At 33.2% G+C, this 72,089-nt stretch overlaps 5 protein-coding genes across 6 annotated transcripts; 1 reads left to right on the top strand and 4 right to left on the bottom strand.

Annotated features, from left to right (window-relative positions):
* Positions 1 to 10,244: 10,244 nt before the first annotated feature.
* Positions 10,245 to 11,168, bottom strand: LOC127541572 (olfactory receptor 10AG1-like). Its single transcript, XM_051966796.1, has one exon. The coding sequence runs from the start codon at positions 11,166 to 11,168 to the stop codon at positions 10,245 to 10,247; it is 924 nt and encodes a 307-aa protein (XP_051822756.1).
* Positions 11,169 to 22,241: 11,073 nt separating this feature from the next.
* LOC127541876 (olfactory receptor 10AG1-like) lies at positions 22,242 to 23,197 on the bottom strand. The gene is made up of 2 exons (XM_051967180.1): positions 23,076 to 23,197; positions 22,242 to 23,043 (listed from the first exon to the last, which is right to left on the bottom strand). Exons 1-2 carry the CDS (start codon positions 23,195 to 23,197, stop codon positions 22,242 to 22,244), a joined length of 924 nt encoding a protein of 307 aa, XP_051823140.1.
* Positions 23,198 to 32,526: 9,329 nt separating this feature from the next.
* Positions 32,527 to 33,450, bottom strand: LOC127540599 (olfactory receptor 10AG1-like). Its single transcript, XM_051965375.1, has one exon. The coding sequence runs from the start codon at positions 33,448 to 33,450 to the stop codon at positions 32,527 to 32,529; it is 924 nt and encodes a 307-aa protein (XP_051821335.1).
* Positions 33,451 to 46,068: 12,618 nt separating this feature from the next.
* LOC127540554 (olfactory receptor 10AG1-like) lies at positions 46,069 to 51,867 on the top strand. 2 transcript variants are annotated; one of them, XM_051965321.1, is made up of 2 exons: positions 46,069 to 46,095; positions 50,932 to 51,867. In XM_051965321.1, exons 1-2 carry the CDS (start codon positions 46,069 to 46,071, stop codon positions 51,865 to 51,867), a joined length of 963 nt encoding a protein of 320 aa, XP_051821281.1. The 2 variants fall into 2 exon arrangements, with proteins under 2 accessions (XP_051821281.1, XP_051821282.1); XM_051965322.1 differs by lacking the exon at positions 46,069 to 46,095 and having other exon boundaries at positions 50,910 to 51,867.
* A 12,390-nt stretch (positions 51,868 to 64,257) lies between these two features.
* On the bottom strand, positions 64,258 to 65,181 carry LOC127540689 (olfactory receptor 10AG1-like). Its single transcript, XM_051965502.1, has one exon. It carries the CDS (start codon positions 65,179 to 65,181, stop codon positions 64,258 to 64,260), a length of 924 nt encoding a protein of 307 aa, XP_051821462.1.
* Positions 65,182 to 72,089: the final 6,908 nt, after the last annotated feature.

Raw genomic sequence — 72,089 nt, 5'->3', positions numbered from 1 at the left:
CTCAAGCCTCAGCCAATTACAGGCGTGTTGATTTTTCACCCACTAATTTAGAGGCATTGTCAATAATTGGAAAACAGGGCAAAGCCTATCAGACTACCATATGAATAACAGGTAGTCATGGGAGAAGCACACAAGCCCATTGTCCAGTTCTGTCAGTCTCCAGGTGTTGCACATCACCCAGGACAGTCCAATTCAGCTGCTACACTGGTGCTGCATCTGCTGTCTCTGGTATCACAGTCAGGAGGGACATGGTTGCCATTAGCATCTGAAGGGCTGTTGACATCTGGCTGATTTTGCGGGGCATTGTTGTCAGCAATGCATTCATCATCTAGTCCTTCTTGTTTTCCCAGGTCATAGAGGTTTCTTGTTGGGATCCACTCCTCTGCTTCTGGGACAAGAGCATACTTGGGCCCCCAAACCTTGACTCAACCTGGGCCCTTCCAGATGCCATCTAAGCCCTTCCACATCACTGTCGAAAGAGGTTTCTTGTCCTTGTTGGCCATACTGTTAGTTAGCCATGCTCTCTGCGTGTGCCAGAAGTGCATTGCTGAGGTAAGATCCACAGAATATGAAAATTGCAGGCAATTGTATGTACACATTGCTGCATCTAAGTAAGCCTGCTTGAGTCCTGTAAAGAGTTGTGCAAATCCTAACATACCCTTTTCTTGTTTAGACAGGAGCATCTTGAGGGTACAAATAGTCTGTCCAATAATGGCTTGACCAGTAAGTTTATATGGGATGCTGGTGGAATGGGCAATGCCAAATTCAAAGCAAAAGGACCTAAAAGCAGATGTGTAAGCTGGTCCATTACCTCTCTTAAGTGCATGTGGGACGCTACAATGGAAAAATAATGACAGAGATGACTGATCACATGCCTAAATGCTTCTTGAGATTGGACTGAAGCCATGAGGAATTGAGAATGTATATCCATAGTCACATAGATGCTATGCCTCTTAACATAGGTGATGTCCATTTGCCATAAAGCATTAAATCTTAAATCACGAGAGTTTTTCCCTGGAGGGAGCATAGGTGTAATGCCGGAGAAACTGAGGCAGGAGAGAGATTAGAGTTTTAATATTTTATTAATGGGAGAGTAAGATTGACTGGACAGGACTCTCGTCTCAGATTATCCAGTCAGACAGAGATAAGTATACTGGGACCAAGGAATCCATATTGGTCCCAGGGCTGGAGGACCCAAGAATCCAGCGTCCAGCATCCAGCTGCCAGATGCCATTCTCCAGCCATGAATGGAGGAACCCCAACTTCTTAAATACCTTTTTGGAGACAAAGAAGAGAAAGGGAGGGAAAGTTTTTATCAGGGAGGGGAAGCCATAAAACTCTAAAAAATCCAGAGACAAAGAAGTAAAGATATCGTGGGTTATCTTGGAATATTTTAAGGGATATTGTAAATCCGTAAAAGAGTCAGGAGATCTACTCTTTTATCTTGCTAATTCATAACCCTAGAGCGAATAATCCTTAGTTTTACTGGGTCAGAGATAGAACAGTTAAGGAAACTGAGACAGGGAAACTGAGTCAGGACAGTTAAAGAAAACTGTGGCATAACATTCCACACTCTTTCTCCTAAATATTCAAACCTTTGAATCTTAGCACCTTCCTCTAGATACCCAGGAGGTCTTTGACCCACCTTATGTAAAGCAAATGAGCCAAAAATAAAATTAGAAAAATGTAAGGACTCGTATGGCAAGAGCAAGTCTCTCCCTGATAACCCCAGAGTTAACAGCTGTACAAAGGCTCCCTTGTTGCAAGCATGTCAGGTCCTCTATAGTTCTGGAGCACCACTTCAGCCAGAGAATCCAATTTGAGATGGACAGTTAGGTCTGTGGTCATTTGTGCACTTAACTCAGTCTCTGCTTACAAAGCAGCAGGGTCCAAGGCCCATTCAGAGAGGCAGCCCTCTCCATGGGGTAAGGATGAGGCTTGTAGTAGCTCCACCCGTCCCCACCCAGAGAAACAGGGCTGCTATTAGAATACAGATTCCCGAGCAGATTATGCACAGTTAGACCATCAAGGCAGGCAAACTCCAAACTTTTTAGGTGCTTCATGCCAAACTTCAAGGTCCTTTGAAATGCTGAAATACTTAATGAACTGGGGTTACAGGACTGGAAAAACAGATCAGAGAGACTGCCAGTGTCAGGACAGGTGTCTGATTTCTAAAACTTTTCTAAAAAATAATCCCCAAAACTGAGTCTGCCAGGGAAATTTTAACAAAATAAGGGATTCCAAAGCTAAAACATCCAAATTCAATCTGAACTAGTGAGATGGGGGTGGGGCAAAAGTGCTTAAGGCAAAGTGAATAGGAGCTAGGGGTTCCCATTCTTTCAGGTATTTTGAAAAAAAATATACCAGTTTCCCCTATGTTCTATCTCTACCTCCCCCTTTTTTTTCTCACGGAAAGGAATTATCAAATGACCATTCCCCATATAAATTCCAAGAGCAAATCAAAATCCCTATACATAACAGACTAATACAGTAGCATTTCCTTAAAAGCCCTCAAACATAATAATTACACAGTTTTAACAAATCTCATCCCAAATCTTAAAACACACAGTAATAGATGATCCAGGTAAGGTTTAACAGTGAGTCATCAACCATTCCCAAAGTCCCTCATATCAGTCCAAAGTACACTCCATGCAGGGTCCAGTCCATGGTCTCATTTTTAAAACTGCTGCTTCAGGCTATGAAGTGATAGGAGGCTCTCATTCCTTGCAGAGTGGGTGTGTGCCGTAGTGACAATCAAAGCTGATCAAAGCTGATCAAAGCTGATCCAGGTTCCAGAAGCAAGTCAATATCTGTAATTGGACCAAAATCTAGAACAAAAACACAAATCTAACACATAAAGATTAGATCAGTCTCAGATAGACTCAGTTCACCAGACTGTTGCAAAATACGAGGAGGCCAAAATAAATTGGTCTGCAGTTTCCTATGTGACGAGACGAGTTTGCTTTACAGGCCAAGCAAACGGCTGCAGTCTTACAGACCCCTGTTAATTGTCCATTTATCATGTAGAAATCTTAAAGGAACAAAACACAAATATCCAGTAACAGACAGATAACCAGGCGAAATACTTAGTTGCCCAAGCATTTAGGATACAATGATTACATATAGCCAGACTGAAAATAGCAAGGCTTGACATAATTGAATTGCATTAACAGTTCTATTGACCATTGCTCTGATCAGAGAGATCAGTTACAGAAGGAAAAATGCAAGAACATAACTATAACATAACATAAGCAGTTGAGTTTTAACAGCTTATCAATCAATTGTCCCAGTAACTGTCAGAGGGTGGAGCTTTAAAACTCCCAAATAGCATTAACTAATTAATTCTAAGCCCAAAAACTTTTACCTCCAATAACAGATGTGATTCATCAAATTTCTGATAACTCCTAAACAAAGATTTACCCTAACCTTATAGTAATAACAGAAAGAAATTTTGTCTCAATAAGTTCACAACTTAGAACAATTATCATATCTAAGTAGATGTTACATGAGTGAACATTATACATACAAATTATTTTGCTTTTAAAATACCCAATACATAGAAAAATATCCCAAATTGCATATTGTCCATAACAAAAACATTTTCAAAAGGACAAAGAAAAAACTATTATATTCAGAGGCCCTTTAAATAACGTCAGGATGACCCAATACAATCAATTTAAATTTATACAAAACACCCAATTCCACATAAAAGAATTCAAGAAGGTTTTTTTAACATAGCAATTAAACTTTTAGAAATACTCAGACCAAAGTATGGATCACATTTATGACCATATCTCTTAACCAAGAAAACCTTTATGAAGAAACAAATATTCAATCAATTAACCTAAAAGTAAGCATGTCCTTAAAAATCACAGTTTGCTGCACTGGCTGTAATCAGTTAAGGAAAAAAAAAAAAACGGCAGGAACGTACTCAGCGGGATGAGGGGAGGAGAGGATTCCATATGGCCATCTTTCCCCCACTCCTGACCCCCTAGAAAAAACTTCCCTCAGGTTCCCCACTCAATTTCCTACATGGTGATCCTTTTCAAGATTTAGCCCATCAGTTTCCCAAGATCAGGTTTCTTCCCAAATCCACCCATTTCCAACTTTCTCTTTCTCCCTGATTACATACTTGAACAATCTCCTTAAAGAACTTTCCTTCCCAGATGCTCCTTTGGTAAAGTAGCAGAAGGCAGTGGGGGTGGGAGGCTCCCTCCCCCACTTCTTCATCTACTCCCAAAAGTCTTTCACCTTCCTAAAACCATGCAAACCTCTAATTTCCCCTACAAATCAGTCCTTCCTAAATCACCTGCATTCCTCTTTCCTTTTTCCTTCAAAAACCTGTAAGATTCACACTATAGTGAATAACCCAAACCTCCACAAAACCCATACATGTCCAGCAGGGCTGGTTTTAAAGTATAACTTATGTTAACAAATAACTCAATATATTTCAGAAGGTAACAAACTGAATCAAACTAATACAGTTGTTTTTAAAAGTTTTTCTTCTACCACATTTCTTCTAACAGCTATTAGCATCTTATCTCCAGAGCTTTTTATTGCCCAGGCCAGGCTAAGCTTGAATTTTATTGCTCTTTACTCCAGTAAGCTTTGTTTCAAGGGGAAAAAAAAAACCTTTTCTGTCCGTTTAAAATAGCTAAATTCCATGTACTTACAAAATTAGTACAACAGGTTAAAAGTTTTAAAATCACAAGCAAATTTTCAAACAACCAATTTCCAAATTTCTTAATCATTGTTCTTAAAACTTAACAAAGCTTTTAAATCAGCAAAAACAGACTAGGGGCTTTTTCCAGGATTCCCCACCCTCAGAGAGAAGTTTTGTTTCCCTTTTTCCCTTCCAGAATCCAAAGGGGCTTCTGTGAACTTCCAAGCCCATTTAGTGCTTTTCTCTGCCTTCACAGAGAATGCCTAGATATTCTATTCAAACTTCTTTCCTTTAAATGTTAGCATACTGCTGTATATTAACTTTCCAAACTTTCAAATCCCTTTCAATCGATTTTTTTCTTTTCCTTTTTTTTTCTTCCTTTCTCTCCCTTTTCTCCCTTTTTCTCACAGGATGCTGCAGTCAGCCAGAGACAGAGAGAGAGAAAGATTTTTCAAACTTCTTGATATTTTCTAAGCCTGCAACACAAGAGGTTTGTATCTCTTACAAGCTTCCTAAATTTTAACACGGACACACAGAGACACACGTGGAGCTCCAATTTACTAAGCACAGCTGCAACGTTGTTCTTAAAAAAAATTTTCCAACCAACAACATAACAGACAAACAAACCACACAGAACATAGAACATATATCACACAGACTACACAGTTACAACATTAAACAAACATATAACACATACCCAGAGGATATTTTCCAGCGTCCCAGAAAATACCTGTCTCAGAATTTTTAAACCCCTCGGTATTTATTCTGAGACCACAGGTTGCTAGCAACAGAACAGACCAGAACCAGAACCAGAACCAGATGGTACCCCAAAAGGTACCCAGACAGACTTACTCTTCTGAATGCTGAATTAAATGCCGAATTGATTTCATTGTCCACTGTAGGCCCGACTGAGGCTGAAGAACCGCTTTTCCCAAGGAACAGACCCAGGTCCTGAGCCCAGGCCTAGGTGGAGACAGAAAGGTCTCTAATCTCTAATTCAGTTCTCAGTTTCTATTATCTCGGTGGGACCTCCAAATTGTAATGCCAGAGAAACTGAGGTAGGAGAGAGATTAGAGAGTTTTTAATATTTTATTAATGGGAGAGTAAGATTGACTGGACAGGACTCTCGTCTCAGATTATCCAGTCAGACAGAGATAAGTATACTGGGACCAAGGAATCCATATTGGTCCCAGGGCTGGAGGACCCAAAGAATCCAGCGTCCAGCATCCAGCTGCCAGATGCCATTCTCCAGCCATGAATGGAGGAACCCCAACTTCTTAAATACTTTTTTGGAGACAAAGAAGAGAAAGGGAGGGAAAGTTTTTATCAGGGAGGGGAAGCCATAAAACTCTAAAATATCCAGAGACAAAGAAGTAAAGATATCGTAGGTTATCTTGGAATATTTTAAGGGATATTGTAAATCCGTAAAAGAGTCAGGAGATCTACTCTTTTATCTTGCTAATTCATAACCCTAGAGCGAATAATCCTTAGTTTTACTGGGTCAGAGATAGAACAGTTAAGGAAACTGAGACAGGGAAACTGAGTCAAGACAGTTAAAGAAAACTGTGGCATAACAAGCCCAGTACAAACACTGCTGGATCAAAGGGTATGCACAGTTTGATAACTTTTTGAGCATAGTTCCAAAGTGCTCTCTAGAATGGTTGGATGTGTTCACATTTCCACCAACAATGTATCAGTGTCCCAGTTTTCCCACATCCCCTCCAAAATTCACCATTATCTTTTCCTGTCATCTTAGCCAATCTGGGAGGTGTGTAGCAGTATCTCAGAGTTGTCTTAATTTGCATTCCTCTAATCAATAGATTTGGAAGACCTTTTCATATGACTTTCTTCATCTGAAAATTGTCTGTTCATATCCTTTTTCTGAACTTAATCTCTATCTTTGACAGGGGTCATAAAATTCAGACCTGTCAGAGAACTCATGGATTAATGAGAGTTCAAACCATAAATTTATTTCAAGTAAGAGAAGCTCAAGGATTGGCAGCAAAAGAGCTCACACATATCTTTCTTAGATGAAATTAGTTATATCCAGCTGCTTATTTATCTGAAGAATATAATAAAATAATATAAGCATATAAATGGCATCCTTTTATTTCTTTAATGCTTACAAAGATGTTAACAGATGCTATTTTATCCAACCCTCACATCAGAACTCAATGGTTGTACTGCAGGTATTTATATATTACAGATTAGAAGACTGAGATTCAAACAATCTGAGTGATTTGCTCAAAAATTCACAATGATTTTGAGAGTGAGCATTTGAATCCAGTATCTTTTTTACTGCTGGTTCAGTACTTTACTAAGCTATTTGTCACATAAGAATAACAATATATCACAATTATGAAATTACAATATGTCATATTAAAGGTATGCCCTGCAAAAATGATCATATTCCCTACTTAAAATGACCCTTTCATCAGTCACTTTGTCCTTTATAAATAAAATGATTTCTACCTTTATTAGCTCTGTGGGGACATCACCTCTCCCCTGCTACTTATTACATTTTAATGAGATGGAAGGTATTCTGGCTCAAATAAAGTCCAGTAACATGAACACCCCCTAATGAAGGGGTATTACATTTAAAAAAAATCTGGGATTTTGAGTCATGAAGCCATGTTTCATCCTTCCTTCAAAATTTGTAATTTATTTAACTATTGCAAATCCCCATTCATCTCTCAAGCCTGTAAAATGCTATTTTACATTCCTTTTACTCATGCATCTTGTGGGAATTATAATTAGAAATGAGCGAGTTTTTTAGCCACCATAGTTATCATCACAAATGATAATGACTCAATTATTTATTTTATTTAGAAAAGTGAAATACTCCTGATATTTTAACCAAATTTTCTTCTCTATATCAGCTTTGCACCCCAAATCTGAGGATGATATACCAGTTCACTCCTATTGCATTATAGAGCAGAGTAGTGTAATGAATGATGGATTATGGACATGATGACAAGGGTGGTAATCCCAGCTCCCTTTCCCCATCTTTTTGACACTGGTCAATTGTTTCCCTTCTTTTTGCTCCTTGGCTTACCTAAAAATAGCATCTTGTAATATATTATGCCCGTAATCCTTCTCCTTCAAAAAATGACACAGCTATTCACAGTAGTTGGCTAGGCAGACATGATCTAAGAAGTAGAATTAATATACTATGTTTAATAATATATTGATGAAGAACTTATGAAAATTGCCTGTTTTGACCATAGTCCTCTTCTCCATTTGAAAGTTTGCCTCCATGATATCTCACATGCTTCAATACCTGCTATAGTGCTGTTTGCACTCTCTAGCATGTGGACCCAGATACCTAAGCATGTGGCTTAAGATAAAAGTTAATGCACAAACTTATTGATTATGCTGTGGGAGGAAAATAATCACATTTCCATAAAACAAAAAAACAGGGAATTGTTAAGGACCATGACTAGATGAAGGGGCAGGTCAATTCTCCGAGAACCTCATCAGCTATGAATCATTAACTTTAAGGAGTTACAAAGCAGCCTTTACTAATGCAGATATTCCTTGTGGACTGGGAATGAAATAAATTGGATATAGAAGGAAGAGGAAATAGGTCAGACAATGCAACTGCCTCTCAGTGGAGAGATCAGAGAACAGCAACTGTCTTTCAGTCATTTTAGTCATAGCGACTCTTTGAGACTTCATTTGAAATGTTCTTGGAGGAGATATCATAGTCATTTTTTCATTCCCTTTACCAAATGAAGAAACTGAGACAAACAGGGTTCTGGGTCTTGTCTAACTGGGAAGGGTTTGAGGCCAGATTTGAATTCAGAATGATGAGACTACCTGACTCCAGTCTCAATGCTCTAGCCACTGTGAATAAACCAAATGCAATTTACATAGGGCAAAATTAAAAAAAACTTATGGTTGAATTTCAGAAAGCTTTTGTTACTGTTAAGGTACAATATTGTTGAGGTTTTGTTTTATTTTATTTTATTTTAGTTTTGTTTTGTATTGATATTGACATTACATGCAGAATTAGTTTAGGAAATGAGATAGAGAAATATCTGAATTGTTGTCTTTATCAATGACAATAAAGTAATCTCATGACAATAAAAGCAGTTGAAATAACTGACTGCACAAAATGTGCCATAAAAATCAGAATTAGAAAGCTTGAATACAGATAAATTCTGTTAGATCAGTCATTAAAAGTGATGTTCCATTCTGCTTGTCTCTTTTGAAAAAAAAAATCTCTGATTAGTTATTAAATATGCTAAAGAAAGTGAATGGGTAAATTTAGGGATCCAGAATATGATTTAAGTTTTGAATTAAAAAATTGCATGTAGTGACAATGGAGTAGATAGAAAGTACCAATGATAGTTGTCTTCATGAAAGTGAAGGTCTCATGGAAGAGAGGGGTATTAGAAGTATTTGGCTTGAACCTACAGAATAAAATGAATAAGGAAATGTTAGAAGGAAATTTAAGCTTGACATAAGGGAAGAATCTCCTAATTATAAGAACTATCCAAAAGGTTGTACTACCTTATAGATTTAGTAAAATATTTATGAAAAAGTGAACTTTCGTCATTGGAAGAAGAGTTCATTTCTAGTACAAATTGTAACAAATAGCTAATGTTTATTATAAATGTATTATTCTCTGAATTTACATCATAAAGATAAAGAATGCTTATATTCCCAATCATTTATAGTTATACTCATTCTTTTTCCTTCTTAATTATGTGAAATTTTCTTCATTAAACTTATTGTTTTCTGATTATTAGAAACTGTTAAGGGACTGAAAATACACCAGTATTATTTTAGATAATTTTAATGCACATGGAAAGAGAGCATTGTTAAAATGAAGATATAGGGATAGCGAGATGGTACAGTGAATAGAGCACCAGCCTTGAAATCAGGAGGCCCTGAGTTCTTATCTGTTCTCAGACACTTAACACTTTCTAGTTCTGTGACCCTGGGCAAATCACTTAACACCAATTGCCTCAGAAAAATAATAATAATATTAATAAAATATAAAATAAAATAAAATAAAAACAGATCTTTGTATAAATTGAAAAGAGAATAATAAGGCTAAAAATCAAAATGACTAATGGTTCTATATTGAAGGACTATGAAATTGAAAAACAAGCTTTTAGATAGCTCCTTATCTCTCCTTCTGTGTCTGTCTCTATATGTATCTCTGTATCTTTCTCTCTGTTTCTCTGTATTTCTCTCTTTACTCCTATCTTTCTTGAAAGTTCTCTCTCGATCACACACGCAAAAACACTTAAATTGATATATTTAAAGAAAAAAGTCTTTTTTCCCCATGTTAATAGGAAAGTAGTAGAAAGCACAGTAAAATCGCACTCAAAATATCTGTTGATCATTGTTGCTATTTAAGATAAAACAAAGTTTTTCACTTCAGTCACAATTGAACTAAGGAAAACTGAAATTTTGAGTTAGTGTTCTGTATTTTCAAATAGAATCTCTTGACAAATTCATTTTAGTACAATTTCAGTGCAATGGAAAAATAAATTTTCTTTTTATTAGGAAGTATGGCAGAAGAGAATACAATTCCTTTTAGATTTGACTAACTGCTCCATACATGAATTCAATTAGGAAGTAGTTTTCTCAGTGCAGCAATGACATCCTTATTTCTCAGACTGTAGATGATGGGGTTAAACATTGGGGTCACAGTATTGTAGAAAAGACCAAGCATTTTGCTGGATCCTGATGATTGTCTGGATTTTGGCTGCAAATACACAATACTTCCAGACCCATAGAAAAAGCAAACAACCATTAGGTGAGAAGAACAAGTGGAGAAGGCTTTGGATTTCCCTGAGGTGGAGGGCAATTTCATTATTGTAGTAATGATTTTGATATAGGAAGCAAGTATCAAAACAAAGGGAATTGTAACAAAGAGTAGAGCCACAACATGGACAGAGACCTCTATATTATATGTGTTTGTACATGCTAATGGGAATAAAGGTGGGGCATCACAGAAAACATGATTTATTTTGTTAGGGCCACAGAAGTTGATAGAAAAAATCTGGTACGTCTCACCTATCAAGACTGGGACCCCAGTCAGCCAAGAAGCCACAACCAGCTGGACACATACTTTGTGATTCATAATGAGAGTATAATTGAGAGGTTTAGTGATTGCCACATAACGGTCATAAGCCATTACAGTTAGGAGAAGACACTCAGCCACTCCAAAAATATAAAAGAAACCAGTTTGTACAGCACAGGCCAGGAAGGAAATAGTTCTCTTCTGGGTCCAGAGATCTGCCAGCATTCTGGGCAGAGTGACTGATGTGTAACACATTTCCAAAAAGGAAAAGTTCCCTAAGAAAAAATACATAGGGGTATGGAGAGCTGGATCTGTCTTGATTAGAACAATGAGGAGGCCATTTCCTAACTGTATACTTAGGTAGATGACAGAGAATATTCCAAATAGAAAACCTTGAAGATTGGGCAGGTCAGAAAATCCTAGGAGAATGAATTCCTTCACATATGTGAGATTTTCCTCTGGCATTGTGTCTTTCTTCTGCCTGTGAAAACGATGAATTCAAAATAATGCAATCACTTTCCTTCTCTGATCCTCAGTTTCCTTCCTCCAAACAGGAACAATTGGATTTGGGGATCTGCCATTTCTCTCCTAATTTTAATTTTAGGTTTACATCACCAGCTCCAACATCCAATGTTATGTTCCTTCAATTTCTATCTCAATTCTAATATTCTATATAACTGGGAAAAAAAATCCAAATCTACTAAGAATGGATTAAGCCTCTATCCTACATCAAGGACTCTAATCAGTTATATGTCAATCATGCTAAGATAAAATTATCCTTGAAATCATCCATTTAAGAAAGAACAAAATTCTCCAACATATTGAACATTTCTGTTTTGTGATTTGCCTATTTTAAGGTCTATCTTAGTTCTTTACCTTCCATTGTGTAGTCTTCTCTAGTAATCATTAGGCAAAAATTAATTCTACCATTTCTTGAATTACTCTATCATAACATTTATATCAGTTGTTTGTTAATTAACAAATGATTACAACTTAATCTTAATCTATTCTAAGTGTATTCCTTATGGTTGAGAAATGTTTTCAAAAAATGACAGATCTACTTTCTAGGTAATTTTATAATTTTTAAAAATAAGCCCAGCAGACTATTATGAAACAATGTGTTTATTTACCCAGCTTTTTTAGACCAAAGACAACAAGACTATTGCAATAGAGTCTGATGGCCCATCATAGTAATGTCACACCTGCATCCAGAAAACTTCTAGATAGCAGATGATTCCCAATCTTGGACTGTTTAGATGAAAGGATATGTCTCTATGAAACTTGAGTATAATACAATAGGTTTTCCTACTTCACATTAAATTCCTAGCAGAATTGTGCAGGATCTGATCAAGATCAATTAGAGTCAACATAATCTAATTATCAATAATGTCCTTTTGAAATTTTTTTTTAAAAATGATCTTTTTAAAAAGGGGAATTCAGGAGAAGAGAGAGCTTCTGAATTTCCTCAAGATATTTATTAGTGATAACCATTGCTCACTCTTAGTACTAAGTTCTTAGCACCTTAAAGTTAATAAATATTCATTTTGTAATGTTATTGATTTTGAACTGAATGCACATAAGCATTTAATATATGTTTCACTTATGAAATATCAAATGTATTCAAAGAAGAAGGAGTTACATTCTTCATTATTAGTCCACTGAAGTCATGGCTTATCACACTTTGATAAATACAATGGATTTTTTCTTTATTTAATCTTAACACATTTGTTGTGGTTAAAGTTATTTTCACTCATGTTCAATTCTCCTTTTGGACTTTCTTGCAGAGATAGTAGAGTCCTTTGTCTTTTCTTTTTTGCAACTGCATTTACAGATGAGAAACTGAAGCAAAGTGAGTTAAATGATTGCCCATGGTCAATCATGAGGATGGATTTGGACTCTGTAAAGATAAGTCTCATTCCAGGTCCAGTAATTTATACATTATACTAAGTAGCTTCCCCAATTTTCTATTAAGATTAAAAACCCAAATCTCTTTAGACTGACATTTCCTTATACTACAATATTTCAGTAACATCCTTTAGCAAAATGTTTTTAACTTTTAAGTTGTTTGTATTTATTTTGCCTATTGTTTACCTAATTTTGGCTACTTTACTTTGATCAGAATGTACAAGTACTAGTAATAGTTACTAACATTTACGTATTGTGATTTAACACCCATAAAATACTGTATAATCACATAGTTGACTCATTTTACATTCATTATATATATATTAAATTTATTCTTCATCCTTTTAATTTTTTAACAATCCTGTAACAACCTCCCCCCCTTTCTCTCTCTGTCTTTGTAGCTCTTCTCTCTTTTTTTTCTATTTTTTAAATTTTTTTTTCATGAATGAGCTTAATTTTGGTTCAAAATTGTGATTCAAAAAAGGGCTGCTACAAATAGGTTTCAATGTAATATTCTTCTCCTGACAATCTGACTTCCACAACAAATATATCTCAGAGTGAATGAGAGCATTTCAAATGGCATTCCATTTTATATTTGAGTAAAATGAAGCAGAAGCAGGTAGGTGGTACAATAGATAAGAGTTTTGGATCTGAAGTTCTTAAGACTTAAGCTTGAGTTCAAATGGGCCTCAGATACTAAATAGCTAGGTGTCTTTGGGTATGTTACTTAACTTTGTTGTTTACATATGTTATGGTAACAATAGAAACTTTTATAAATAACAGTAATAATTATAGTAGCTTCTTGCTATTTTTCAGGCACTATTCTAAGTGATTTATTGATATCATTCACTTGTACCTCAAAAGAAGTCTGAAATATAGGTGTTATTGTTTTGCCCATTTTCTAGATGATGAAACAGAAGAAAACAGACATTCTCTGATGTACTCAGAATCCCACAAATAGTCTTTTCTGATGTCAAGTTTGAGGTTGGATCTTCCTCAATGTAGACCCAGTGTCATCCATTATGCCACATAACTGCCTCTAAGCATTAGACCTGTCCCAAAGTTAATGGACAAAATGATATCAATGCAGTTTTCATTAATAATATTTACTTGACAGAAAAATGAAAACTAATACAACTCTCTCTTGTGGAATCATACCTAACAAATTAGTTTAATTTAAGAAAAGAACAATTAGGAAAAAAAAACATATTTTGTCAGAGTTGGAGTTTCACCAAGAAGACAATAACAAAGATACCCTTGTGGTAGAGCTGGTGATTGATTTTCAAAATCCACTTGAAATTTCGAAACAAAAGTCTACTAATCTATTCCTTCCCTGTAGATCTGCAGTCTAATTAGTGTGACATATACTGGAAGGGTATCAAAGACAGAAAAAAAGATCCTATATATACCAAATTTTCATAGTACTGTTTTTTGGGGAAAAAAAACAAACTTCAAAACCTAGTATGGAAAATTGATATTCATCAATGAATAATTAAACATTTGTTGATTTGGAATGTTATTTAAAAATAACACTAAAATAAGAGGACAGTATCAGACAAAAGAGAATTGAGAAATCTTTTTAAATGACTGAGAATAAAAGAGAATCAAACTCTGTTTAATCATACTATGAATTGACAACAGTAATAGAAGGCTCAGGTAAGATTAATGACATTAACCAATTTTGATCTTGAAGGACAGATGACAAATCCTGCTTTCCTGTTCTTAGAAATGAGAGTTGGGGGAAATAGAGTTCTGGTATTTTTGATTATTGGTCCTGTATTGTTGTTCCAGTGTTTGCTTTTCTTTAAATTTGTTTTTAATGCTTTGTTAAAAATGAAAGTAAGTGGTTGGGAAATTTGGAGGAAGTGGCTGTGCTTAAAAAATAAATTGTAAAATGATTGAAAATATAAAAGGAGTTATAAATAAATAAATATGAATGTATTTATTATATTATTTTTGTATCTGCTAATGAAAGGTTACCTTCCTTTACCTTGGATGGTAAGTTGGGAGGGGATATTGTATCTAAAGCACTTTCATTTCTTGGACATGCTCTTTCCTTAATCTGTATTCTTAAATGCTATTACAAAATTCAGTCCTGCCAGATAACTCATGGAGCAGTCAGTGTTAAAACCATAAACTTCTTTCAAGTAAGAGAAACTCAAGAACTGGAAGAGAACGAGCCCACACTTACCTTTTTCTGATGAAATTAATTATATCCAGTTGCTTATTTCTCAGAAGAACATAGTAAAATAATATAAGCATATAAATGGAACCCTTTAATTTATTTAATGCTTACAAAGATGCTAACATATGTCATTTTATCTAAACCTCACATCAGAAGGACTATATATTAGGAAACGGAGATTCAAACAATCTGAGTGCCTGGCCTAAAATTCACAGTGGTTTTCAGAATGAGGACTTGAACCCAATGTCTTTATTATTGCTGGTTCAATACTTTAAGAGGCTATTTCTCACACAAGAATTTCAATATCACACAAAATAAAACTACACTTTGCAAAAGTGATCCACTTCTCTACTCAAAATGAGCCTTTCACAAAACGACACTTTGACCTTTATAAATAGAAATGGTTCCTGCCTTTCTTAACCCTATGGGGACACTTCCTCTCCCATGCTACTTATGACATTTTAATGAGGTGGAAGATATACTGGATCAAAGGGAGAATTACATAAAGAAAAATCTACTATTTTCAGCAATGAGGCCATGTTTCATGATTCTTTTAGTACTTCTAATTTACTTAATATTACACAATTTCTATTCATTTTAAACCTGAATTATTCTATCTGTAAAATGCTGTTTTGTATTCCTTGTAGGCATGCATATTGTGAGAATTGTTATTAGAAAGTATTGATTGTTTTAACTTCAGTGATTATTATCATATAAAAAATATTACCCAATTCTTCATTTTATTGACAAAAGTGAAAACACGCCTGATTTTTTAAAATTCTTCTCTATATCATCTTCCTGCAAAATTTATTATTACCTATGTTCACCCCACCATAGGCAATATACTCCAGATCTAGGGATGATATACTAGTTCCTCATGCATACTAGAGATGGCATGGCAGTGTTAATAATGCTCTATTATGAAGCCAAGAACAAGGATGTGAATCCTAGCTCCCCTCATTTTTGCCTTTTTTTTGTTTTGTTTTTGAGTAAGTTTTTTCTCTTCTTTTTTTTTCTTAGTTTGCTTAAAAGTAGGATGTTTTAGTACATTATGTCCCTAGTCCTCCACATCAAATAAAAGCCATGAGAATTCCTAACATTTGGCTAAACAAGCAATCAACAAAAAATTTAGAATATCATTAAGCCTTATGACCTGCCCAACCAATGTCTTTAAATCTTCTGAGTCTTATGATTGCACAGTGGAGGATAGAATAAAATATGATCACATTTTGCCATCTAACTTTCTAATACAGTCTAATGTTTCCTATATCTGTGCATCTATGAAACCTAAATTATGGTTCTGATGTAATAATGTGATTTACCAAATGTTAAAGCCTTTTATGAATATAAATTATCATATGCCTCTATTATCCTCAGCATTATCATTAGAGATGCAAACAACTAAAGAATATGACTTATTTTGACTTAAGAAGGCAGATGTGAGCTCTTTTGCTATCTCAACATCAATTCCTTTGATCTGATTTGTGATCTTCATGACAATTCTGAATTTTATAATCCTACTTGGGAATGGAGATTCAGTAAAAAAGATTTCAAAGAGAATAAGTGATTTCTTTTTATAGAATATTCCTTAGACCCTCTGCCAAACATGGTGTATATGTAAGGGGCGGGGAAGGGGAGGAGGGATCTTTTTATTAGATCTTTTTTTTTTTTTTTTTTTTTTTTTTTTACTATTGCTTGATCTGGTATCAGAATTGCTACCCTGCTACTTTTACAACAACTGATGTATAATAGATTCTGCTCCAGCCTTTTACCCTTACTCTAAATATATCACTCTGTTTTAAATGTTTCTTGTAAATAGCAGATTGTTTAATTTTGGCTTTAAATCCAGTCTGCTATCTGCTTCTGTTTTATGGGAGTTAATCCCATTCACATTCACAGATAAAAAAAACTATATTTCTTGCCATCTTGTTTATCCACAGTTATACTTTTCTCTTTCTTTTCCTCTTTCTCTCCTACCTAGTATTTTATTACTTTCCACCCCCTGCCTCAAACAGTCCTCCCCTTTGGCAGTCCTTTCCCCTTTCTTAAACCTTTTTCTTTCTACTTCTGTTCTCGCTTTATTAGCCTGCTCCCTTTTGTTTTTCCTTACTTTCCTACTTCCCTGTAGGGTGAGAGAAGCTATATTACCCCTTAGAGTCAAATCTGATAAGAGAAGATTCACATAATGCTCATCCCCCTCCCCTCTTTCCCTCAATTATAACAGATCTTTTTTTTTTTTTTTTTTCTTCCTCTTAATGTCTGAATCTGCTCACAGGAGAACTTTAGTGCCAGCCCCTAGGAGGACTTCAGTACCAGCCTGAGGCCTGATCTTGGGTAAGGAGTGATGAGACAGAAGTTAAGCAGGAGTCCCTTTATTAAAAAAAAAAAAATCCTCAGCTTTATATACCCTATGTTTACATAATACATAACTATAGAATACTGCTCAAGTGGGACCACATAAACAATTTGCTATTGTGTGCACATGTTTCCTTGCCATATTAGCATGACTCTGCTTCAAGTACAACACAGGTTGTCACACCCCCTGACTTTTCAGGACAACCAAAATGCCCCTAGTATGCATGGGAAGGCAAACCTCCACAGTCTAATTACTGGACTAAAGGGTCTTACACTTTGCCCAGGGTTCCCACTCTCTGTGGCCCTCCGCATCTTTCTCTTTCTTTTTGTGTTAATTGAAGCAGGTATTCAACAGTGATTAAAACCATTAAAATGATTTTAAGTTTTAATAAGTTTTAACATGGGGGGAATCACATAGGCAAGTAGTAATATAACATGTAATATGGTAAACAAGGTGCTATAAAAGACTTTCATGAGTCCCAGAAGAAAGGTATAGAAAATAACTATTGTCTTGAGTCTCTCATCCACTGAACCTCCTCATGTAGGTAGTGTATATTTGTGGTCACCTGCTATGAGTTATTTATATACATACAACAAGAGGAATTCACAACTACACATACACCTCCTTCAGCAGCCAAGAGACAGTCCAAAGCCCATCTATTACCCATCACTTCATGTGCGAGGGAATTCAATGATTCTTGCAGGGTTTGAAGACCTGTATCCATCTCATTCACAATTACTTTTCTGGTCATGGTAATATGTATAAGTCAGTTGCCATATACATTGGTAACTGCCATGCACTTTTGGTAGTGGGTGTAGTTAGAAAGGGAACCAACCATTGGATCCTCACCTTCGTTTCCAGTGTCTTCTCTTTTTCCATCTCTCTGATGGATAAGGCAGATATGGTGCATGGGCACCCATCAGATTCCTTCATTCCTTCTCCATCTGTAGAGGCACAAACAAATCCTCTGCCTAAGTGATTAGCCTGTTTGGTCCCTTCCATTAATGGCTCTCAGGATCTCTCCACATGACCTGGTGATTATTTAAATGTATTGGAGCTGCTTGCACTGGACGCTGTCCTTCCTGTGGGTTATGAATCTTGTCTGCTGCAGCCAGTGCATTCTCATCTCCAGAATTACCTGTGGCTCCCCCTTTCTTTTGTTTTTGGAAGAGCGTCTTCATGTCTATTCCTCCTCAATACTATTGCTTGTCCCTCAAGTTTGAAGGGTATGCCAGTAGTGGCTGAGATCTGATGCTGTGCACAAAAGTGTGAGAAATGTTTGGAAGAATATGCAGGTCAATTATCTGTTTTTATTGCTTGTAGCACACGCATAATTGCAAATGCTTGTATAAGGAATTCAGTGACCACTCAGGCTGTCTCTTTTGCTGCTGGTATTGCAAAAGTGAATCCTGACAAGATGTCTACTACAACATGGATAAAAGACAGATGTCTTAAAGATTTGTAATGGGTTACAATCATTTGTCAAATTTCATTGGACTTCAAATGAATATGTTAAACATGGTAGAACTATAGGTTAAATCCAACATATGCATACATATTTATGCAATTATTGTGCCACCCAAGAAAGATTAAATCAATTCAGTAAAAAAAGAGAGAGAGAGAGAGAGAGAGAGAGAGAGAGAGAATCAAAATAAAATGCAAGCAAACAACAACAAAAAGAGTGAAAATGCTATGTTGTGATCCACATTTAGTTCCCACAGTCCTCTCTCTGGGTGTAGATGGCTCTCTTCATCACTGAATAAGTGAAACTGATTTGAAGAGATCAGAGGCTCTTAAATCAGCTGAGAGTCCCTTTTTTTCTGATTGTCAAATAACAATTGTATTTAGATATGATTCTTCTTTTTAATATTCATCAAATTGTTTAGGTACATTCTTAAGAGAAGGGAAGAGTCATCATAAGAACACATAGCATACAAGTGATAACAATATAAATATAAAGTTGTCGTTATAAAATGCAAATACTAGATTGAGAAAGACAAAATTCAGAAAAAAATTATTTTTCTAGGGGTCAGTGGAAGTGCACAGTGATTAAATACCTAATCAAGCTAATAATCAAAATAGCCTTTTGTGCCATAGTGAATGGATATGAATTTTTAAAAAAGCTTTAATATTCATTAGCTTAGCAAACAAATTAATATTTCCTTTTCTCTGTCAATATTCCTGTCTCTATGTTTTATGATTTGAACTGATCTTCAAAAAAAAATCTATTCAAGAAATTGTAGACTTAAATCTCAGCATTTTCCTCCCTATACAACTTTGCCTCCTTAAGATTTACTTAGATGATTAGACACTAATCAGTAGGCCATTTTTCTCAGGAGGTACTTCCAGTGACATGAAAAAGACATGCATTATTTCTTTTTTAAAATTAAATATTTTTAAAATTTCAAAACATATCTATGGATAATTTTTCAACATTAATCCTTGCAAAACCGTGTTTTCAATTTTTCCCACCCTTTCCTCACTTCTTCTTCTAGATGGCAAATAATATCATATATGTTAAACATGGTAAAAATATAAGTTAAATACATTATATTTTCTGAATTTGACTTTTTGATTTTTTATGGCCTAATATATTATCAGTTTTTTCTATAGTTTCCATGTATTGCTGAGAAAAAAAAAAAAATATATATATATATATATATATATATGTTCTTCTGTCTCCTTTACATTTTCTTAAATGGTCTATCATCCCTTATTTTTCTAAAATTCTATTTATCTCCTTAACTTCTTTCTCCCTTATTTTGCGGTTCAATTTATCTAATTCTGAGACAGAAAGGTTGACAGCACCCAGTACTATAGTTTTGCTATCTAATTCTTCTTGCAGCTCTCTTAGCTTCTGTATGAGTTTGGATGGTATACAACTTGGTATCTATGTGTTTAGTATTGATATTGCATTATTATCAATGGTACCCATTAGCAAGATATAGTTACCTTCCTTATCTCTTTTTAATTAGATCTATTTTTGCTTTTGTTTGCTCTGAGATCAGAATCACTACCCCCTGCTTTTTTTTTTTTTTTTTTTAACTTCAGCTGAAGCATAGTAGATTCTGCTCCAGACATTTACCTTTACTCTAAATGTATCACTCTCCTTTAAATGTGTTTCTTTAAACAACAAATTGTAGAATTCTGGCTTTTATTCCAGTCTGTTATCCACTTCTATTTTATGCAAGAGTTCAGTCCATTCACATTCACAAATAAAAGTATGAACTCTGTATTTCCTGCTGTCTTGTTTATCCCGAGTTATGCTTTTGCCTTTCCTCCTTTCCTTTCTTCCCAGTATTTGGAACTGAGACCCTTTCCCTCAAACAACCCTCCTCTATTTCAGCCTCTCCCCCTTTATTTTACCTTTCTTCTTTTATTTCTGTTCTCCCTTCTATTAACCTTTCCTATTTCTTTCTCCCTTCCCCTTTTAATTCCCTGTAGGGTGAGAAAAGTTTGTCTGTGAAGTTAAATGTGTCTGATATTCCCTCTTTCAGCCAAATCTGATGAGATTAAAATTCACACAATACTCATTACCCTCCCATCTTTCCCTCAATCATAACAGATCTTTTATGCCTCCTTGTGATGTCCAAATCTGCTCATGGAAGGACTTTGCTACCAGCCCGAGCCCTAATCTTGGATGAGGAGTGATGAGGCAAAAGTCAGGATGATGGCCAAGCAGGAGTCCCTTTATTTAAAAAAAAAATCATCAGCCTTATATACCATATGATCACGTTTGACACTTACCTTACATACTATACTATAGCACACTGCTCATGTGCTAACTGTAGGATACTGTGCATGCTAAATCACATTTGCTATTTTGTTCATAGTTTCCTTGTCATTTTGTATAACTCTGCTTCAAGTACAACACATATTGTCATGCCCTCTGAATTCTCAGGAAGGCCAAGATGCCTCAGAGGGAATGGGAAGCCAAGCCAAACACGGCCAGGAGTTTCTTACTGGACTAAAGGGCCTTATACTTCATCCAGGCTTCCCTCTATCTGTGGTTCTCTACATCTCTCCCTTTCTTTTTGTGTTAATTGAAGAAGGTATATATCAGTGGTTAAATCCATAAAATGGTGGATAACAAGTTTCAGCAAGGAAGAGTCACACAGGCAAGTAGTAATATAATAAGTAATATGAGGAAACAAGATGATATAAAAAACTTCCATGAGCCCCAGAAGGAAGGTATAAAAAATAATTATTGTCTTCTATATCTCCTCCATTGAGTGATGAGGCAGAATTCATGAAGATGGTCAAAAAGGAGTCCATTTATTCAAAAAAAAAAATCCACATATATCCTAATACCCATACATTACTATAGAGTACTGCACATGTGGGACCACAACTAGCTATAGTGTTCAGATGTCTCTTTGCCACTTGGTATCACTCTGTTTTAATTATACAGGCTGTCATACTCTTGACTTCTCAGGAAAGCTGAGATGGGGAACCAAACCAGACTGGTTAGCAGTGTCCCTTACTAGAATAAAGGAGTCTTTTAACTCACTAAGGGTTCCCCACTATCTGTGGTTTTCTACACAGTTTCTCTGTTTTTATTCTATCCCCTTCAATTGTCTCTTTCCCTGCCTATGTGTAGGGATAATATTTCTCTCTATTTCTTTCTATTTCTGTCTCTGTCTGCATCTCTGATCTCTGTTTCTGTCTGTTTTACTCGTCTTCTCTTTGGCTATGTCTCTCTTTCTCTCTTTTCTCCTTGCTGTCTGTCTCTTAAACACATACACAATGAAATTGATATTTTTAAGAAAAAAAGTCTTTTTTTCCCCCATGTTACTAAGGTAGTAGTAGAAAGCATAGTAAAATTGCACTCAAAGTATTTATGGATCATTGTCATTATTTAGTAAACAATAAAGGTTTTAATTTCAGTCACGATTGAACTAAGGAAGATGGAAATTTGGGCTGCTGTTTTCTATTTTCATATAGAATCTCTTGATAGATTCTCATTTTAGTGCAATTCCATTGCATCCCAGTGCAATGGAAAAAATAATCTGAAGTATTTTTTTTTAAAATAGGAAGTACAGTAGATGAGAATACTAATCCTCTTGGATTTGACTAATAGCATACACTAGATTCATTTAGGAAGTAGTTTTCCCAGTGCAGCAATGACATCCTTATTTCTCAGACTGTAGATTAGGGGGTTAAACATTGGGGTGACAATAGTGTAGAAAAGAGCAAGTACTTTGCTAGATGCTGATGATTGACTCGATTTTGGCTGCAAATACACAATACTTCCAGACCCATAGAAAAAGCACACAACCATTAAGTGAGAAGAACAAGTAGAGAAGGCTTTGGATCTCCCTGAGGTGGAGGGCAATTTCATTATTGTAGTTATGATTTTGATATAGGAAGCAAGTATCAAAACAAAGGGAATTGTGACAAAGAGTAGAGCCACAACATGGACAGAAACCTCTATGTTATATGTGTTTGTACATGCTAATGGGAATAAAGGGGGGGCATCACAGAAAACATGATTGATTTTATTAGGACCACAGAAGTTCATGGAAAAAATCTGATATGTCTGACCAATCATAATTGGAACCCCAGTTAGCCAGGAAGCCACAACCAATTGGACACATACTTTGTGATTCATGATGAGAGTATAATAGAGAGGCATAGTGATTGCCACATAACGGTCATAAGCCATCACAGTCAGGAGAAGGCACTCAGCACCTCCACAAATATAAAGAGAAAATGCTTGCACAGCACAGGCCAGGAAGGAAATTGTTCTCTTCTGGGTCCAGAGATCTGCCAACATTCTGGGCAAAGTGACTGATGTGTAACATATTTCCAAAAAGGAAAAGTTCCCTAAGAAAAAATACATAGGGGTATGAAGAGCTTGATCAATCTTGATTACAAAAAGGAGTATACTTTTTGGAGTATACATATAGGAGTATACATAAGTATACCTAACAGTATACTTATGTAGATGACAGAGAATATCCCAAATAGAAATCCTTGGAGATTGGGTAAATTAGAAAATCCCAGGAGAATGAATTCCTTCACATTTGTGAGATTTTTCTTTGGCATTGTGTCTTTCTTCTGCCTGTGAAAATGATGAATTCAAAATGCAGCAATCACTTTTTCCCCCTGGTCCTCAGTTTCCTTCATCCAAACAGGAATAGTTGGATTTGAAGATCTGCCATTTTCCTCCTAGATTTAATTTCATGTTTTCATCACCAGCTCCAACATCCAAAGTTATGTTCTTTCAATTTCTGCCCAAATTCTAACATTCTATATAATTGGGGGAAAAAAAAATCAACTAATAAGGGATTAAGTCCTACACCAGGGACTCTAATCATCTTCTATGACTATGATTGTTAAAAAAAAATGTTCTTAAAACCCTCAATTTAAGTAAGAACAAAATTGTACATCATATTGGACATTACTGTTTTGTGATTTGCCTATTTTAAGATCTTTCTTATTTCCATACCACTCACTGTGTAGTCTTCTCCTGTAATCACTAGGCAAAAAACAATTTTACCCTTGTTTGAATTATTCTCTCATAGCATTTATATCAGATGTTAGTCAATTAACAAATGGTTACTACTTAATCTTAATGAACTATTCAAGTATGTATCTATATTTGTGAAATATTTATAAAAAAAACAGATATACTTTTTTGGATAATTTAGTAATTAAAAAAAAAATAAGTCCAGCAGGCTATTAATGAAAGTATGGTCATTAACCAATCATTCCTAGACTAAAGACAACAACTGGAGATGGCTCCAGTTTAAAAACTCTTGCACTAAAGACTGATTGTACACCATTGCTTATGTCACCCCTTACATAGAAAATTTCTAGACAGCATATGAATCCCAATCTTGAACTATTTAGAGAAAAAGATCTGTGTCTTTCAAATTTGACTATGATACAATAGGTTTCCCTGCTTCACATTACATTCCTTTCAAGGTTGTGTGGGATGTGATCAAGATCTATTAATTTCTATGCAATCTAATTATAAGTGATGTTTTTTTTTAACAAAAAATGATCTTTTTGTTTTATTTTTTAAGATCCAATATATGCAAACATAATTATACAATTATCTTGCTGCATAAGAAAAATCAAATTAAACTGGAAAAAAAAAACTGAGAAAGAAATCAAATTGCAAGCAAACAACAACAGAAAGAGTGAAAATGCTATGTTGTGAAGCACACTCAGTTCCCACAATCCTCTCTCTGGTTGTAAATGGCTCTCTTCATCACAAGAAAAATGATCTTTTTAAAATGATGAATTCAGGAAAAGAGAGAGCTTCTGATTTTTCTCAAGATATTGAGTATTAATAACTATTGCTCACTTTAGTACTTGTTTCTTAGCACCTTAAAGTTAATGACTATTCATTTTGCAGTGCTATTGATTTTGAACTGAATGCACATAATTATTTAATATATATTTCACTTATGAACTATCAAATTTATATATCAGTCCAGTGATTTATTTACTATACCAAATAGTTGCCCCAATTTTGTATGAAGGTTAAAAACCCAAAGCTGTAAAGGGTTAAAACTCTGAATAGGTGCACTGGAATCAGACAACCAAGCACTTAAGGCTAATTACCTATTAAGCAATACTCTATTAGCATATGCTTGGAAAATGACCCTTCTCACTATTCTGTGCTGGCCTGATCTTTTGTTGTATACAGATAATCGTAGGAGGGATAAGAGGGTGGAGTAAGACAAGTCAGAGTCACTTTGGAAGAGGAAGAGGAGAAGGGAGGTTGGTTGATGGAGAGTGTGTGGCAGTTAATCTCCTTTATCTCTCTCCCTAAAGACTAAGGACTTTTCCTTCTCCTGACTCCAGCTAATTCTGAAGCCTCCAGGGAGCTAAACCAGACTTCACACAAAGCTCTTTAGATTCCCATTTCTTTATACTAAAACATTTAAGTAAAATCATTTAGCAAAATGTTTCTAATTTTTTATTTATTTTTTCCATTTTATCAATCATTTTTCTAATTCTAGTTACTTTGGTTTTAATCAGAATGTGCAAGTACAGTAATAGTTACCAAGCATTTACATACTGTGCTTTAATACCCATGAAATAATGTATAATCACATGGTTGACTCATTTTGCCTTCATAATATGCATATTTTAAATTTACTCTATATAATTTCAGTTTTGTAACAATACTTTAACAAATCTCTTTCTATCTGTCTTTCTGTCTGTCGCTCTATCTCTCTCAATTTTTTTTTCCAATGAATGAGTCCAATTTTGGTTCAAGTACTTTGTTTTTCAATAAAGAGTGCTATTTTGAAAATACTCTTCTCTTCCCTATCTGACTTTCACAGTACCTATATCTCAAAGTAAATGAGGGCATTTCAAATGGTGTGCCATTTTATATTTGAGCAAAATGAAGCGGGGACAAGTAGGTGGTACAAGGTATAGAGTTTAGGGCCTGAAATCCTTAAGACATAGTTTTGAGTTCAAATTTGGCCTCAGATACTAAATAGCACTATGTCTTTGGGCATGTCACTTAACTTTGTTGTTTGCATGCGTCATGGTAAAAAGAGAATATTATTAGAAATAGCAGTAATAATTATAACAGGTTCTTGTATTTTAGAGCATCTACTATTTGCCAGGCCCATTGCTAAGTCATTTAATCATATCATTCACTTGTACCTCAAAAGAAGTCTGAAATATAGGTGCTATTGCTTTGCTCATTTTCTAGATGGAGAAATAGAAGGAAACAGACATTCTCTGTTATACTCAGAGTCCCACAGATACTCTTTTTTGAGGACAAATTTGAAGTTGGATCTTTCCAACTACAGGCCCAATATCAACAATTATGCCACCTAATGGCCCCTAGCCATTAGACTTATGCCCTATAGTTAATGGACCAAATAATATCAAAAGTTTTCATAAATATTACTTATCTGACAGAAAAATAAAAATTAATACAATTTTCTTTTTTGACATCATACTTAGTAAAATAGTTTAGTTTTTTTTTTTTTAAAGCAAGCAAAAAACCCCTCAAAATTTGTCAATGTTGGTGGTCTATCAAAAAGGCAATAACAAAGATACTGTTTTTGTAGAGTTGATTTGATAGAGTTAATAGAAATAATTGAGCCAAGATTAAAAAAAAAAACACAAAAACATTTGAAATGATGCAAAAAAGACACTAGCCTATTTTTTTCTCTGTGGATCAGCAGGTTAGTTACTGTAACATACTGGAAGGATATCAGTGGCAACAGAAAGATCCTATAGATACCAAATTTTTATAATACTGTTTGTGGAAATAAAACAAATATTTAAACCTGGAATGGGAAACTGATGAATATCAGTGAATAATTCAACATATATTGATATGTGATTTTAATTAAAGATTATATTAAGAAAAATGACATTATCATAAATAAAAGAGATTTGAGAAGCCTTTGTAATGAACTGAGAAGAAAAGAGAATCAAATTCTATTTAACAATAATGTGAATTGACAAAACAGTAATAGGAAACTCTGGTGAGATTAACAACATGAACACAATTAGATCTTGAAGAACAGATGACAAAGGCTGCTTTCCTGCTTTAAAAATGAGAGTTGGAGGAATATTGTATCATTGCTGCAGTATTGTTGTTCTAGTGTATGGCTTTTTTGAAAATTTTAAAACTCTTTTTTACAAAAAAAAAATCAAGAGGTTGGGGTATTTGGGGAGATAGCTGTGCTTAAAAATAAATTGTCCCTGGAAATATAAAATGGATTATAAATAAACCACATAAATGTATTTATTGGGCTATTTTTGCATCTATTGATGAAGGGTTATGTTCCCATACCTTGGATAGCAAGTTGGGAGATGATATTCTATATAAAGTACTTTTCATTTCTTGGATATCCTGTTTCCTTAATCTCTATCCTTGAGTGGGATCATAAAATTCAGACCTGCCAGATGGATCACTGAGAGTTCAAACCATACATTTCTTTCAAGTAAGAGAAACTCCAGGATTGACAGCAAAAACACTTACCATTCTCAGATGAAATTAATCACATCCAGCTGCTTATTTCTCTGAAGAATACAATAAAATATTATAAGCATATAAGTGGAATCCATTGATTTCTTTAATGCTTATAAAGATGTTAAGAAATGTCTTTTTATTTAACTCTCACTTTAGAACTCAATGACAGGATTTCAGATTAGAAGACTGAAATTCAGACAATCTGAATGACTTGCTTAAAATTCACAATGATTTTCAAAATGAGGATTTGAACCCAGTGTCCTTATGACTGCTGGTTCAATAATTTCCTATGCTATTTCTCACACAAGAATTACAATATCACACAAACTAAAGCCATACCTGCAAAAATAATCAACTCCTCTACTTAAAACGACCCTTTCATAAAAGTCACGTTGACCTTAATAAATAGAAATGGTTCTTGCTTTTCTTAGCTCTATGGGGACACCACCTCTCCCATGCTACTTATCACCTTTTAATGAGATGGAAGATATACTGGCTCAAAGTCCAGTAAATTGAGCACTTCTTAATGAGAGAGAATTGCATCAGAGAAAAATCTGGGTTTTTAAGCCATAAAGCCATATTTCATCATTCCTTCAGTACTTTTAATTTACTTAACTATTACACAATCTCTATTCATCTCTCAAAAGGAATTATTCTTTCTGTAAAGTGGTGTTTTGCCTTGCTTTTAGACGTACATTTTGTGAGAATTGCAATTAGTAAGGATTGAATATTTCAGCCACAGTAACTATTATCCTAAAAAAATCATTACCCAATTCTTCAATCTACTAACAAAAATGAAAGTACCCTTGTCATTTCAAAGCAAATTTCCTTCTCTTTATCATCTTTCTGCAAAATGTAGTATTAGCTATGTTCACCCCACCATAAATAATGCACCCCAGATCTAAGGAAGATATACTAATTCCTCCTGGATACATTGAGATAGCAGAGCAGTGTTAGTAATACTCTATTAAGAAGCAGATAACAAGGGAGTGAATCATAGCAATTCTTATTCTTCCCTTTTTTTTTTTTTTTGTGCTTGAGTAACTTATCTCTCTTTTTTTCCCCCTCAATTTGCTTAAAAGGACAATGTTGTTATACATATAGTCCCTATGAAGCTATATTAAATAAAGACCATGAATATTCATATTAGTTGGATAGGCAAGCAATTAACAACTAATCTCTCTGAAAAAAAAATAGAGTATCAGTGGGTCTTATATATCTTTAAATCATCTAGGTCTTAAGATTGCACAGTGGAGGATGGAATAAAACATACTCATATTTTACAATGTAACTTGCTAATGCAGTCTAATGTTTCCTATACTTTTGCATCACTCTGCTACTGTACTCTTAAGATTTAAGGGCTTTCTATTACATTAGTAGTTGAATTCCTTGTCTTTCTGTCTTTGTTTCTCTCTCTCTCTCTCTCTGACTCTATCTCTGTCTCTCTCTGTTTCTGTATGTCTCTTGTTTATCTCTGCCTCTCTTTGTTTCTGTCTCTATTTCTGTCTTTATCTCTCTGTCTCTCCTTCATTTGTAGTGTGGGTGCTGAAAAAGCTGGGATCAATATTCAGCTTAATGTTTTCCAAATACTAACTTCTAAATCAGTTCTTTTTCCTTCACTTGCTCATTAATATGATCCTTCATTCATTTTCTACTAGAGTGAAACCTGCTGATTCTATGATTAGTTCATTTTGATCTTCTGGTCCTAACCTAGACTTATTTCTGGAATAATGTGATATGTGACTGACTACAGTCTACAAAAGGTCTCCTTTTCCCATATTTCATAAAATAATTTTGAAGTACAATATAAGAAATATATCTTGTAGGTAAAAGCATTTTCAGATTTTTTTTTTCTTTAGGAATAGTGGAAGTCAATAACACTATGAAAAATCTGAGATGAGGGCATCTTAAATAAATGGAGAGTTCCTTTTTTCTGATTGTCAAGTAGCAATTCTATTTGGGAATCATTCTTATTTTACATATTCATTAAGTTGTTTAGGCCTCTGCTTAGGAGAAAAGAAGAGTGATCATAAGAACATGTAGCATAAAAGAAATAACAAAATTAATATGAAATTGTCATTATAAAATGCAAATACTAGATAAAGACAAAATTCATAAAATAATTATTTCGATAAGGAATCAGTGTAAGTGAAGAGTGATTAAAACAAAATAAAATTAAATTAAAATAATTAAGTTAATAATCAAAACAACCTTTTGTGCTATAATGAATGGATATAAATTTTTTTTTAAGTTTTAAACTTCTTTACCTTAGCAAACAAATTAAGCTTTCTTTTTCACTGTCACCATTTCTGTCACCACAGTAGTTTTTTTTTTTTTTTTAAGAAAAAAAAGCTGAATATTGGTAGTATATAAAGGAAAAGAACATGGTCCCTACCTTTTCAGCACTCACACTACAAATGAGGGAGAGACAGAGAGATAAAGACAGAAATAGAGACAGAAACAAAGAGAGGCAGAGAGAAATAGGAGACATACAGAAACAGAGAGAAACAGAGATAGAGTCAGAGAAAGAGAGAGATATTTTGTGATTTGAATTGATCTTCAAATAATTATGTATTCAAGAAATCCCAGACTTAAAGCTCAGGGTTTTTCTCCTATACACCTTTTCCTCATTAAGGTTTATGTAGAGGATTGGTCACTGAACCAGAAGACCATTTTTTTCAGGAGCTAATTCCAGGGATGTTCAAAGAACAAACATCATTTCTTTCTTTTTTTTTTTTTAAGCTTTTTATTTATTTTTAATTTTTAAAGCTTTTTATTTACAAAACATTTGGAGGGATAATTTTTCAAGATTGAGTCTTGCAAAACCTTGTGTTCCAAATTTAGTGTTAGCAGTGATGAGGTAGAGTTGTGAAGCAAAACTAATGAAGATGATCAAGCAGAATTCCATTATTGAAGAAATTCTCAGCCTTATATGCCCTATGCTTACATAATACACTTACATAACTATAGGACACCACACATCTGATAATTATTGGATGTTGAGCAAGGGGGATCATATAAATGACTTGCTATTGTGTTCCTACATTTCCTTGTCATTTAGTGTAACTCTGCTTCAAGTATAATACAGGTTGTCATGCCCCCTGGTTTCTCAGGAAGTTCCTGATGCCCCTAGGGAGGATGGTCAGTTCTTTAAGAAAAATTTTAGAAACCTTTTCTTCAAAATCCATGGCCAGTCATGTAATACCCAAATTATCCCTAGAAGGGACCCGTGTATGAAATTTGCATCTGTGGCCAATAAAATTTGCTACTTTGGGATGGTTTCACAGGATACACTAATTCATCTTGTGAGGTCCTATCTCCCATAATTCTATTGCTCATTTAATGGCCTTTAACAAGATTCTAGCCACAAAAACTCAGTAAAAAATAAGGCTTTAATCTGGTTGTGCTGTTTTTGTTATGGATTTCTAATCATTAGGAGTTAGGATTTCATAAGCCAATTTTTTTAACAATATCCTCACATAAGATGATGCAGGTTCACAGAGATTACAATCCTTTGTCAGATCTTTCATAACTTCCAGATTAAAAGGAGTATGTCTTCTCTTGATTTAACCTTGATGCCTGTTGGGGTCCAGTTCTTTAATCATGCTTCCATTCGCAACTCAAACATATCCCATCCCTCCTCCTTTGCCTGAACCAGTGCCTCCTGTAATCAGGACATAGGAGGAGGACAAGATGGCCTTGCTGGTGATGCTGATGGAGTCACCACTCCTCCCATTCTTTCATCTCCATCCCACATAGGTGGATTTGAGGGAGGAGGATAAAAAAGTAGTGGAGAAGTGGGGATATAACCCAGGGGCAAGGGAGCAGGGGCGGGAATGAAGGAGGGAAGTGAGGGCAGGATGAGAAATGGGAAGTGCCACACCCCTCCAACCTCCCAGGGCCATCTTTGTCTTTGTTCAACCTGCCTTGAGAGTTGTCAGCACCTTCTTTATGCTTATTTTCCTTACCCTCGTTTGTTTGGCACCCTACAGTAAAATCCCTCTTTTTTGGATGCTATGTGAGATCTCTCAAAGACAATTTTATTACAATGAACATAAGAAATGTGTACTTGGGTATTGAGCCAAGACCCATAGTATGGGAATATTAAGTTAGTAGTTCTCCCACTATCTCCCACTTCTCTGGCTCAAATGTTTCCTCCTTTGGGAGCTATGGAGACATGTACTCCACAGTATCTAAGAACTGATAAGATCTGATTCACTAACAAACCTTGCTCTTTTATTAATCTAACCAAGGATTTCTCAAACCTCCCTCCAGGGGGAGGCTCTTTTCTAAGTGCTTGCCCCATTTTGGCTGGAAAACAAAAAGGAATAATTTAGCCCTTGCCCAATGTTCCCACTGGCTGTTCAGAGTTACCCTATTTCCCGATATCTGTGTTTCCTCACCCAAACACCCACTGTTCTGGTCAGCTGAGCTACTGTGTGCTTTGCTCTTGAGTGTCCCACATTGAACAACTGTACAGGTCTGGACCTGCTCATGGGAGGATTTTGGTGCCAGTCTAAGTCCTGATTATGGGTGAGGAGTGATGAGGCAAAACTCATGAGGATGGTCAAGAAAGACACCCTTTATTCAAAAAATCCTTAACCTTGTATACCCTATGCTTACATAATATACTTCTATAATTACAGGATACTGAGCACGAGGGACCACATAAATAATTTTCTATTGTGTGCAGATGTTTCCTTGCCTCTTTAGTATACTTGGCTTTAATTACAACACAGATTGCCAGGCCCCTGACTTTTCAGGAAGGCCAAGATTCCCTTAATGGAAATGAGCAGCCAAACCAGACTGGTCAGCAGGATTCCTTAGTGGACTAAAGGGTCTTATATCTCGCCCAGGGCTCTCCACTATCTGAGGCCCAATACACAGTTTCTCTGTTTTTGTACTCCTTCTTCAACTGATGCTTCCCCTACCTACTTGTATGGATGAATATCTCTCTGTCTCTCTGTCTCTGTCTCTGGTAGTCTGTTTCTTTTTTGTTATCCCTCTCTGTCTCTCTGTCTTTCTCTCTTTCTTCCCTTCTTTTTCTTAAACACACACACACACACACAAATAAATTAATATTTTTAAGAAAAATGTCTCTTCTTTCCTGTTACAGGAAAGAGTAGAAAGCACAATAAAATAGCACTCAGATTATCAGTTGATCATTGTAATTATTTAACATACAATAAAGGATTTAATCTCAGTCAAAATTGAACTAAGGAACATGGAAATTTTGGGCTGGCATTTTCTGTTTTCAAATAGAATTTCTTGACAGTCTTGCATTTTAATGCCATTTTATTTCAATGGAAAACAATAAACGGAACTTTTTTTTTTTTTTTTTTTTTTTTTTAATAAGAGATATGGCAGAAGTGAATACTAATCCATTTAAATATGACTAACTGCTCCATATGTGAATTCACTTAGGAAGTAGTTTTCTCAATGCAGCAATGACATCCTTATTTCTCAGACTGTAAATAAGGGGGTTAAACATTGGGGTCACAGTGGTGTAGAAAAGAGCAAGCATTTTGCTGGATCTTGATGATTGACTGGATTTTGGCTGCAAATACACAATACTTCCAGACCCATAAAAAAAGCACACAACCATTAGGTGAGAAGAACAAGTGGAGAAGGCTTTGGATCTCCCTGAGGTAGAGGGCAATTTCATTATTGTAGTAATGATTTTGATATAGGAAGCAAGTATCAAAACAAAGGGAATTGTAACAAAGAGTAGAGCCACAACATGGACAGAGACTTCTATCTTATATGTGTCTGTACACGCCAATGGGAATAAGGGTGGGGCATCACAGAAAATGTGATTGATTTTATTAGGGCCACAGAAGTTGAGAGAGAATATCCGGTATGTCTGAGCAATCAGGACTGGGACCCCAGTCAGCCAGGAAGTCACAACCAGTTGGACACATACTTTGTGATTCATAATGAGAGTATAATAGAGAGGCTTAGTGATTGCCACATACCGGTCATAAGCCATCACAGTCAGGAGAAAGCACTCTGCCACTCCAAAAATATAAAGGAAACAAGTTTGTACAGCACAGGCCAGTAATGAAATAGTTCTCTTCTGGGTCCAGAGATCTGCCAACATTCTGGGCATAGTGACTGATGTGTAACAGATTTCCAGAAAGGAAAAGTTCCCCAGGAAAAAATACATTGGGGTATGGAGAGCTGGATCAGTCTTGGTTATAACAATGAGGAGGCCATTTCCTATCAGTATACTTATGTAGATGACAAAAAATATCCCAAATAGAAACCCTTGGAGATTGGGAAGGTCAGAAAATCCCAGAAGAATGAATTCCTTCACGTATGTGAGATTTTCCTCTGCCATTGTAGCTTTCTTCTGCCTGTGGAAATGATGAATTCAAAATGAAGCAATCACTTTCCTTCTCTGGTCCTCAGTTTCCCTCCTTCAAATAGAAAGAATTGGATTTGAAGATCTGCCATTTCCCTCTTAGATTTCATTTCAGGTTTTCATCATCAGCTCCAACATCCAATATTTCATTTTCTGTCTCAGTTCTAATATTCTATATAATTAGGTAAAGATAAACAAAAAACAAATCAACTAATAAGGGATTAACTCTGTATTCTAAATCAAGGATTCTAATCAAGGTCTAAGACCATCATTCTAAGATAAAATTATCCTTAAAATCCTCAGTTTAAGTTAAGAACAAAATTCTATATCATATTGAATATTTCTGTTTTGTAAATTTGTCTATTTTAAGGTCTATTTTATTTATTTATCTCTCATTGTGTAATTTCTTTTGTAATCACTAAGCAGAAATCAATCCTACCCTTTGTGAGACACACACACACATATATACACATATATATATATATACATATATGTGTGTGTGTGTGTATGTATATACATAAATGACAGACATGCTTTCTGGGTAATTTAATCACTTTAAAAAATAAGCACAGCATGCTATTCATGAAAGGATGGTTATTTACCCATCTTTCTTAAGACAAAGACAAAAATGGCGATGGACTCCAGTTTAAAGATTAATGCAATAGAGACTGATTGCACACCCTGCTAAGGTCACTCCCATTCAAAGAAAATTTCTGAACATCAGATCACTCCAAATCTTGGACTGTCTAGACAAAAGAATCTGTCTCTATCAACCTTGACAATAATACAATAGGTTTCTCTACCTCATATCAAGTTCCTTGCAGTATTGTGTGGTATATGATCAAGCTTCATTAGAGTCCATGTAATCTAATTATCAACAATATCCTTTTGAAGGAAAAAAATGATCTTTTTAAAAATGAGGAATTCAGGAGAAGAGAGAGCCTCTGAATTTCCTCAAGATATTGATGATTATTAATTATTGTCCACACTTGGTACTAGGTTCTTAGCATCTTAAAGTTAATGAAAATGCATTTTGCAATTTTATTGATTTTGAACTGAATGCACATAAATATTCAAAATTTTTTCACTTATGAACTTCCAAATTTATTCAAAAAGAAGAAGCTATGTTCCTCAATATTAGTCCATTGAAATCATGGCTGATTCCACTTTGATAAGTACACTGATTTTTTTTTCTTTAATCTTAACACATTTGCTGTTTTAAAGTTATTTTCAGTTATGTCCAATATTCCTTGACATGATTTGGGACTTTTTTGCAAAGATAGGGGAGTGCTTTGTCCTTTCCTTTTCCATCTCACTTTTCAGATGAGAAACTGAGGTAAAGCAAGTTAAGTGACTTGCCCATAGTCACTCTCTTTGTGAGGCTGCATTTGAACTCTTTGAAGATACGTCTTTTTCCAAGTCCAGTAATTTATTCACTGTACCATGTAGCTGCCCCAATTTTGTATTAACTTTAAAAACCCAAACCCCTTTAAATTACTATTTCCTTATGCTACAATATTTTAAGTAAAATCATTCACCAAAATGTTTTGAATTTTTAAAATGTTTAATTTTGTCTATTGTTTTCTAAATTCTGGCTACTTTGCTTTTGATCAGAATGTACAAGTACTAGTAAGAGTTACTAGCATTTACATATTTTGACTTTGATTTAATACCTATAAAATACTGTATAATCACATAGTTAACTCATTTTACCTTCATACGATATATTTTAAAATTACTCTTCATCCTTTCAGTTTTGTAATAATGCTTTAACAAGTCTCTCTCTGTTTTTCTCTTTCTCTTTTTCTGTGTGTGTGTGTGTGTGTGTGTGTGTGTGTGTGTGTCTGTCTCTGTCTCTGTGTCTCAATTTTTTCAATGAAAGAGATTAATTTTAGTTCAAGTACTTTGTGATTTAATAAATGGTGCTGTAAATTGGTTTGAATATGCATTCTTTCCCCTTTCTGATTATCTGATTTCCACAATAAATATATCTCAAAGTGAATGAGAGCATTTCAAATGGTGTTCCATTTTATATTTGTGTAAAATGAAGGGGTAGATGGGTAGAACAATGGATAGAATTTCGGCCTTAAGTCCTTAAGACTTAATTTTGAGTTCAAATTTGGCCTCAGATACTAAATAGCACAATGTCTTTGGGCGTGTCACTTAACTGTGTTGTTTACATGTGTCATGGTAAAAATAGATTTTTTTTTTAAATAACAGTAATAATTTTAATATTTTCTTGCATTTTATAGCCTCTGCTATTTGCTAGGCCCTAAGTTAAGTGTTTTACCAATATTACCAATATCATACATTTGTACCTAAAAAGAAGTGTGAAATATAGGTGCTATTGCTTTCCCTATTTTCTAGACAAAAAAAAAAAAAAAAAACAGAAACAGACATTCTCTAATGCACTCAGAGTCCCACAAATAGTCGTTTCTGGGATCAATTGCCTAATTGAACCTAGGCATTTGAGATCCTCCATAGTTAATGGACCAAATAATATCCATGCAGTTTTCATTACTATTATTTACTTAACAGAAAAATGAAAAGTAATGCAACACACTTTGGACAACATACCTAATGAATTAGTTTAATTAAAAAAAAAAAAAAAAAACAAGCAAAAAAACTCCACATTGTGTCAATGTTGTAGTTCCAGGAGGAAGACAAGCATAAAGGTAGCCTTGTGGTAGAGCTGGTAATTAATCCAAGATTCTCAAAATCCATTTGGAATTTTGATAGAAAAGGCATTAAACTATTCATTCCCTGTGGATCAGCAACCTGATTACTGAAACATATATTGGAAGGATATCAATGACAAAAAGAAAGATCCTACACATACCAAATTTTCATAATATTGTTTATGGAAACCAAACTTTCAAAAACTGGAATGGGAAATGGACATTAATCACCGAATAATTAAACATATTGATATGTGATTTTAATTAAAGATTATATTTTAAAAAAAGATGACAGTATCATAAACGAGATTTAAGAAGCCTTTTTTAATGAAGTGAGAAGAGAGTCAAACTGCTTAACTGCACTGTGAATTGACACAACAGTAATAGGAACCTCAGATGAGATTAATGATACTAAAAAATTTTGATCTTGAAGAACAGATGACAAAGTCCGCTTTCTGGATCTTAGAAATTATCTTTGAGGAGAAGGTAGTCCTGGAATATTGAATCATTGCTCCTGTAATTGTTTTTCTAGGGTTTCCTTTTCTCTAAAATTTTTAAATAAAAAGAGAAAATAAGTGGTTGGAATATTTGGGAAAACAGCTGTCCTTAAACCCCTGGAAATATAAAAGGAGTTATAACTAAATAGCATGATTGTATTTATTGGGTTATTTTTGTGTCTACTGATGAAGGGTTAGCTCCTTTTACCTTGGATGGTAAAATGGGAGATGATATTCTGTATAAAGTACTTTCCATTTCTTTGGACATCCTCTTTCCTTAATCTGTATCCTTGAGTGGGATCATTATATTCAGACCTGCCAGATAACACATGGATCACTGAGAATTCAAACCATAAACTTGTTTCAAGTAAGAAAAATTCAAGGATTAGTAGTAAAAATACTCACACTTACCATTCTCAGTTGAAATAAATCATTTCCAGCTGCTTATTTCTCTGAAGAATATAGTAAAATAATAAAAGCATATAAGTGGCATCATTTAATTTCTTTAATGTTTACAAATCTGTTAACAGATGTATTTTTATCTAACCCTCACATTAGAACTCAATGGCAGGACTGCAGATTAGGAGACTGGGATTCAAACAATCTAAGTTATTTACCTAAAATTCACAATGATTTTCAGAATGAGGATTTGAACCCAGTGTCTTATAACTGCTGGATCAGTACTTTCCTAGGCTATTTCTCACACAAGAATTACAATATCACACAAACTAAAGCCACACCCTGCAAAAAAAAAATACTCTACTCAAAATGACCCTTTCATAAAAGTCATTTTGACCTCTATAAGTAGAAATGGTTCCTGCCTTTCTTAGCTCTATGGGGACACTACCTCTCCCATGCTACTTATCACATTTTAATGAGATGGAAGGTATACTGGCTTAAAGTCCAGTAACCTGAGCACTTCTTAATAAGGGAGAATTACATAAAGAAAAATCTGGGGTTTTGAGGCGTGAGACCATGTTTCATTATTCCCTCAGTACTTGTAATTTACTTAAATATTACACAATCTCTGTTCATCACCCAACCTAGGTTATTTTATCTGTAAATTGCTATTTTGCATTCCTTGTAGGCATGCATTTTGTGAGAATTATAATTTTAAAAAAAATGCGTAATTTAGCCACAATGACTATTATCCTAAAAATCATTGCCCAATTCTTCATTTTGAGAAAAGTGTAAACACCTCTGACATTTTAAAACAAATTTTCTTTTCTATATCATCTCACTGTAAAATTTAGTATTAGCTATGTTTACTCCACCACATGCAGTGCACCTCAGATCTAAGAATGATATATCAATTCCTTCAGTATATGTTGGAATAGCAGAGTAGTGTTAATAAGACTGTATTATGAAGCAGAGAAGAAGGGTATGAATCCTAGCTCCCTTTCTTCTTGTCTTTTTTTTTTTTTTTTTGTCTTTGAATACGTTATGTCTCTTCTTTTTTCCTCAATTGGCTTAAAATGAGAATGTTGTACTACATTATGTTCCTAGTCCTCCACATCAAATAAAAGCCATGAGTATTCATAACAGTTGTCTAGGCAAGCAATCAACAACTAATATCTCTGAAAAAAAAATTAGAGTATCATTAAGCCTTATGACCTGTCCAACCAATATCCTTAAATCCTCTGGGTCTTAAGATTGCATAGTGGAGGATGGAATTAACATACCCATTTATTACTATCTAACTTGCTAATACAGTCTAATGTTTCCTATAATTGTGCATTCTCAATGCTACTGTACTCTTAAGGTATAAGGGCTTTCTATTAGATCAATAGCTGAATTTGCTATCTCTCTGTCTCTGTCTCTGTCTCTCTCTGTATCTGGCTAGATAGTGTTCACTAATGTTTAACAAGGAATTCAAAAAGCTTTCAATGGGTCTATTAATCAATAACTTATTTTAAAAGAAGTAATAACATTATTATCACTTGAGGAAGATTTTTTTTTCTAAAATCCATTTAATGTTGATAATACTAATATTAATGATAATCATGTTAATTCTGCTGGAATAATTATGACTATTATTTTCAAAGTGTTTTTAGATTTAGTGTCTGAAATATTCTTGATATTTGCCTTTTGTGTTAGCAGTATTAGTAACATTCACAGAGCACACAAAAGTAGTCTGAAGCACAGAAAACCGTCTACACAGTTTGTGTGTCATAGTGCCAAAAATAAAATTCTAGGGGAGTCAACATATAACTGTATAAAATCATTGACACCAAAATAAGGGATATGACTTCACAAAGGCAGGGATGATATTGGTCTATTAGTTGGTTTAGTATCAAACATGAAAAGGATCCCAGAGTTCACCCCTCACATAATAAATAAGGAAAATGCAGCCCAAATAATGTTACATATTAATTACAATATAAATAATATAACTTTTGGGATTTGAACCCTTATTCTATTTCTAGAGGCAATATTTCTCTCACTGTCCTATTTTGACTTAGAACAATCCAAACTGACTAGAGAGAGAGTTTATTGGAGTCGAAATATTTTTCTTAGAAAGAAAAGTAAAAGCCTTTTTGTAAGATTCACTTAATTTCTCTCAGTATTTCAATAAGTGGTATCAATCTTCTTGGCCCCTACCATCTTTAAAGAATCTAATACTCTCCAAATTCTCCTTCATTACTCCCCACATCCTCCATATAAGAGTTATACCTTAGATATACAAAGTTTATGCTCACTTTGAAATATAAGAAATAATAGAATTTACATTTTTTTTCTCTCATTCATCCAGAAAACAGATCTCAGATCAAGCTATCATATGAAAATGTAAAAGCAATATAATCTGATGAGTGAAAAGGTATTAAAATGAAATAACTTATTACCACTTGTGAATAAACTCTTAACATTAGAATTTTAAGAATTTATTAGATAAATTATTTTCAATTAACACATATTCTTGCATTCATATTAGAGAGAAAATATATTCTACCTATTTTTTTTTTATTGAGCTGTTTTTAAATGCAGAACACATTTTAAGAGAGTAAAAGATGTATAAGGACTGATATACACAGAGGTCATTTACTAAATGACAAATATCTGGTATGAATCCTAGAATATGTTCATTAAAGATAGGGTGATATCTATATATACATATATTCACATATATAAACACATATATGCATAATTGCACATATATATGTTTGCATATATATGCATTCACACACATATTTATATCTTTATATTACTATCTGTATCTAGGTATGTATACACATAAACATGTATATGGAGAGAGAGAGAGAGAGAGAGAAAGAGAGAGAAACACACAGAGAGATAAAGTCAGTCTAAAGATAACCAGAAAATTCTGCACAGAAAAATTAGAGGAAATATGATAGGCTTTAAAAGATCTATCATATTCTAATAAGCAAAAAAAAAAAAATGGGGAAAGTTTTCTAGGATGAAAAAAAAAAAAAAAAACTTCCATGAGCACAAGTAGGAAGACTTAAAAGTATAAAATATAAGGGACATTCAATTGGGAAAATATATAGCATGTCAATTTTTTTTTTCTATCTCATATCTTACAGCAAGGTTATATTTCCCATTGTCTAAAGATTATCACATTGGAAAAGAGAAATATTAAGTGTAATGGTGAATGACTGTCTTGTTGCTATTGATGAAACTGAGGGTACTTTTACAGATTTTATTAGATGACATTCTCTGGTTGTCTATTTCCATCCATGTACTAAAGAAAAATAATCACAACACTTTAACATCATTCTTGGTAGGTTGAAAATACTTCATATTTACTGAATGATTTTATTTTTTTTCCCAAAGAATATAGAATGTTTTAAAAGATATAATACAGAATGTATTCTTAAAACATATATTAAATCCAGAAAGAATTTTTTTTTTCAGATCGCAATATCCAATTCTCTCTTTTTTTGAACAAGAAAGAGAAAAGTCAAAAAGGAAAGTGATTATTTCACTTTGGAATCATTATTTTTAGAAGCAAAAGGAGACACAATGACAGAGCAACATCTCAGTTATGATAGAATTCATGCTCCTGGGATTTTCTAGATTACACCAGTCTCCAAAGTTTTCTCTTAGGGATTTTTTGTAGTCATATACCTAGATAGATGAATGGAGTCCCAGTAAGAGGAGACATAGAAAATTTTCTGCCTGAACTTTTGTGGTTTTAACAAACTCCCTAATATTTTCCTGTAGTAGTTCACCATTAATCAAGTTGACCTGTCTGGGGACACATAGAATAAAGTATCCATTTTGCTACATTGCTATTTGTCATATTCCCTTTCTGTTGATAGTTACATCCACTGGCAATATCCTAACTACCATCCTCAGACTGTCTCTGACCTCAGGGAGATGCAAAGTTTTCTTTATTTTTTCCTCTCACCTCAAGGTTTAGGCTTATTCTATGGATGTGAAGTATTATACATTTGCAGGCAAAATGCAATAATTTAGAAGTATCAGTCACTATCTTTTTTTCCCTACAAACAACTGTGATCTCAGTTTTTAATCCCCAGATAGAGAGGCTTAAAAATAGTAATGTCATTGATGCACTGAGAAAACTACTTGCTTAGTGAAACAGATCATGTAATCATTAGTTAAATGTATACATTATTGTTTTCTCTTCCTTTATTCCACAGTTCCTAGAAAAATGCACTTCCGTTTAGTTTAAATAATACTAGAAATGTGCACAAATCGAAACCATTGGCCAGATTCTATAAGAAAAAAAAAGATACCAGCCCCCAAATTCCATTATTTTTGATTATCAATCAAATAACTAATAATCATGATAGCTATCAATAGACACTTTCAGTATAATCAAACTGTTGTCTACTACTTTCATAGTAACACATGAATTTTCCTCATTCAAAATAAAATTAATTTAACTGTGTACAAGAGAAACAGAGTGACAAAGACAAGAGGCAAAGACAAGGGAAGCAAACAAAAATTGCAGAGACAGAGAAATAGTGATAGACAAAAAGAAAATTTTGTTGTGAAGCTGTTTAAAACTTTCACATTTATTCATTGCAGCACAAAAGAATACTTTGATTATTAGTTTGATTATGTACTTTTAGAGTAAATCACTATTCACTTCCACTGACCCCTATAGAAATGATTCTTTTCTAAATTTTATCTTTCTCAATCTACTGTTTGCATTTTATAAAGATAACAACTGCATATTTGTTTAAAGTTATCTCAATTATTCTACATTTTTGTTTGATTACTCTTCCTTTTTTTCTAAGCAAGAAGCCAAAGAACTTAGTGAAAACTCAAAAGAAGAATAATTCATAAGTAGGATTATCAGTTGATAATCAGAGAAAAAAAGGAACTCTTGGGTTATTAAGAGCTTCTTAACTCAGGTTTCTGTTACTTATATTTACTGGCAGTATTTCTAAGGAAAAAAAAAAAAACTTCTGAAAATACATTTTCCTACAAGAGATAATCCTTATATTCTGCTTTAAAATGTTTTTTTGAAATTTGAGAATAAGAGATGTTGAGCAGGCCTCAGTCTTTTTTCAAGCCAATATATAGGCCTTCCTCTGGAGTGGTGTGATATATACATACACTTACAGCTGCATTTATGTGTTTTATATTGAATCATTTGTGTGTGTGTGTGTATGCATATGTATATATGTGTGTGTATCATACATGTAAGCATATGTAGGCATTCTTTTTTATTAAGGGTTTTTATTTTAAAAATATATACCTGTATAACTTTTCAATATTGATCCTTGCAAAACTTTAGTTTCCAATTCTCCCCCCTTCCCAATTACCCTCCCTGCTACATGGCAAATAAGGCAATCCATGTTAAGAATAGTAAAACATATGTTAAATGTAACATATGCATACATATTTATACAATTATCTCGCTGCACACACAACAAATCAGATCAAAAAGGAAAAAAAATGAGAAAAGAATAAAATAAAAGCAAACAACATCAAAAAAGACATAAATCCTATGTGATGATCCACATTCAGTTATATATTTTGTGTTCAATAATGAATTCCAGTTCTTTTTTGTCCACAAATTCCTTCTTTGTGCACAGATCTGAGAGGTAAGCTATCTTATGTTCTTTTAATTTGTTTATTATATCTCTGTTTATATCTAAGTTATGAACTCATTTAAACCTTATCTTAGTATACAGTGTTAGCTGTGGTTCAATGCCTAGTTTCTGCCACACTAGTTTCTAATTTTCACAGCAGTTTTTGTCAAATAATGAGTTCATAAAAAAGCTGGATTCTTTGGATTTGTCAAATACTAGATGATAATAGTCATTGACTATTTTGTCCTTTCAACCTAACCTATTCCAATGATCAACTAGTCTATTTCTTAATCAGTACCAAATGGTTTTGATGACTGCTGCTTTAAAATACAGTTTTTAGTTGGGCACAGCTAGCCCACCTTCGTTTCTATTTTTTTTTTCATTAATTCCCTTGAAATTCTTCACCTTTTGTTTTTCCAGATGAACTTTGTTATTATTTTTTTTTTCTAGATCTGTAATATAATTTCTTGGGAGTTTAATTGGTGTGGCATTGAATAAGGAGATTAATTAATTTATTTATTATAGCATTTTATTTACAAGATATATTCATGGGTAATGCATTCATAATTGCAAAATCTTTTGTTCCAATTTTTCCCTTCCTTTGTTCCACCCTCTCCCCCAGATGACAGGTAGAGCAATACATGTTAAATATGTTAAAGTATATGTTAAATACTATATTATATATATATACACACACATATCCATACAGTTATTTAGCTGCATATGAAGAATTATACTTTGAAATCATGTACAATTAACCTGTGAAGGAAATAAAAAAAATGGAAGCCAACAAAAACAGAGGGATTGGAAATGCTATGTAGTGGTTCACACTCAATGACCAGAGTTCTTTTGCTGGGTATAGCTGGTTTTATAAATTATTGAACAAATGGAATCAGTTTGGTTTATCTCATTGTTGAAGAGAGCCACGTCCATCAGAATTGATGATCACATAGTATTGTTGTTGAACTATATAATGATCTTTTGGTCCTGCTCATTTCACTCAGTATCAGTTCATGCTGAAATCATCCCGCTGGTCGTTTATTACAGAATAATAATATTCCATAACATTCATGTACGGCAATTTATTCAGCGATTATCCAATTGATGGGCATCCACTCAGTTTCCAGTTTCTAGCCACTACAAAGAGGGCTGCCACAAATATTTTGACACATACAGGTGCCTTTCCCTTATTTAAAATCTCTTTGGGATATAAGCCCAGTAGTAACACTGCTGGATTAAAGAGTATGCACTGTTTGATAACTTTTTGAGCATAGTTCCAAATCACTCTTAAGGAGATTCATTTAGGTAGAATTGTCATTTTTATTATATTTGCTTGGCTTACCAGTGAACAGTTGATGTTTTTCCAATTGATTAGATCCGATTTTATTTGTGTGGAAAATGTTTTGTAGTTGTGTTTCTGTAGTTTCTGACTTTCCATTGGCAGTTAGACTCCTGAATATTTTATTCTATTGACAGTTATTTTAAATGGAATTTCTGTTTATATCTCATTGCTGGACTTTGTTGGTAATATATAAAATGCTGATAAAGTTATGGATTTATTTTGTATCCTGCAACTTTACTAAAGTTCTTAATTTTTTCTAGAAATATTTTAATGATTTTCTAGGGTTCCCTAAGTATAGCAAATACTATCTGCAAAGAGTAAATTTTTGTTTTCCTCATTACTTATTCTAATTCCTTTCATTACTCTTTCTTTCTTATTGCCAATGCTATAATTTCTAATATAATATTGAATATTAATGGTGATAGTTACCTTGTTTCACCACTGATCTTATTGGGAATGGTTCTAGTTTGTCCCCATTGCAAGTGATGCTTGGTGATAGAGGTTTTAAATAGATGCTACTGATCATTTTAAGGAAAACTTCATTTATTCCTATGCTCCTTGATATTTAAATTATTTCCTCCTGCCTTCTTGAAATATACTCTCTTTGATTTGATAGTTCTAAAATTTAGTTACAATATTCCTTGGAGTTTTCATTTTAGTATCTCTTTCAGGATTTAATTGGTGAATTCTTTCAGTGCCTATTTTACCCTCTGATTCTAGGACATCTGGGCAGATTTCCTTGATGATTACTTGAAAGATGATCCCTAGGCTCTCTTTTTTTTTTTTTTTTTTAATCTTGGTTTTCATGTAATCCAATCTTAGATTGTGTCTCCTAGATTTATGTTCCAGATCACTTTTTTTTTTCCAGTGAGGTATTTAATATTTTCTTCTATTTTTTTTTCTTTTTTCTTTTTGGTTTTCTTTGACTGATTCTTAAAGTATCATTGAGTCATTCACTTCCATTTTTTTTTAATTCTAATTTTTAGTGAATTATTTTCTTCAATTAGCTTTTTATCTCCTTTTGCATTTGGACAATTGAACTTTTAAAATGGGGTATTTTGTTCATCGCTTTTCTTCAATTTTACAAATTTTTATTTTTAAATGAATTGGTTTCCTTTTTATATTTATTTTGTAAGGAGTTGTATAATTTTTCTATTTCATCAAATCTACTTTTAAGGAGTTTTCTTCATATAATTTCTATTTTTCCTTTTTCTAAACCTTTTTTTGGAAAGATCTCATTTCTTTTCCCTATTTTCTTCTAACTCTCTTTTAAAATCCCATTGTTTGAACTCTTCCAAAAGAGCCTTGTGACATGAGGACCAACTTATATCACCATTTGGGTCTTTTATCCGGATTTGGGTTTTACATCAGTTCTTCCATTTCTCCATAAAAGCTATCTGGTCATTTTTTTTTTTTTCATTTATTTAAGGTTGAGTGCTGCACTTATGACAAAGGTATGATAGCTGCTTTAGTTTGCCCTGATGCCTCTGCTGGTGACTGATTTCTGGTGCTGGGTAGGTGTAGCTAAGTCCAATTTTTCCTGGGGTTCAGAGGCTCACAATTTGCCTTTTTTAATTGCTTTGGGCTTCTCAGAACAAATCTGCTGAGTCACTGGCCTGTACCTGGGATAGAGTCACCTAAAAGCCTTCAGCATGGTCCCCTGGTACACAGATGCTGCAACGCTTTGGGTTGTCTCCCCAGCTCCCTGCCCAGCCTCCTTGTGCTTGGGTCTGAACTCGGCAGCTCTCTCTCACTTGATTGAAACCTTCCTTTTCTGAAGTTCTTTCAAAGTATCTTTTTAGGAAATTTGTTGTACTCCAAATATTTGTGGTTTCTGTCACTCCAAAACCAGTTCAGAGCCTTAATCTGCTGTTAATTTGAGGGAAGCTTGATGAAGGTCAGATAGAGATATATCTACTCTCAAATATCTTGGCTCCATGTGTAGGTATCTTTAGGATTGTATTTATAAACACTATATGTGAACAAATACTTATAATGCAAATAATATACTTCACATCATTCATCTGTATGAGGAATGTGGAGTATAATACATGTATTACACTATATATGTAAATTATGTATTACCCTATATATGTGTATAAACACACAAAATATATATATATATATGCATATATATATATATATATGGACAGAGTAAACTGTGAAACATATACATATAATCATGCACAGTAAAGATTTACATATAGATGTAAATTTGCATATATGCACATTTATACGTGATACATAGTTATGTCTAAATATGTAAAATTTTATACAGAATATGCATATTTACTCTATATATAGAAATACAATATAGTATATATAATTATACAGTATACTAATTCTAATTCTTATATAAATTCACAGTAAATAATGCTTATTAGCCAACTGCTGTGACTATATTTTGCCTTTAGTGAAGGTGAAAGGCATATTATACTACAAGATCCTATTTTTAGGTTTAAAAAAGGAGCAAAGAAGAGAAACAACTTACTCAGTGTCAAAAAGACAAGGGAGAGGGGAGCTAGGATTCACATCCTTGTCATTGTATTCATAATCCAGAAATCTTGACATTTCTCTCCTATCTCAATGAATTATGAGCACACAAGTGTACAAGTGTATCATCCTCAGATTTGGAGTGCATAGCATGTGGTGGAGTAAACATAGCAAGTTCTATAATTTGCAGTGTGATGATATAGGGAAAAAAAATGTGGTTAAAAATATCCAGTTTATTTCACTTTTCTCAATAAAATGAAGAATTGAGTAATCATCATTTATGATAATAACTACTGTGGCTGAAAATACTTTCTAATTATAATTTTCACAAAAAAAATGAATACAAGTAATGTAAAACAACAACCTGAGAAAGACTCAGGTTGAAAGATGAATTAGAAGTTGTGTATTAGTTAAATAAATTACAAGTTCTGAAGGAAGGATGAAACGTAGTCTCATAAGTTAAAACCCCAGGTTTTTCTAATATATTATATTCCCTCATTAAGAGGTGCTCAGCTTACTGGACTTTGAGCCAGTATAACACCCATTTCATTAAAATGTGATAAATAGCATGGGAGAAGTGATGTCCCCAGAGGGCGAAAAAGGCAAGAACCGTTTCCATTTATAAAGGTCAAAATGACTTTGACTAAAGAGTCATTTTGAGCAGGGGAGGTGATCATTTTTTGCAGGATATGGCTTTAAGATGAGATATTTTAATTATGTAATTGTGAAATATTGTAGTTTTTGAGAAATATCTAGTAGAGTACCGAAGTAGCAGTAATAAAAATACTGGGTTTCAATCCTTCCTCTGAAAATCATTGTGATTTTTTGAACAAATCACTCAAATTGTTTGAATCTGAGTCTTCTAATTTACACAATGGAAATATCCACAGTACTACCCTTGAGTTCTGATGTGAAGGTTAGATAAAATAATATGTTAATGATCTTTATAAGAACTAAAGAAATTAAAGGATTCCACTTATGTGCTAATATTATTTTACTATATTCTTCAGAGAAATAAGCAGATTGAGTTCATCTGAGAAAGGTAAGTGTGGTCTCTTTTGCTGTCAATCCTTGAATTTGTCTTCCATGAAAGAAATTTATGCTTTAAACTCTCACTGATCCATGAATTCTGTGCCAGGTCTGAATTTATGAACCTTCTCAAGGATAGAGACTAAGAAAAGAAGATATGCAAAAAAAAGGAAGGTTTTTTTTTTTTAATAGAATACCTCCTTTCACCTTACCATCCAAAGTACAGAAATATGATTCTTCATCAGTGCATACAAAAATAGCCAAATAAATACATTTTATTATTACTTATTTGGAATTCCTTTTATATTTACAAGTGTGTTATAATTTCCCCAAACATCCCAACCACTTAATTTTATTTTTAATGAAGAATTAAAAAAGATTTAAAGAAAAGCAAGCATTGGAGCAACAATACTGGAGCACTGATCCAATATTACAGAGCTGTATTCCCCTCAACTCTCATCTCTTAGAACAGGAAAGCAGACTTTGTCATCTGTTCTTCAAGATAATTGTTAGTGAAAACAATCTCAACTGAGCTTCCTGTTACTATTATGTCAATTCACAATAAGAATGAACAGAATTTGACACTCTATTCTTCTCATTCAGTAAAAAGTGTTCTAAAATCTGTTTTGTTTCTTATATTCTCATCTTTTTTTGGTATAATCTTTAATTAAAATAACATATCAATACATGTTTATATTTTCACTGATGAATACCAATTTTCATTATATATTTTGAATGTTTGTTTTGTTTCCACAAACAGTACTATGAAAATTTGGTATCTGTAGGATATTTCTTTCTGTCATTAATATCCTTCCAGTATTTGTTACAATAATCAGCTGCTGTTCCAATAGAGTGAATAATTAATGACCTTTCTTGCAAAATTCCAAATGAATTTTGAGAATCATGGATCAATTCCTAGCTCTACCACAAGGGTATAATTGCTATTGTCTTTGTGCTAGAACTTCAAAATTGATAAAACAAGCTTTTTTGTGTGTGTTTTAATATTTAAATTAAACTAATTTATAGATATGAAGCCAAAAGACAGAATTGTATTAATTTTCATTTTTCTGTCACATAAATAATATTAATGAGATATTCATTGATATTATTTGTTCTATTAACTATAGCATATAAGTCAAATACCTAGAGGTAGTTAGGTTGCAAAATCGATAAGACCCTGGCCCTAAAGTCAGGAAGACCAATTATGAATACTAGAACAAGGATGTAAATCCTGGCTCCCCTCCTTGCTGTTTTGACTGTCATTATATGTGTATCTGTGCGAATGTGTGTGTGTATGTGTGTGTGTGTGTGTGTGTGTGTGTGTTTATGTGAAGAGCAAGTTATTTGTCACGATATTATAACATAAGAAATGAAGGAGAGTAATTTTATATATATATTAAATGAAGTTTAAATGAGTTGACTGTGATTATACAATATTTCAGTTATTTTCTACAGCATTGTTATAAGAAAGAATAATAATATATTAAATATATCTGTATATATGTATGTGTGGAAGACTGAATTAGTTCATTGTGAGGCTATGCAATATTTCACACTTATTTGTTATACTCTTGTCATAACATGAGAAAAGATGGAGAATAAATTTTGAATAATATACATATATATGTATTGACAAATATAATAAAGATTAAATTAGCTGACTGTTTTTATGCGATATTTCACAGGTGTTAAATCATTCTATGTAAATGCTAGTAACAATTATTAGTACTTGTATGAGCTCATCAAAAGCAAAATAGGCAGAATTAGAAAAACAATTGACAAAATAAATACAATTTTTTTAAATTAAAAAAGATTTTGCTACAGGATTTTACTTAAATATTGTAGTACAACACAATAGGAAATTAAAGAGGTTTGTTTTTTTAATCTTAATAGAGTATTGGGGCAGCTAGATGGTATAATTAATAAAACACTGAATTTGGACGCAAAATTAGTTTCATTGAGGTCAAATCCAGTCTCACAACTAGTGGAGTGATTATGGGCAACCTCTTTAACTCTTTGCCAGAGACTCTCATCTGTAAAATGAGGTGGAGCAGGAAAGGACAAATACCTACACTATCTCTGCAAGTAAGTCTCAAGCAGTATCAAGGCGGTTCAGCATTATTGAGAAATGACAACAGCAAATGTGTTAAAATTAAAGAAAACAAAATCAGAATATTTAGCAAAATGGTATTAGCTTTGACTTCAGTGGATTAACACAGAAGTATGTAGCTCCTTCTTTCAATAGAAGTTCATCAGTGAAACATTTATTAATTGATTTGTTATATGTGGAATTCACTTCAAAATCAATAATGTTGCAAAATACATGTTCACTATCTTTCAGGTCCTAAGAACCCAGGAAGAAGTATGAGAAATTATTATTAATAAAAAGCACCGTGGGGAAATTCAGAGCTTCTCTCTTCTCCTAAATTCCTCATTTAATGAGATCATTTTTCATCAAAATGGTATTACTGATAATAAGATTACATTGACTCTGATCCATCTTGCCTGGAATCTTGCCAGGAATATAATCCAATGTAGGGAATGCTATCCTGTTCTACTCCAGTTGTGTACAGACAGATCCTTTTGTCTGGATAGCCCAAGACTAGGAGTCCTCTGTTCCCTAGAAATTTTCTTTGTCCACAGGTGATATTATCATAATGTGGCATCAGTCCCTATTGGAATAGGTTTTAAACTGTAAACCCACAACCATGATTGTCTTTGTTCTAAGAGAGATGAATAAATGGTCATCCATTCATTAATAACCAGTTGGGCTTATTTTTTTTAATGGTCAAATGGTCTAGAAAATATGTCTATAATTTTTTGAAAACATCTCACAAGTATAGGATACACACATGGAATATATCACTAAGGTTTAGTATCAAACATTTGTTAATTGACAAACATTTAATATAAATGCTATGAAATAGTGATTCAAGAAAGGGAGGAATTGATTTTTTCTAGCAAATACAAAAGAAGGTTACACAGTATAAGATAAAGAAATAAGATAAACTTTGAAAAAATGGCCAAATCATATAATAGACGTGTTCAATATGGTATATAATTTTGTTCTTATTTAAAAGTAAGATTTAAGGAAAATTTTATCTTAAAATAATGGTCATGGAATTTGGTTAGAGTCCTTGGCCCAGGATAGAGATTTAACAATCCCTTATTGGTTGATTTGGATTTTTCTCCAATTATAGAATCTTAGAATTGAAAAAGAAATTGAAAGAATATAACCTTGAATATTGGAGTTGGTGATAGAAATATGAAATTAAATCTAGGCTGGATCAGGTGGATCTTCAAATCCAACTCTTCCTGTTTGAAGGAGGGAAAGTGAGGATCAGAGATGTAAAGTGATTGCTTCATTTTGAATTCATCATTTCCACAGGCAGAAGAAAAACCAAATGGCAGAAAACAATCTCACAAATATGATGGAATTCATTCTCCTGGGATTTTCTGACCTTCCTAATCTCCAAGGGTTTCTCTTTGGAATTTTCTCTATCATCTACCTAAGTATACTAATAGGAAATGGCCTCCTCATTATTATAACCAAAACCGATCCAGCTCTCCATACCCCTATGTATTTTTTCCTGGGGAACTTTTCCTTTTTGGAAATCTGTTACACATCAGTCACTATGCCCAGAATGTTGGCAGATCTCTGGACCCAGAAGAGAACTATTTCCTTCATAGCCTGTGCTATACAAGCTTGTTTCCTTTATATTTTTGGAGGGGCAGAGTGCCTTCTCCTAACTGTGATGGCTTATGACCGTTATGTGGCAATCAGTAAGCCTCTCTATTATCCTCTCATTATGAATCACAGAGCATGTATCCAACTGGTTGTGGCTTCCTGGCTGACTGGGGTCCCAGCCCTGATTGGTGAGACATATCAGATTTTTTCCATGAACTTTTGTGGCCCTAATAAAATCAATCACATTTTCTGTGATGCCCCTCCTTTATTCCCCTTGGCGTGTACAGACACATATAAGGTAGAGGTCTCTGTCCATGTTGTGGCTCTACTATTTGTTATAATTCCCTTTTTATTGATACTTGCCTCCTATATCAAAATCATAACTACGATCCTAAAATTGCCCTCCACCTCAGGGAGAGCCAAAGCTTTCTCTACTTGTTCTTCTCATTTAATGGTTGTGTTCTTTTTCTATGGGTCTGGAAGTATTGCGTATTTGCAGCCAAAATCCGTTCAATCATCAGGATCCAGCAAAGTGCTTGCTCTTTTCTACACTATTGTGACTCCAGTGTTTAACCCCCTGATCTACAGTTTGAGAAATAAGGATGTCATTGCTGCACTGAGAAAACTACTTCCTAAGTGAATCCATGTATGAAGCAATTAGTCAAATCTAAAAGCATTAGTATTCTGTTCTGTCATACTTCTATTAAAATACTTCAGCTTATTTTTTTCCCTTGCACTTAAAATGTGCTAAAATGAGTCTGTCAAGAGATTCTATTTGAATATAAAAAACACTGGGCTGAAATTTTCATTTTCCTTAAGTTAAGTGTGACTAAGGTTAAAACCTTCTACTATATCTTAAATAATAACAAAGATCAAGAGATATTGTGAGTGCCATTTTATTATGCTTTCTATTAGTTTTCTTCAACACTGGAAATTTTTTTTTCCTAAAAAAATTCAATTTAATTATGAATTTGTGGTTTTGTGCTTAAGAGAGAGAGAGAGAGAGAGGAAGAGGTCAAAAGAGAAAGAGGTAGAGGGAGAGAGAGAGAGAGAGAGAGAGAGAGAGAGAGAGAGAGAGAGAGAGAAATTCAATCATATTTGTAGGCAGACAGAGCGTTCAGGGGAGCAGTATAAAAACAGAGAAATTGAGACAGAGAAACAGAAAGAATACTTTTTTCCTTTGGGTAAATTAAGACACATAAAATATTTCTACAATTCCAAAGCCCTTGAACACTGGGCCATGACTTGTTTCATTAGCCTTATTATTCAATTTGGAGCAACTAGCTTTATGTCTTCATTTTAATATTCCTTTTCCATGTGCATTGACGTTATCTAAAATAATGCTAATGTATTTTCAGTCTTTGAGTAATTTATTATAATGAGAAAATTAATTTTTTATTATTTTTATTTTTTATTTTTATTTAATAATTACTTTATATTGACAGAATCCATGCCAGGGTAATTTTTTTTCCATTATCCCTTGCACTCGTTTCTGTTCCGATTTTTTCCCCTCCGTCCCTCCACCCCCTCCCCTAGATGGCAAGCAGTCCTTTATATGTTGGATATATTGCAGTATATCCTAGATACAATATATGTTTGCAGAACCGAACAGTTCTCTTGTTGCATAGGGAGAATTGGATTCAGAAGGTATAAATAACCGGGAAGAAAAACAAAAATGCAGATAGTTCACATTCGTTTCCCAGTGTTCTTTCTTTGGGTGTAGCTGCTTTTGTCCATCATTTTTCAATTGAAACTCAGGTCTCTTTGTCAAAGAAATCCACTTCCATCAAAATATGTCCTCATACAATATCGTTGTCGAAGTGTATAATGATCTCCTGGTTCTGCTCATTTCACTTAGCATCAGTTCATGTAAGTCTCGCCAGTCCTCTCTGTATTCATCCTGCTGGTCATTTCTTATAGAACAATAATATTCCATAACATTCATATACCACAATTTACCCAGCCATTCTCCAATTGATGGGCATCCATTCAATTTCCAGTTTCTAGCCACTACAAACAGGGCTACCACAAACATTTTGGCACATACAGGTCCCTTTCCCTTCTTTAGTATCTCTTTAGGATATAAGCCCAATAGAAACACTGCTGGATCAAAGGGTATGCACAATTTGATAATTTTTTGGGCATAATTCCAGATTGCTCTCCAGAATGGTTGGATTCGTTCACAACTCCACCAACAATGCATTAGTGTCCCAGTTTTCCGGCATCCCCTCCAACATTCATCATTATTTTTTCCTGTCATCTTAGCCAATCTGACAGGTGTGTAGTGGTATCTCAGAGTTGTCTTAATTTGCATTTCTCTGATCAATAATGATTTGGAACACTCTTTCATATGAGTGGTAATAGTTTCAATTTCATCCTCTGAAAATTGTCTGTTCATATCCTTTGACCATTTATCAATTGGAGAATGGCTTGATTTCTTATAAATTTGAGTCAGTTCTCTATATATTTTGGAAATGAGGCCTTTATCAGAACCTTTAACTGTGAAGATGTTTTCCCAGTTTGTTGCTTCCCTTCTAATCTTGTTTGCATTAGTTTTGTTTGTACAAAGGCTTTTTAATTTGATGTAATCAAAATTTTCTATTTTGTGATCAGTAATGGTCTCTAGTTCATCTTTGGTCACAAATTTCTTTCTCCTCCACAAGTCTGAGAGATAAACTATTCTATGTTCCTCTAATTTATTTATAATCTCGTTCTTTATGTCTAGGTCATGGACCCACTTTGATCTTATCTTGGTATATGGTGTTAAGTGTGGGTCCATGCCTAATTTCTGCCATACTAATTTCCAATTATCCCAGCAGTTTTTATCAAATAATGAATTCTTTTCCAGAAGTTAGGGGCTTTGGGTTTGTCAAACACTAAATTGCTATAGTTGACTATTCTGTCTTGTGAACCTAACCTTTTCCACTGATCCACTAATCTATTTCTTAGCCAATACCAAATGGTTTTGGTGACTGCTGCTTTATAATATAATTTTAGATCAGGTACAGCTAGGCCACCTTCATTTGATTTTTTTTTTCATTAATTCCCTTGAGATTCTCGACTTTTTATTGTTCCATATGAATTTTGTTGTTATTTTTTCTAGATCATTAAAATATTTTCTTGGAAGTCTGATTGGTATAGCACTAAATAAATAGATTAGTTTAGGGAGTATTGTCATCTTTAGAAAATAAAATTTTTAATAAAGAATCCTAATTGTACATTGTTACGAGTTCAAATGTTGGAGTTCTTGTTCTTCTCAAAACACAGGGCTTAGAGGCTTAGAGCCCTCCGAATATCTCCAAATCCAAAGGTTCTGTCCTTCAGCCTCTGCCTCTGCTTTCTTCAGCCTCCAACCAACACAGAGATGGAATGTCTTTCTTGTCTCCTTCTGGGGAGCCCAGCCACCAACTTGCCGCGGAGAGAGGGCTTCTGGCATAGCTCCACTGAAATCCGTCAAAGTGTTCTCTGCACCAGAGTCGCTCCTCTCGAGTCCAGCTGAACTCTCTTCTGCGACCAGCCAGCCAAGAGGAAAAAATGTATTCTGGAATGGCTGTCTCGCCTTATATGTGAATCTTCTGAGAGAATGGGATTATGGGTTTTCTCCCATAGTGCTCTCTGGCCCAAAGAACTTTAAGGGAGGTGTGGACTCCCTTGAAGTTAGAAAGTGTACTTTGTGAAGCTAGCATACTTGTGGACTCCAATGAGTAAAGGTGTGAACACAAGCCTTGTATTAATTAGTTCTACTTAGTACCTTGTTTCAGGTTCTGGCCAAAATCTTCTTGTAAGATTAGATCAACTCTAATTAGTTAGCAGTTAGTAAGGATTCCAACAGTACATAATTAAGAAAGAAAAATAATGAGTAGAATTGTAAAAGATTGAGTATAAGCATTCTGCATCATTATGAAGCAAATTAAGGGAAAATAAATTTATAGCAAACAGAGTCGATTTATGCCACTTTGTACTGGAAATGAACTCTTATTTCAGTGATGAAATTTCACTTTTTCCCAAATGTTTTACTAAATCATGTATACTAAGTTTTTGCACTTGGAGCTATAGTCTCATATAACCCAAGACAACCTATTGCCCTTTTGGATACTTCTTATGATTAGAAGATTCCTCCATTAGGACTATCTTAAATTTACTTTTCTGCAATTTTAATCCTTGCCTTATTTATTTTGCTCTTTAGTTTTAAACTAACTATCTCTAATCCCTTTCCCTTACATGAAAGACTTTCACATTCATAAGGACAATGATCATTTGTTCTTTCTGTCTTCACGATTGTAACCACAGTCAATTTCTTAATTCAGGACTGAAATCATACTCTGTATCCCTAAATTTCACCTTCTTAAGGATATTTACTAATGAGAGATTTTTTTTAATGGCATGCCAAATGGAACACCATTTTCCACCATTGATCTAACATAGTACATTAGTATACTTGCTTTCTAAATCTGAATTCTATGACACATTTTTTGCAGCCAATTATTTCAACAGCTTTTATTGGCATGAGATTACATCACTATCAATGAATTCACAGATAACAAAATTATTCAGTGTTGGAATCCTTACTAACTGCTAACTAATTAGAGTTGATCTAATCTTACAAGAAGATGTTTTGGGCAGAACCTGAAACAAGGTACTAAGTAGAACTAATTAATACAAGGCTTGTGTTCACACCTTTACTCATTGGAGTTCAATGAGTTCACACCTCCCTTGAAGCTCTTTGGGCCAGAGAGCACTATGGGAGAAAACCCACAATCCCTCTCTTGAAGGAGCATAAATAGAGCTTCAATGGGCCAGTCAAGGAAGTTCTTTAGAGTGAAGAAGCTACAAGTCAAGATTTCAGCAGAATTACACCAGAAGCCCTGTCTTCAAGGCAAGACAGATTCAACTTGGTACTGGCTCTGGAGGCTGAAGAAAGCAGAGGCAGAAGCAAAGGACAAAGTGGCAAGAGCTCTTGGAACCAAGTAGAGAGATAGGCCTCTAAGTTAACCGGGCTATATTGGAGATAATAAAAGATCTGAACTTTTATCACCTGGCAGAGTTTTGAGAAGAAAAAGCTCACCACATTTTGGCGCCCGAACAGGGACCAATTCAGATCCATCTGAACTAGATCACAACAATTCAGCTATTTCTCTATCTCATTTCTTAAATTAATTCTTCATTTATTCATAGGTCAAAAAACTCAACAATATGGTAACTTAATAATAACAAAAGTTTTTTGAAACCCAATCAAATGTTTTAAATGTTTCTCTAAGTAAACCACATTTGGCTAATTATCACAATGGCTTGGAGTCAGGTAGACGCTTCATGTTGAGCTAATAGCTAGCCTCAGACACTTACCAACTATGCGACCCTAAACATGACACTCAACCCTGCTTGCCTCAGTTTTCTCAGATGTAAAATAATAGGGGGAAGGAAATGAAAAGCAACTAGTATCTCTGCAAAGAACATTTCAAATGAAGTCACAGAGTGAACATGACTGAAATGATTGAATCACAAAGCAAATTGTATTCTCAATGCATGATTTTTTTTCTTTTTTTGGTCTGTTAATTATATCCATTATTTGTTAATCCCTCGAATATTCTTTCATACTGAACCAGAAATGGAGTAGTATGGCTAACTAATTTTATAATCCCTTTCTCCTAGCTTTATTTGACCTTAGAAGGTCATCAGAATAAATGTTATCTTTTATTTTTATTATAAGTACTAAATGATGTTTGAGATATTGCAATATGGCAGACTAACTCCACTTTCCTTACCATTACAATCACTCTATGGATCTCCACATAGATCCATACACATGTATGTTTGTATGTAACATAGATTTATTAAAGCAAAATAATAAACTGGTAGGTTAAAGAATATATCCTATAATTATAGTACCAATCAAGAACTTTGATTATTAAGTTATTTATTTATTTTTTGAGAAAATCTCTTTGTCTTTATTCACATATAAATGCACACACACAGATATAGAAAAAGAGTGGAGTCAATTATTATGCATAAATAGAGTTATATACATGTAATTATACATGTGCCAGTATGCATGTATAATATAAATGTATGTATATATAGTGTATTTATTTGTAAATGTGTGCATACACATACAAATTATAAATACATATATCCATATCATACATGTTATCTGTAGGCATTTTGCAGCATTTTGTTAGTAGACATTATATGTAAACAAACATATATAAAGCAAATATACATGCATATATACAAATATTTATATAATTTACTACACATCATATATATATATATATATATATATATATATGCAGAGAATAGAGTGTACTACATTTATTACACTACATAAAAGTATATTTACATACATGTATATACATACACATCCATGTATCCAGAGAGAGTATATAGTGAAATATATGCATATACTAATACATATATATGTAAATTTACATATATATGTGTATGTCTATATAATATATAGTTGTGAGAATATATGAAAAGATATATGTATAATTGTCATAGTCATCACATACATAAATAGAATATAATTGATATAATATATAATTACATATAATCTAATTCCAGTTCTTATATATGTTCATGCTAGATCATGTCTACATAGCTGACTGCTGTGAATAATAGTAGCCTTCATTAAAGGTGAAGAACTAGAAATAAAATATATTACAACATCCCATTTTTAGGCAAACTGAGGTTCAAAGAAGGGAGATAACTTACCCAAAGCCAATATGGCAAGGGGGGAGCTAGGATTTGCACTCTTGTCCTTATATTCATAAACCATTTTGCATTCTTGTCCTTATATTCATAAACCAGTATTCTTATGACTGCTCTACTATCTCAATGCATTAGGAGTGACCTGATTTATAATCCTCAGATTTGGGGTATAAAGCATGTTGTGGGATGAACATATCAAATTCTACACTTTGCAATGGAATGATAGAGGGAAGAAAATTTGGCAAAAATATTAAGGAAAAACAAAAAGATCTGAAGAAAACTCCTTAAAAAAAGATTTGATGAAATGGAAAAAAATAGAAATGATGAAATGATGAAGATTTGATAAAATGGAAAAAAGTATATAACTCCTTACAAAAAGAAACCAATTCATTTAAAAACAAAATCTGAGAAATAGAAAACAATGCAATCAATAAAACACCTCATTTAAAAGTTGAATTGGCCAAATGCAAAAGAAGGTAAAAAAAGCTAACAAGAAAATATCCACTAAAATTAGAATTGAACAAATGGAAGTGAATGACTCACTATGACTTCAAGAATCATTCAAAGAAAACCAAAACAATAAAAATAGAAGAAAGTGTAAAATACCTCATTGGAAAAAAAGCAATTGACTTGGAAAATAGATCTAGCACAGAGAATCTAAGAATAATCAGACTTCATGAAAGTCATAATGAAAAAAAAAAATGCCCAGACATCATCTTTCAGGAAATCATCAAGGAAAACTGCCTGGATGTCCCAGAAACAGAGGGTAAAATAGCCATTTAATGAAATCACTGATTAAATCCCGACAGAGACACCAAAATAAAAACTACAAAGAGCATTGTAAATAAATTTCAGAATTATCTAATGAAGGAGAAAATATTGCAAGCAGCCAGATTTAAAAAATCTAAGAGCATGACATCTGATATTCTGAAAGGCAAATGAACTTGGATTGCAACCAAGAATTAACTATTCAGGAAAACTGAGCATCATCTTTCAGGAGAAAAGATAGACATTTAATGAACAGTTGAATTTCATCTATTTCTAATGAAAAGACCAGAAGTGAATAAAATATTTGATCTTCAAATACAAGCCTCAAGAGAAGCATAAAAAGAAAAGAAAAAAAAAATAACTATCTTTTAAAAGTTAAAAAGCTTATATCTCTATCTGGGAAGATAATACATTGGTATTGTATCTCTGTTATGGGTATACATAGAGGGTGCTGAACATGATGTGTAATGAACTCCCATAAATCAGAAGCAGATACAAGACTGGAGTAAAAGACAGCATCCTACAGTTTGTTGCTTACAAGAAACATATTTAAAGCAGAGTGATACATACAGAATAAAGGTAAATGGCTGGAACAGAATCTATTATGCTTCGGGTAAAGTAAAACACACACACACACACACACACACACACACACACACACACACACACACAACCCAAAAAACAGGCATAGCAATCTTGATCTCAGAACAAGCAAAAGAAAAAAAAATGGATCTATTTAAAAAAGATAAGAAAGGAAACTACATCCTACCTAAGTGGAAACATAGATGAGGAAGTAATATCAATACTAAACATACATGCCCCCAGTGATATGGTCACAAAATTCCTAGAGAAGTTAAGAGAGCTGCAAGAAAAATTAGACAGCAAAACTATCCTAGTGGAGGATCTTAATCTTTCTCAGAACTAGATAAATTGAACCATAATATAAATAAGAAAAAAAGTTAAGGAGGTGAATAGTATCTTAGAAAAGTTGAAGAAAATTGAAAGGAAACAAAAAGAACTACACATTTTTCTTGGCAATACTGTAAACTATAAAAAGATTGATCATATATTAGACCATAAAATCTTTAAAGTCAAATGTAGGAAGGCAGAAATAGTAAAAATATTTTTTCAGAATTCTTACAAATTTGAGTTGTGTCTATATATTTTAGAAATGAGACCTTTATCAGACTACTTAAATGTCAATTTTTCCCAATTTATTGCTTCCCTTCCAATCTTGTATGCATTAGTTTTATTTGTACAAAACCTTTTTTTTTTAACTTAATATAGTCAAAATAATCTATTTGGTGTTCAATAATGAGTTCCAGTTCTTCTTTGGTCACAAATTCCTTCTTTCTCTATAAATCTGAAGTGAAAACTATCCTATGTTCTTCTAATTTATTTATAATACCACTCTTCATGTCTAAATCATGAACCTATTTCAACCTTATCTTGGTATATGATGTTAGGTGTGAGTCAATGCCTAGTTTCTTTCTTACTGGTTTCCAATTTTTCCACCAGTTTTGTGAAATAGTGAAATAGCTAGTGAAAAGCTGGGGTCTTTGGGTTTGTCAAACACTAGATTATTAAAGTTATTGACTATTTTGTCCTGTGAACCTAAAGTATTTTTCTGATTGACTACTGTATTTATTAGCCAGTACCAAATGGTTTTGATGACAACTGTAAAACTATCATTTCTAGTACAATATTAAAGAGCGTTTATAATGAACACAATTGTTTCATCTCTGATTTTATTGGGAATGCTTCTAATTATGCCCATAATATATAACACTTTGGTGATAATAAGTAGATTCTTTTTATCATTTAAAGGAACACTTCATTTCTTCCTATTCTCTGTAGTGATTTTTTTTTAATTAGGAATGAGTGTTATATTTTCTCAAATTCTAAAAAGTGTTTTTGTTTGTTTTGTGAGAGGTTATTTTGTGAATTGCTGTGATTTTATGTATTGTACTTTTTCCTATCCCTTTTCTTCCTAGAGAGATTATCTAAGAGTAATTGGCACACTGAAAGTTTTTCAAATGATGTGTTAGATATGCATAAATATAATATAGAACATGCCTCTTTATCTACAAGTTCCCTAATCACATCAACAAAAATTAGATTAATTTGTTAGAACCCCTTCTCAATGAAACATAATGACATTTAATTTTCTCATGTTCAATAAGTGCTGCTGAAGCAATATTTCAACGTTGGTTATATTAACATTTAGTATACAACTTCTATGTTCTTCTTCACATTCAAAATTGAGATAACATCTATTTTTCTAACATTCTACCTTTAGAAATAATTGGGTTTAATTATTAACTAATCACATAAGACAATTCTTTTTTTTTGCAACCTTAGAATATAATCTGCCTGGGTCATTTAGCATTAATAAATTGTCAATAACTTGAAAATTTAAATTTCTATACTCTTACTGTAAATTTCAATCTTCTAATGGCCATTTTCCTGCTTTTTCCAAATACAAGTAAAAATAAAGACAAAAAGAACATTTGGGAAATAGAAGTATTCTAAAATTTCTATTATTAGAAAACACTTCTATGTACTTTTTAAATTTATTGTAAATATAGTATGATTTTTCCAAGTACCTATTTTATATTCACATATACATACACGTGTGTGTTTGTGTGTGTGTGTGTGTGTGTGTGTGTGTGTGTGTGTGTGTGTGTATTTATGTGATTACAGTATTGAAGCTACATTGAGTTGAACTTAGGAATGATTCTCTGAAGTAGTAGATGTAGATAGTAAATTAAAAATTGTCACTTACAGTCATTAAAGAACTAGAGAAACATTGTCCTTTCCAGTTTTCTAGAAAACTATTGCAAGCCTCTGATTAACTTTTTACTTGCCAGGAATTTTATATACTTTGTCATTAAAATCAATCATTTAAATAAAAGTTGTAAACAAATGATAAATTGTCTAAATATAAAAATATAATTTATGAGGCAAAGGTAGTTGGAATGATTGATGGAGGAAGAAAAAAATAATAGAGTTCATATGCATGGGCTCAGAATAGACCATGGTAATAGCTAGCATTTTCCTAATTTTTTTTGAGATTTATAAAATAATTTCACACCATAATTTTTCATTTAAGAGCAATGATTAAGTCAGAAATATGAAAAATGATATTGTAAGTAATATTCTAAGTAATATAACATAAAGTGAACTACCTGCATTTTATAGATAAGAAAAAGACATGGATTAATAGGCCATTCCACATATATTCTAAGAGTAGGAGACAGTACTTCAAGAAATAAGAAGGTTCTCTTGGAAATGAGACTAGTATTCTTACCTATTGTTATTCTTTCATTTAAGTCATATCCAACTCTTTGTGACCCTGTTTGGTTTTTCTTGGCAAAGGTACTGGAGTCGTTTGTCATTTCTTTCCCCAGATCATTTTACAGATGAGAAAACTGAGGCAAAAAGCATTAAATGTCTTGTCTAGAATTATTCAAAAGAGAAAAAAAAAAGAGAGAAGACAGTGACAGAGAGACACAAAGAGAGAGAGAAAGAGAGAAACAGACAGAGACAGAGAGAACACAGGGAAAGACAGAAACAGATACAGAGAAGGACAGAGGGGGAAACAGAGACACAGAGAAGAGAGAGCCAAGAGATATTAATTTCTGAAAATTTAAATCCTTTACCACTAATATATTAATTTTTCTGCCAGAATAATGACTTGTTTCCAAACCTATCATAATTTTTCTGTTTTACTTTTTGAGACTGTAGCATAATTCAAAAAAAAAGTTTAATTTTTCATTTTCCTATATATACATGTCATATTCATGTTTATTTCTTCAAGTACCTACATGTACATATCCTGGCATTTTTTCACTACTTAATTTCTATATGTCCTAATATGCATATTACATTTTATCACTTCTACTTCTATGTTCTATAACATAATTCTATTTCTAAAATAAACATATACACACCATATACATCTATACACATACACATATATGTGTATTTATGCATGTGTATGATGACATTGTGTATCAATACATATATGTATTTTGGACACATACATATGCCATATGCATATAAACACAAATATATGGATTCATATAGATCTATACACTTATGACTATGTTCCTTTAAAGCAAATAGTGATCTTCATATACATATACATATATGCATATATAAATGTACACATATAAATATACATACATTTATTTAATTTATTATTTGTTCAATTGAATCAAACTTTACTGTTTTTGATCCCGTTTGAGTTTTCCTGGCAAAGATACTGGAGTAGTTTGATGTTTCCTTCTCCAACTCATTTTATAGACAAGGAAACTGAAGAGATTGGCTTAAATGACTTGCCCAGGATCACACAGCTATTGACTATCTAAAATTGGATTTGAACTTTAGAAAATTAGTCTTTCTCACTTCAGGATTGTCACTCTATATAAGGCAAAATTCATACACACACATGTAATAATATATGTCTATAAACATATATACATGTTTTACATATATGTACAAATATAAGCATTCATACAGAAACATATACATATATTATTAGTTAAATCCATAAATGTGCTCTAAAAACATAAAATAGGTTCTCAAAGTACTTAATTGACATTGTGGTAATGAGATAAGAAATTATTAAAATCCTCCAACTTCCTAATTTTTCCTAAGCAGATTTTTCTTTGTCTCTGCTTCTTTCTGTCTGTCAGTCTCTTCATATAAATGTATGCACACATAGATATGTGTGTAGATAGATAGATAAATAGAGAGACAGATAGAAAAAAAGAAGAAAAGATAAATAGATAGATAGATGGAATTTATATTAAAAATGGGCTTATCCCTACATCTTGCCTACACTTGTTGTGTGATAGAAATGACAGCAGAAATTGTATTTATTCTTATTACAACCTCATATCGAAAAAGCTAGGAAAGAATACAACTGCTTTTTCAAAATATTTTGAACCATTTCTAATGATACCATTTTAAAATAAAAATAAAATGATTTGCACTAAAATAGAACACTTAGGATATAAATAAAATAAATTACTAGCACTATGTTGAAGTTTAAATTATTTTTTTCTTTATAGTATTTAAATCTTTTTTTTAATACACATCAAGACTATTGTCAACATTCATTTTTGTAAGATTTTGTATTCCAAATTTTATATCCTTTTCTCCCCTCTCTTCAAGACAGTAGGCAATCTGATAAATATTAACATATATAACATTTTATAAAACATTCAAGGATCTTTGATTTGCTGTATTAAGCAAATTATTTTCTCCCCCCCAACTAATAGAAATCATAACATGATTCTACTCAAGGTGTCAGTTGATTTTTCATATCATTTAAATCATTAAAATTGTTCAACTCTTTCACAATCTAGCAAAAGAAAATTGAAATTTTATGCAAATGTTCTTCACTTTAATTCCTCTGGATTGTTTCTCATTTATGTACATTTTCATTGAAATATAAAAACCAAGCAAATGTGTATTTTGTAGGAACTGTGAAATTAAATAAAATATAACCCCAATTCATGTATTTTGTGCATGACTATGACCAAGTTCACTTAGGAAGCAATTTTTTCAGTGCAGCAATGACATCCTTATTTCTGAGGCTATATATCAAGGGATTGAATACTGGGGTGACAGTGGTATAGAAAAGAGCAAACACTTTGACTGATCCAGTGGAGTGGCGGGTTTTTGGCCTCAAATACACAATACTTCCAGACCCATAGAATAAGCCTACAACCATGAGATGTGAAGAGCAGGTGGAAAAGGCCTTGGCTCTACCTGAGGTAGAAGGCAGTCTCAGGATGGTGGTTATGATTTTAACATAGGAAGTGAGTATCAATAAAAATGGAGTTATGACAAATGCCAAAGCAGCAACTTGAACAGAGATTTCTATCTTATATGTGTCTCCACAAGCCAACTCCAATAATGGTGGAGCATCACAAAATACATGATTAAGTTTGTTAGGGCCACAAAAATTCAGACAGAAAATCAGATAGGTTTCTACTATAAGTATTGGAACCCCAATAACCCAGGACACCACAATCAGCTGAATACATACATTGTGGTTCATGATGAGAGGATAGTAGAGAGGCTTACAGATGGCCACATAACGATCATATGCCATCACTGCCAGGAGCAAGCATTCTGCCACTCCCAGAATATAAAGGGAACAAGTTTGTACAGCACATTGTAGGAATGAAATAGTTCTCTTTTGGGTCCAGAGATCTGCCAGTATTCTGGGTAGAGTGACTGATGTGTAACAGATTTCCAAGAAGGAAAAGTTCCCCAGGAAAAAATACATTGGTGTTTGGAGACCTGGATCAATCTTCGTAATGACAATGAGGAGACCATTTCCTATCAATATACTTAGGTAGATGACAGAGAAAACACCAAAGAGAAATCCTTGGAGGTTGGGAAGATCAGAAAATCCCAGGAGAATGAATTCCTTCACAACTGTGAGATTGTTTCCTTCCATTGGATCTTCGGCTTCAGAAAAATGAATTGAAGACCAGCCAATCACTTTCTTCTATGTCCTCAGTTTCCTTTTCAGGAAAAAAAAGAGAACGATGGATATTATGACCAGAATATTACCCCCATATGTATGTTTTAATTTCCCTCCCCAACATTCCATAATATCTTTCCACATTTTTTTTTTAATTTGGGGGAATATAGTCAAAATCACTTAGCAAATGGTTATGAAATATTTTATATCTGCCAAGAACAACACTAAAATTCTGCTTTTTTTTTGGAAAATTAGATGGAAATATACAGCCAGTTAAAGGTATCTGGTCAAATGGTCTATAAAACAGTATTTAATCTCAGTATCAACAGGAACTGTAACACAATGCCATACTTAATAATTCTTTCTTTTTAAATAAAATGACAATTTCCCCCAAACAGGATTTTTTTCCCTTATGTAAGATAGGAAATTTTAAAAAGATATAAATCATTCCCCCCTCAAAAAACAAACTTCCTTATTGTTTTGCATCATTCAGTCTGTTTACCTTTGCTCCTAGTATTATTTTCTCCATTAGAAAGCTTTTCCCAATCTCCTCAGTTTAACAGCATCCCACAGTTCTTTTAAAGATCAGAGTATTCCTTCTCATCCTTCTTGGAAGAACTTTCCTTCCATCATCAGCATTTCTTGAATAGTCAAATTACAGGATCCATACAAAACATTGGAAAATTAACAAATGTCCTTTGCTTAATGTGGTTTTTTCCCCTCATATGTATATCTTGTACTCTTGACAGTTTTCTAAACATTTTAATGACAAAAGTCATGTCTTATACAGTTATGTCTCTCAAACTGTGCACTATACATAGTAACTGCTCAATGAAATTTGTTAGAAGAAAAACATTTATTTCTTCAAAAATATATCTTACCTAAAATATATCCCCAATTAATTGATGGCTAAACTTCCAGATTTACAGTTTCATTCGGTAGTGATAAAAGGTTACCCATTTTAGAATCTTTTTGCTCATCATTCTTAAGTCTGTTTCATATTTTATTGTGAAATATTGGTCAGCTCATTCTTACTACAACATCTACTTGGACCAGGCAAGCTGGTAAAATATAATATTTCATATATTTATATTTGAACTAGAATATACCCCAGGCATAACTATTCCATGTAGAGAATGGTGGTAATAAGACAGTACTAGGAGAGTTCTAGGTTCTTTTGGAATGATAGGTGCCAAGAAAACTGATCTGACTGATACAAATGTTAAGCAAATTTATATAAAATTATTAAAAATCTTGTGAATCTAATATAATACATCTCTAGCCAGCTTGCGTTGTTCAAGGTGGGAATGTGTTATAACACAAGAAGCATAGATTGTAGATTCAGAAAATAGCTTCAAATCTCAGCACAAATCTTATTATCTATGTTGTAATTAGCAAGTGATTTATTATTTCTGAGCCTGATTTTCCTCATCTGTAATATGAGGAAGGATTTCTGAGATACCTTCTACCTTTAGATCTATATTCTTGCCTTTGTGATATCACCATACTTTCTATTCCTCTACCAAAGAGTGAGGAGATCATATACAGTTATATGTTTGAAGAAGATAACTGGCCTTGAATTCTGCTTCTGGCTCTATCAGAGAGAAATGGTGGTGTAGTCAGGGTCAAATCATTTAATTTTCAGTGCTTCAGCTTTCTTTTGTATTCTGTGTGAATAGTATCAAAATTTATTTTTTTTACAAAATTAATATTAAGATTATTTTTAGACAGGATATTTAAGATTTTTAAAATTATAAAGTGAAATATGTGATATGTGAGGCAGCATCAATATCAATAATATTAATGTCATCATTACCATTTCAATATCACAGAGCAAACACCATTTTGAAGTCATAATTCTTATCTTCTTCTATGATAATGATTAGTGTCTAGAAAAAGTAATTCTTTGTAAAAGGGCTTTTATGAGAATGATTTAATACATTGGGCTTCTATGTATCTTTGATCTCTGTAAGGAGAATATCTAAAAGTAGTGGTATATTGAATTTTTCTTTTATAAATCATTAACTTAATATAAATTCTACTATATGCCTCTAATCTACTAGTTTACTAATTACATCTATTCATATATAGATTAATTTGTTAGAACATGTTTTAAAATTAAACCATGTATTGTTTGAAAATGAAACTTTAGTTGTCTTATGTTCAGTGCATGCTTCTGTAATATCTCCCCCAGTTTCCCAGGAATCAAAGTTGACCTTACATATAGTATAAAATTCTACACTACTTTCAAAAGATATCATTTGATATTCTTAACTTTTTCATGGCTGCTGTCTTCAAGTTTCTTTACAAATAGTGTATTTGATAACTTATTCATCCCATAAAGCAATAGTTTTTGTGAACTGGGAAAATAATCTAACTACGTCTTCTGTCTTTAATTCACCACTGATTCTAAATTACTCAGTTTCTCTGCCTCTATTTATATTTAGTTTCAATTATCTGCTGGCAATTTTTTCGGTGAACTCCATAACATATAATATTGAAAAAAATCCCAAAAATACAAACATTTTCCTACTTTCTACTATTGGAGAACATCACTGATAATTCTTAATTTTTATGGATCAAGAAAATACACACACATATGTATATGTATATATACATATATACACATACACACATACATGTATTCATGCATGCATGTAAAGATCTGTTCCCTCATATTTACATATTTATCTAAATGCACATAAGTATGTGCATAAACTTATTGTTTTATGTAAGTTTATATTATAACATACACATAATACTATCAATCTATATTAGTTTAATAAAAGCTTATTGAATTGAACTGATATCAAGAAGCATTTTATGAAGTAGTAAAATGTGTAAAAATAAAATTTCTCTTTAGAGTCACCAAAAGAAATAGATCAACATTCTATTTAACACAAGAATCATGCAAGCCTTTGATCAATTTCTTAATTGCCAGGAATTTCAACTACTTCATTATTGTAGCCCAAATATACAACCCCATTTGGAATCACTGGTTTTAATGTAAGTAAAGTTTAAGTAATATAATAAAATTAAATAATATATATATTTTTTATTTTTTAGATGAAGCAAAGAGGCTGATAAACTTGACAATATGACATACTTCATAACAATTTGAACATAATTTGAATCTAGGTTCTCTTGAACTCAAGTCCAGCACTCTTACTCCAATAATATTTCTTCATAAATAATGAAATAAAAGATGATGAAACACAGAGTTAATAATTCTAACTATATATTTAAAAATACTAAAAGGTATTTAGTGAAATAAGAATTTACTTCAAAAAACAAAACAAAACAAAACAAAACTCCATACACCTACCCACTGACAAAAACATGTATATTTTATAAAAGTCTTTATCAGTAACTATCAAAATAAATCACTAATATTTAAAAAAAAGAGAAAATAAAAAAAATATGTTCACCTAATAGCTACAAGTTGTCAAGATTAAAAAATTTTAGAATTAATCAGTTATAGAATTTTAGTGAGACATTAAAAATAATAATATACTGTCGATGGAGAAATTAATAGATCTAAGTATTCTAGAAAACAATTTGGAATTATGGAAATCGAGCCACTAAAATGCTTATACATTAGCTAAGAAATCAGATTACTGTGGGATATATTAAAAGGAGATAAGTGACAGGGGGGAAATGATGCCACATATTTTAAAAAATATTCATTTTAACTACTAAAATAAAGCAAAAATTGAAAAAATGAGTCATCATCAGAAAATAACAAATATTTTAATACAGTATTTTAACTAAATATTGTCTTATATGGAAATCAAATATTAGAAACCAATACTTTGGAATGATTTTTTTTTTAAATGAAGCAAAACATAACAAAGAAAAGCAAAAGCAGGACAAGAATTTTGACAAGTTAAAGGTGACTTTTCTCTTCTGATCAGTGTCTTTGAAGTGAGTTTGGGTGTGGAATGTTTCATTAGTTGTTATATTTATTTGGCCTGATGCTGCCTTTCCCTAATAGTTTTTTTTTTTTTTAATAGAGAAATTAAATGGATGAAATGTTGTGGCATAAAATATAAAAGGCAAAAACAAAACAGAAGAAAACAAAAATCTTAAGACTCCAAAACAAGCTAGATGATTTTTTAAGCCAATTAAGTGACTACTGATGAAGTGGATAGCTTCCTTCATACAAATACCTTGGTTGGCAGAAAGATCAGGGGATGTTCCATAAATAGAATGTTTAAATCGCTGTATAATCTCTTTCCTAAATCTCTATTGCTGAATAGGTTCATAAAATTCAAAATTATCATGAAGGTCATAGATAGTAACCCCTTCAGATCTTCAAAATTAAGGTGAGATAGCAAGAAAGCTCAGACTTACCTTTCATAGATAGGATTAAATATTATTCACCTCTTTGCTTCTTCAGTAATGATAATGAAAATAATAGAGGTATATGTAACTACTTACATCCACATGATATTTGCAAAAAATAGTTATACTTTTTATGTACATTTTTGAAGCAGCTCTATAAAATAGATTTTTGCAGGTAATCTGATTTTACACATGAGAAAACTGAGACTCAACCTGACTGCATTTCCTATAAATTCCAGAGCTATTAGATGCCAAAGAAGATTTGAATCTGAGATTTTCAAGATTACAGATCAAAACCTTTTATATGAGCCCACTATTCTTCTCCCATAAATATTACAATGCAAAAGAAGGCACCAACAAACTCTATGAGAGGAGCCAGACTGCCTCATAAAAATAAATTTTAGATGAAATCACTGAGCACTGCTCTTTAGTAGAAATGATTATTGCCCCTTTAGTTCTCTGGGGATGGCTCCTCTCTCAGGCCATATTTATTTTTTTTAATGAGAGAATATGTCTTTGGCTCAAAGTCCAATCATCTAAACAACCCTTAATGAAGCAGGATTATATAGAGAAAAAATCCTGAGCCTTGAGTCAAGGGATATATTGAGAACTTAAATTTGGGGATCCCTCAATATCTCTGTTACAAGATCACATTTCTCTTTAGAATAGTTATCACATATGTTAAAAGGAAACAATGTTATTTTCGCTCCTTATTTCACAATATTATAGGAATAAAAGCAATTAGCAAGTAGTAGTTTGTTTGTTCGTTTTTTTAAACAATTCATTATCATAATTGAAGTAAATAATCACTGGTTCTCTTCAATTTTGTAATGCAAATATTTAGAAAATTGTAGATTGATATCTTGGAGCAAACTGTTTCCTCTATAGCATTGCACTGCTTAATAAAACATTTGGCATAGTTATCCTAGATCTTGAGAAGAGATGCCAGTGCATTTACAATAGATAGAGGCAGAAGGGAAGTACTAGGACAACATCACTGGTTACTGGCTTGAATCTTAGCTCTACTATTTCTTAGTTGGGTGGTTTCCAGGAAATGAATTTGCTTCAAAGAAGGTCAGAATAAACAGTGTCCATAATCCTCCATCAAGAATACAGGATGGGGATTATTCACAGCAATTGTATAGATAACACATTAGCAATTAATCAAGATGGGAGGCCTCCAGATCTTCTCACTGGATTTACCACTATGTCCTAAAATCTTCTTAGATAATGAGCTGCACAAAAGTTTGACCTGGTTCTCTTTTCCATTATTACCTAAAGATCTGGAATTTTTTTTTCCATTGATTGATGTGTGTGTGTGTGTGTGTGTGTGTGTGTGTGTGTGGGTATATACTTATCCACTCATTCATTCATCCATCCATGTACCAATTTATCCTTGAATCACTTCATTCACTTCTAACTCTAACATTTTTGATCCTGTGACCAGTACAATTTGTCTTGCTGGTGGTTTTAAAGTATGACTATTTAGCCTATACTTGAGAATGTTTCTGGAGGAAGGAATACTTCACTGCCATAGGTCTGGACAAAATCTCTTAAACCTGTGATTTTAGATTGTAGTAAATACCTTTATGGCTTCTGAAGATGGACACCTAAGTAATACATTGGATAGAGTGCTAGATTTTGAGTCAGGAATATCTGAGTTCAAATTGGGTCTCAGATCTTAGAAATATGATACTGAGCAATACTTTTTTAAACTTTTTGCCTTAGTTTCTTTAGGTATAAAGTGTTCTAGAGAGGGAAATGGCAAACTGCCTCAGTTTCTTTGCCACAGAATCTCCAAATAGGGTCAAAAAGAGTTATACACAACTCAAGAAGAACTCCCCTGAAATACTACTTGTATTTGCAGAATTAAAAAAATAATAATAATTTATTTCTCCCCAATTACAGGTATAAAAATAACATTAAAATGAGTTCCTTAGTCATGTTTTGAAAGAAAAAAAAACAGATAAAATTCAAGAAAAGTAAAGAAAAAGTCTACTTTGACCTGATTGCAGATTCCATCAATCATCTTTTTTTGGGAAGTGAATGGTACTTTTCATCATTATTCCTTCAGAATTGCATTGAATCATTTTGCTGAGAATACTTAAATCATTCATAGTTGATTTTCATCCAGTGTTTCTGTTAATGTATACAAGATTCTCCTAGTTCATTTCACTTTGCATCAGTTAATGCAAGTCTTTACAAGGTTTTCTGAGTATAATCTGTGAAAAAGAAATCTCTCCACTGGATTTTTGTGCCTTCTTCACCAAACCTTAATTGATGGAGAGGGTTTGCTGTTCCAGCATTTGTTTTAAGGAGTTACTTTAAATTGTTTAGAGAGGAATTTTTGAGGATTAAGGTGAGTTTCTCTCTTTTCTAGGCAATTTTGGCTTTTTCTTTTCTTTTTCTTTATAAGCAACTTATATTTTTCTTTATTTGGTGTTGAAGGATGCAGGTCTTTGGATATCAAGGTTCCTTTTCTCCATTATCCAAAAATCACAATTCCTTTAAGCAACCGTTCTTTCTTTGAACATTCA

Source organism: Antechinus flavipes, chromosome 6 (genome assembly GCF_016432865.1).
Source record: "Antechinus flavipes isolate AdamAnt ecotype Samford, QLD, Australia chromosome 6, AdamAnt_v2, whole genome shotgun sequence".
Classification (NCBI taxonomy): Eukaryota; Metazoa; Chordata; class Mammalia; order Dasyuromorphia; family Dasyuridae; genus Antechinus; species Antechinus flavipes.
The sequence above is the reverse complement of the archived record's forward strand: the minus strand, read 5'-3'. Positions and strand labels throughout refer to the sequence as shown.

Excerpts from the sequence above, each read along its gene's own strand:
- LOC127540554 (XM_051965321.1), top strand. The coding sequence starts at position 46,069 with ATGTATTACACTATATATGTAAATTAT. Across the intron at positions 46,096-50,931 it reads ACACTATATATGTAAATTAT|AAGAAAAACCAAATGGCAGA; the intron begins GTATTACCCTAT and ends TTCCACAGGCAG.
- LOC127540599 (XM_051965375.1), bottom strand. The coding sequence starts at position 33,450 with ATGGCAGAGGAAAATCTCACATACGTGAAGGAATTCATTCTTCTGGGA.
- LOC127541876 (XM_051967180.1), bottom strand. The coding sequence starts at position 23,197 with ATGCCAAAGAAAAATCTCACAAATGTGAAGGAATTCATTCTCCTGGGA. Across the intron at positions 23,044-23,075 it reads TACATAAGTATACTGTTAGG|AAAAAGTATACTCCTTTTTG; the intron begins TATACTTATGTA and ends TATGTATACTCC.
- LOC127540689 (XM_051965502.1), bottom strand. The coding sequence starts at position 65,181 with ATGGAAGGAAACAATCTCACAGTTGTGAAGGAATTCATTCTCCTGGGA.
- LOC127541572 (XM_051966796.1), bottom strand. The coding sequence starts at position 11,168 with ATGCCAGAGGAAAATCTCACATATGTGAAGGAATTCATTCTCCTAGGA.